At 43.3% G+C, this 70656-nt stretch overlaps 3 protein-coding genes across 6 annotated transcripts; 2 read left to right on the top strand and 1 right to left on the bottom strand.

Moving 5' to 3' along the window:
• The first annotated feature begins 14800 nt into the window (after window positions 1-14800).
• SMTNL2 (smoothelin like 2) lies at window positions 14801-33682 on the top strand. Of its 2 annotated transcripts, none has more exons than XM_026671637.2 (9): window positions 14801-15568; window positions 25669-25756; window positions 27366-27554; window positions 28391-28477; window positions 29834-29897; window positions 31269-31439; window positions 32020-32137; window positions 32344-32495; window positions 32761-33682. In XM_026671637.2, the coding sequence occupies exons 1-9, from the start codon at window positions 15137-15139 to the stop codon at window positions 32885-32887; spliced, it is 1428 nt and encodes a 475-aa protein (XP_026527422.2). In that variant the 5' UTR covers window positions 14801-15136; the 3' UTR covers window positions 32888-33682. The 2 variants fall into 2 exon arrangements, 1 of the variants encoding a protein (XP_026527422.2); XR_015745898.1 differs by having other exon boundaries at window positions 14969-15568; window positions 32020-32141.
• Window positions 33683-40355: 6673 nt separating this feature from the next.
• Window positions 40356-54792, top strand: TEKT1 (tektin 1). 2 transcript variants are annotated; one of them, XM_087959099.1, is made up of 8 exons: window positions 40356-40670; window positions 41910-42117; window positions 44701-44866; window positions 47951-48079; window positions 48823-48963; window positions 49515-49737; window positions 52139-52335; window positions 54491-54792. In XM_087959099.1, the coding sequence occupies exons 1-8, from the start codon at window positions 40374-40376 to the stop codon at window positions 54648-54650; spliced, it is 1521 nt and encodes a 506-aa protein (XP_087815225.1). In that variant the 5' UTR covers window positions 40356-40373; the 3' UTR covers window positions 54651-54792. The 2 variants fall into 2 exon arrangements, with proteins under 2 accessions (XP_087815225.1, XP_026527423.2); XM_026671638.2 differs by having other exon boundaries at window positions 40569-41112.
• A 1100-nt stretch (window positions 54793-55892) lies between these two features.
• On the bottom strand, window positions 55893-69702 carry XAF1 (XIAP associated factor 1). Of its 2 annotated transcripts, XM_026671640.2 has the most exons (8): window positions 69417-69702; window positions 68406-68541; window positions 67065-67121; window positions 64582-64777; window positions 61215-61282; window positions 58888-59238; window positions 58445-58511; window positions 55893-56054 (listed from the first exon to the last, which is right to left on the bottom strand). In XM_026671640.2, the coding sequence occupies exons 1-8, from the start codon at window positions 69521-69523 to the stop codon at window positions 56011-56013; spliced, it is 1026 nt and encodes a 341-aa protein (XP_026527425.2). In that variant the 5' UTR covers window positions 69524-69702; the 3' UTR covers window positions 55893-56010. The 2 variants fall into 2 exon arrangements, with proteins under 2 accessions (XP_026527425.2, XP_087815241.1); XM_087959115.1 differs by lacking the exon at window positions 55893-56054 and having other exon boundaries at window positions 58395-58511; window positions 69417-69636.
• Window positions 69703-70656: the final 954 nt, after the last annotated feature.

Raw genomic sequence — 70656 nt, 5'->3', positions numbered from 1 at the left:
GCCCCCAAAATTGCCAAAAAACGGGCATGCACACACCAGCCAGCTGGTCTTCAGGTTTCTGGTGATCTGGCATGCACATTCTGGTTTGGGCACTCGGTGCCGAAAAGGTTCGCCATGATCTATATGAATATTCACCAAGATGGGGTGGGCTGGTAAAGCCATAGGGCGTCAATGCCCAATGGCTATTTATTTAGTAAATGTGTATGCCAATCCAGTGGTGGGATTCAAATTTTTTTACTACCGGTTCTGTGGGCATGACTTGGTGGGCGTGGCAGGGGAAGGATACTGTAAAATCTCCAGTCAGAGGTGGTATTTGCCGGTTCTCTGAACTACTGAAAATTTCCGCTACCGGCTCTCCAGAACTGGTCAGAACCTGCTGAATGCCACCTCTGATGCCATCCATCTCATCCAGAGGCAACTCTAGGCAGTTTACAACCAATAAAAGCAACAAGATAAAACGTTAGAACAAGAAATATTGACATTAAAATTGACTTCAAAGTGAACAAAGATGGCAAAGGAAGGGGACAAGAGGCACATGGGGTGGAAGTGGGGTCATATCTCAGTCGGTTACCCACCTCCAGTATGACACGCCCCCATTGGGGTCCCAGGCCCATTGGCAAGAGTCAGGTCTTGAGGGCTCTTCAAAGGTTAAAAGAGTGGGAGTGAATCTCACCTCAGAGAGGCACAATGTTCCAGAGGGTGGGAGTCATGGCAGAAAAGGCTTCTGTCCTGGACCTGCCAGCCAGAATTCTTTGGGGTTTGCACTGTTTCTGCCGACTGACTGGAGCAGGCCAGTCCCATTGGGTGAGGTGGTTCCTTAGATAACCTGGACCCATGCCATGAAGGGCTTTAAAGGTAAGATCCAGCATCTTGAATTGGACCTGGAAGCAAACTGGAAACTAGTGCAGCTTATACAACAGTGGTGTAAATGGCTCACCCTAAGGGTCCTAAGAACTGTCTGCATGGCTGCATTCTGTGTCAGCTGAAGCTTCCAAATACTCTTTTAAGGGTAACCCCATGTAGAGTGTGTTGTAGCAAAGGTAGGGGAGGCTGAGTTTCTGCCTCTCTGAGTTTCTACTTCTCTTTTAGGAGAAATATTCTGCCTTTTTAGCATATCCGAAAATATGTCATTTTCCTAGGAGAGGAGTGGGTTTTAACTTCCTACACAGGGATTCCTGGTCCAGGATGCAACTGGCACACAACACAAAATTGTGTAAAGGCTTTCATAGTCATAACTGCCACTTGCTCTTTGAGCAGGGGTTGCAAGTCTAGGAAAAACCCCAAGTTGCCTACTGGGTCTATCTGAGGCTGAGCAACCCCATCCAGAATTAAATATGTTAATGTTCCAGATCCTGAAGCTCCATGCATCCAAAACCACTTAGTCCAAAGCTTGTTTCATCTTGGAACGTGAAAAGTCTTGACTTCCTACATTACCAGAGCTAGCATGAACTTTGGAACACAGAAAGCACTGGATATTATTTTTTCTAGAAAATAAATCTCATTTATTCCTATTATATTCTACCAAGGGTATATGGGAATTTCTAAATATTTTGGAAGTGAGTATTTTGCAGCAGACTGGGTTTCAGAGGGACGAGTGAGGAACAGTGGCTTTATCCTCAATCCGTATAAACCTTCTTGGTGAATACCCAATTCTAGCTTACAGACCACTAAATACAGACCACTCAATACCACAATTGAGTCCAAAATTTCTGTTGCTAAGTGAGACATTTGTTAAGTGAGTTTTGCCCCATTTTACGACCTTTCTTGCCACAGTTGTTAGAAAAACAGTCATAAGTCACTTTTTAAAGTGATGTTGTACAAAGGTGGTATTCAGCAGGTTCTGACCAGTTCTGGAGAATTGGTAGTGGAAATTTTGAGTAGTTTGGAGAACCGGCAAATCCCACCTCTGACTGGAGATTTTACAGCATCCTTCCCCTGCCACGCTCACCAAGCCACACCCACAGAACCGGTAGTAAAACAATTTGAATCCCAGCACTGATGTTGTAACTTCGAACGCTCACAAAACGAACTGTTGTAAGTCAAGGACTACCTTACAATTGCAAGAGGGTTTCTGAACCCCTCCCCGTGTTGTTTTGATTGCTTTATATTGTATTTAGAAATTGCTTCCCCTTCTGTTATCTGTTATTTCCAATTCTTTCACTTTTTTTTTCCTGCCCTTCTATTGTTTGGCCATGGCCATTTTTTTCTTGATTTTTCAGTGAGTGTCCCTAACAAATAGGCAGCTGATAAAAGAGATTAAAAAAAAACAACCCTCCTGCAATAAAGTATCCAGCCCCCTTATTTCCTGCATTCATACTCATGTTTATTCTTATACCTATTAGAAACAATTACCTATTAGTAAACGATTGACAAATAAAATAAAAGATGTTGCCAGTATGAGAAGAGTGGTGGTGGGGGTCATCTCCCTGCCCCTCCTTGTTTCAGTGCATCTGGAAAAAAAGACCACAACATGGTAATGGCCGCTTGAGGCTCCCCTTGGTCTAGCTGGCCGTTCCCTCAGAACAAGCGGCTCCCCTCCTTCTCCAGGGCAAGCCACATTCCGTGCCTTTCCCCTCCGTGTCTTCTGGGAACCTTCTGAGCACCTACGGTTCTGTTATCTCAGAACGCATGGCGCCATGCACGCCTCATCATTCCTCCCTGCTCTATGTAAGGCTCTGGCAGGAACAAGATAAGTGCCAGGATGCAGGGAGGCAAGCAGAGCATCCCTCCAAAGGGCCCCGATTGCAAGACAAAGCCAGCAAAGGCAGTGACCTAATTGTTTTCTTCCTTAATTGCTATCTGTTGCACACTGCAGGATACCCCCTGGAAAGAAGGATACAAGGGGGAGTGGAGGGGGAACGGCCCTCAACTAAGACATAAGTTCAAGCCATGCCTTCTAACACCAAGGACCCCTTGGTGGACCATACCATGTATGTTTTGTCAGCACAGAGAAATAGCAGAAGGTCCATATCCACTCATAGTTAAGGTTAAGAAGGGAGGAAGCATCATATAAATTCTAGAATAGAATAGGATAGGATAGGATAGGATAGGATAGGATAGAAAAGGAATTCTTTATTGGTCAAGTGTGATTGGCACACAAGGAATTTTTCTTGGTGCAAATGCTCTCAGTGTGCATAAAAGAAAAGATACATTAGTCAAGAATCATAAGGTGCAACACTTAATAATAATCATAGGGTACAATAAGCAATCAAATCATACAAGGAAACATATGCTGTACTAAACACTTTTCCAGAACTCTGGGCAAGTAATAATCTCATCAAATGGCATCTACAGAAAGAAAAATGTTGGACAGAGAGAGGACCATTGGTTTGAAAGAGTGGTAAAAGAGGCCATTTGTGTTAACACTCAACAGTCTTCACTCCCTAATTTACAATGGCTGCTCCAAGAAAATTCCACACTTGTAATCCAAGTGACTCTGTGGTCACAGATAAAACCCCAAGTAACCACAACGGCTCTCAGAGAGAGTTAAGACCAGTTGACTGCAAAGGGAACCCCTCCCCATCTTTCCATTTCCATTCCCACCACCTGTCAGAACCTGTCATTCCCCCTACCGCCAACTAATCTCAGCTGTCAATAACTGTCCTTCCATCTCCCACAGCATCCAAAACAACTGATGAAGCTTCCAGAATAGGAAGCGAAATGTCTTGTTTTTCCTCAAAATCAGTGCAGTTGCCTTTTCAAAATAAAAATCACTTTTGAAACAGCTGTGACCTGGATAAGTGAGAATCTTCATAGATATTACAGAAAGAAACAAGAACAACAACAAAAGGACATTAGATTGGTTCTGACCCTCCAAACCTTTTGGAAAGCACTGAAGATCTGGATGTGCTCCAGGGCATGGGGTTCAGGAGGTTGAATGGCCCATAAGATGTTATGGTCATTGGGTATTTATTGGGTCAGTTTTTGGCAATCAGGATTTTTATGTGTTTGTTGGTACTAGATTTGTATTGTTTTTAATGTGTTGTTAGTTGCTTAGAGATGCCCTTGTGAGCTGGGTGGCCGTGTAAATCAATTAAATAAATAAGACAAAATCAAAACATAAAAACCACTATCCTATCAACATCAATATGAACTTCCTCTGCACTTAGCATCTGTCTCATCCATCTAAGTAAGAGAGGCTTTTAAATAAAAGCTATCACCAAACCGATAGCCACTATCCTTCCCTAGCAGGGCAGAGAACCTACCTCCAATCACAGCATATTCCACCTGGCACATAATTCCTCACCAAGGAAAACATCAACTCAGATAACGGGAAGAGAAGGTGGTCTGTGAGGTTGCCATCATAAGGGAGACGCGGTCTCATAGGCCAACAGCCTGGAAACAAACCCTTTGCATAGGGTCACCATAAAAGAGCCAATAAGATGCTTGTCTGAAAAATATTCAATCACAGTTGACATCTGAATCCAGGCTGCCAAGCTGAAGGAGAACAAGAACTGGCTCAAGTGGTGGCCTTCTGGAATACAAATCTTCTTCCACCAACTGAATGAGCAAATTTCAACTTTTAAGAAGCCATCATAGCAACCGCTGGTAAATATTGACTCCTGGAAGGATGCAGAGATGCTTGGCATGAGTGGACAGATGTGCAACCCAGGTCTGTCATTGTGTATTGCTGGCACCAAAGTGGAGAGAGAGGGGGAACCAAGTAGCCCACTGGGATCTTTATTATGGAAACTCCAGTGATCAAAGTCACTCTGTTATAAGGATATTTCTTTCTCTTTCTTCTCACATCCCCCTTTTCCCTCATTTGAAAATAATGACTATAATAGACTTGCTGAGGGAAGCAGAAAGGTCTACCCTTCCTCTCAAGAGGCCAAAGAAGGGGACAGAAGCTTGGCCAGCACTGAGAATTTAAGTACAAAGGACTGCCTTTGGTCTCATTCCCACGATCCGCTAAACCAGATCATTTACATTACCGAGCAGCTGTGAGGGCATCACATACAAAGTCTCTTTAGTTATAATGTTGGTTTATTTTTTTTCTTGGGGCTGAGAATACTGCACAATGTCAGCCTGCTTCATTAGTTTATAGTTCAATATATTATGTGAACCCAGAAAACGAGAGATTATAATCTGTAAATATAATTCCCTAGACATTTTTTTTTAAAAAATTATAATCACAAGAACTAAGAACCTATCTATTTAAAACAAATGTTTGGTTTTCAGGTCAGCGGTTTCAATCCCAACCACTTGAAAGCAATTTAAAAATTGAATTTCTGGGCAATGTGGCATTTCTCCAATCCTGTGTCTTGGTTTGGGACATTATTATGACCCTCCCTAAGGCTGAAATTGGAAGGTGTTGCTTGACATATGAAGTGAAAAGAAATTTGTGGAAGATGAAGTGCTTGGCTGAAAGAAAATGGTTGGCTGTATGCCAAGGTCATCCTTCTACCTATATTTAAAAAACCCTTCCCTTTTCACAAACACAGACCTTTCTGTCTATCCATTCTCATTTCTGGTCATAGCGTGCAATAATTTTTTTTTAATGTAGGATCTTTCCTCTGTATGAACCTTATGTCTTGGACACCAATCTTTGCCTCTAGCCTTAACTGCTCATCTCAGCTCTTTACTTCACCAAGGAGGCTTTCTATTACCTAACAACTTAAGATACAATTGAATAATTTCTGCTACCTTTCAGGTTTATCCATGCAATGTGTGGCTGCAAAACTAGGTTTTGCATCCATGTTGCACCTGGATAGAGCTGTCTCCCAGAAATGTGGAATGAATTTAGGTCTAAAATTTTATAGGGCCTCCTAACGTTTCTGGAATAATGACAGTTCCGCTTTGGAGCGCTGGTGAGAAAATCCATTTGAAACTCTTCCAGCTCCCCCCCATCTCCTTCTTCTGGATTTATATTTGGATATATTTTTTTTGAAGGATAGCAGGAACATATTGCAGTCTCTTCATTGATGGCTCCAACGGAGTCATTGCTTGGATTCTTGAGAACCCACTGGGAATATCCCATCCTGTTCAAGGCCTCATTATGATTCATTGATCCTTCCCTGAGACCTCAGCAGTGGCAGCACCTGGCCAATCTTATGCTGGCTCAGAAACTAAGTGGGATTGGGACTAGTTAGCTCTTGGATGAGGTACCACCCGAGAATCCAAGGTTTGTAGGTTACACTGGAGACTGGAGAAAACAAAACAAAAAACACTATTGCATCAAGAGTGGTAAACTGCCAAGAAAACCACATGGCTATGCCTACAAAATCACCAGGATTAGGTCTGACTTTACTACTTCTCTAAAAGGCCAGAAAAGGCCTTTCGTGTAATAGTTCTTTGCCCTTTAATTTCTCTCTCAACCAAGCAGTATAAATTAATACAAAGAAAGCCCTTGCAAAGGGCATTTGATAACATTTGAATAGTAATTCCAATGAACTACATTAATTTCCAGTTGACCACATTAAATTTCAATTGTTTACTTCCCAGGCAGGCAAATTAAAGGTCAATCAGAGGTTCTTTATCCCCCTCTTATGTAAAATGAAATTTTTCCTCCAATAGTAAGTTCGTTCTTTTAAAATTATAATTTCTTCACACATAGCAATTTTTGTCACCAATGCTCTTCTGTGCATGTAAAAGTAACACATTAATCAGAACATGCAACAGCTGTACAGTAACTATTTGGCTGAGCGTCGTTGCATGCTCTTTTTTTCTCTTGACACACCATGATATATGGATGCACACATCTATTTTAAAGATGGTGTCGGTCCAATTTTCCTGTTCTGAAGCATACAGAGTGTCTTGCATTGCTGCACGCTTCCCAGGGCTATGCAACACAACAGTGGGAAATACCCCCTCCATCCCAGGAATGCTTTTGAAGACAGATTCAGACTATTTTTGAGAGTATTATCCATGAGCATAATAGTCCATTAACATGGCAATGTCACAATCATTCTTTCAGCAAAGTTGATAATCTATCTTGCAGATCTACTTCCAAGCTTCTCAGTCACATGAGACATTTTAGGGACTCTCTTACTTTTCCAGTAGGTCAAACTCCAGACTAAATCAAAGAAGGTGCCAAAAAATCAGTGGTCACGGTCCTGATATGTATATGTATATACATATGTATCAGGACTGTGATCACTGGTCTGTCTGTCTGTCTGTCTGTCCATCCGTCCATCCATCCACTCATCCATCCATCTTTGGAGTTATAATTACATGTTGTTTATGCTTATGTGAAAGTCAGTCCCACTAAGTTTGTTTCCACAATATGCTTAACTTGGTTACAGTACACTGAGTCACAACTCAGATGGGTTTGCATCCTTTAAATAATCAAATCTTAACCATGATTAACCCCAACCAAGTTTAGCTCGGAGTACAAATATAGCTTTGGGTGATTGATTAACTAGGTTAAGAATATGAGCCTATTCAGAAACATTGGAAGATCTTGCAGCTAAATATGAGTCTCAGTGATGGCCAGTTAATTCCTTGGCTTGTTTCATACATCACAAACTGGTTACTAATCCATTTTCAGGGATCTTCCAATGTATTGAATCCTAAACAAACAGGCTGGTTTTATAGACTGTTACTGTGACCCTTCCTCTCCATTAATAAACTGAAAACTAATAAACTAACCAGGCTCTGCATATTATGTGGAATAATTTATCTGCAACCAGTGTTTTCAAAATAGTAATTGGAAATTAGCCCAAATGCAATAATAAAATACAGCAAGATTACCTAGAATACTCCTGCATGAGTCAGAACTACCAGCAAAAATAATCCCTGAAAAAAAAACACTGTCCATCCATGAGGTTGATCCTTTCTCAGGCTTTGGATGACTATCTTCGCCCTGCTTTTAAGCAGCCCCTAATTGAAAACAGTGACTCACCAGCAGATCACATAACAGAGCTATGCTCTTACAGGACTCCAATGTGCTATATGCTCTCAGTTGCCAGCAATTTCACACTGCATAATCCATAGGTCCTGTACAAACATGGCAAACTCCAACTGAATAGGCTTAATGAATTTCATCTTTAACATAATAATATAAGAATGGCCCTGTGGGGATCATGTCAAAATGCATCTTTCAAGAAGTGTGGACTGTACTCTTACTTTGCTTTGGCCATAAAGCAGAATAGGGGCTCTGTTTATACTCCAAGGCAAGGGGGAAAGGAGAAAGATACAGCCAAATGCCTCCTTTGGTGTTAGTTTCTGGTAGCAGAAGACTGCAGGTCTTTGGTCTTTTCTCTGATCCCATGGACTGATCACTCCAAAGGATTGGAGAATTGGCAACAAATTGCTTCTCCCTCCACATCATGCCCTTCCACCAAGGATGGCAGACAAAGCAGAGAAGAAAAGGAAGCCCTTTCTCTAAGCAGGGTAGAAGTTGCCCATGGTTTAACTGAAGGGCTGTCAGCTGTTTCTGCCCAGAAACCATGGGCATCTTTCCTGCAAGGCTGCCAGAGTGAACCAAATTAATTCACGAGCTTTTATTTTAAGGATTGAATTTTGGGCCTTGAGTGAAAAGCAACTGACCCACTTGATTATTTCCAATGCTGCATCACAGTTAGGATGAGTCTCCATCATGTTTCAAGTGGGCTTCACAGGAGTTTTCACAAGTTCTGAGACTGCTCAGCATCTCTGGTTGTCTTGCTCCAAAGTTCAGGATTTAGGAAGTTAACATTTGGACAAGATAGGGCTGGAAAACCACTTCTCAGGGATGGTTCCAGTAAAACTGTATGTGGTAGAGAATTGAATTAGATTATTTTTGTAGTCCCTTTCAACTGTACAATTTTGTCTCTACCATTCAAAATATTCTGGATATGCATTTCAGATGAAACTGGCTTGTTTGGAGCAAACCATAACATCTCAAACTTCACTTTGACTTGGATTCCATCAAATCCTATGGAGATGACTGAAGAAATCTTATAAAATTATATTGGAAGAGTTCAAGCCTGTTTGTCCCAGGGAAGTGGATGGAGCTCTTGGAGATGTAGGTATGGCATTCTGTATTACAACCATGTTCCTTCCGGTTGGTCAAGACCTCCAGGGAGGGAGCATTTTACTAATTCCATGTGATGGTAAATGCCTCTTTGAAAGAGGGGTGATTATGCTGGCTGTGAAAGGTGGTTGTGCTCTCTGATCTGACCAACTTACCTCCAGTCGCAAACCTGCCCTTTCTAGGCTGAGCCTGAAACAGGGATGGTGGCAATCTAAGCCTCAGATGGGGTATTCTCTTTGATCTCTCAGTGGCCTTCAATATCTTCATCCATGGTAACCTTCTGAGTCAGTTAAGGAGTTACGAGGCATGATTTTATAGTGGATCTCCTCCTTCCTCTGTGGGTGCTTCAAGATGGTATTGGTGAAAAGAGAATGGTTGAGCCCTAGGCGTCTCCTTTGTGGATGCCTTTTCAATGTCTGCATGAAACTGTTGGGTGAGGTCATCTGCCAGTAGAGGGTGAGGTGTCATCAATATGCAGATTGGATTAGTTATGCATCTCTATTCCTGGCCATCCAAGTGAAGCTATTGAGGTCCTGCTCTAGTGTTCGGTGACTGACAGCCTGGATCAGGAAGAAGCAGCGTAACCCTGACAAGATAAAGTGGGGTCCCCTGAATCTGGGAATTAGAATATTTCCATCTTTGGTTCTTGATGGGGCAGCACTACCCCATTCAGACTCGGTGCACAATCTGGCACTTCTCCTGGACTCACAGCTCCTGTTCAAAAAGGAGACAGTGTCTATAGCCAGGAAAACTTTTACATAACTGCATCTTTTGCATCAATTGGATCCATTCTGGGAGGCCCTGGTCATGATCATTCATGCTTTAGTCACTTTTCAACTGGACTACTCTCATGCACTCTATATGGGGCTGCTCTGGAAGACTATCCAGCTTCCTTTCATCTAGAATGGAGCAGCATGGGTAGTTCTGGCCAGAGTTTGATATGCCCATGTAACGTCATGATGTATTCTAATGATTTCTGGGTATGATTCAAGTGCTGACCTTTAAAGCCCTACATAGCAAAACACTGGGATACCTGAAGGTATCATCTGCCCACCCCAGAAGCTGCCATAAGGAGGGCATGCTACAGGTTCCATTATTGAAACTTTGCTACCTTACGGGACCGAGGAAACATGCCTTTTCTAAGGCTGCAGCTGTGCTCTGAAACTGGAGTGGGCCAATTTGCCACTGGCAACTTGCTGCAGCCAACTTGCCATGGCCAACTCACCATGGGCCAACTCATGGTTGGACAATTTAACAATTCAATTTAATTATTTAAAATAAATAAAAAATATTTTAATTTTTGTCATTCACATTTCATTTTGTCCCTCCTTTTGCATCCTTTCCTTAATGATTCAATTCCACTGTTTCTTTGATATTAGTGTAATTCTTGTCCTGCAGTGAATTGGCCAAGGTAAGTTGGCTGCGGCGAATTGTCGTAGACCCCTCTGAAACAATCTCCCCTCAATAAACAAGCTTCAACTCTGCTCACCTTTATGAAAGTCATTAAAGACCTGGCTTTTTCCTCAAGCATTTTTGTCCAGCTGAATGGTGTTCCCTTTCAGTTGTTTTATTATGTTTGGCTGCCATTTTACAGTTTATATTTATACTGTATATTATGTATGCTTTAATGTTGTGTGGTTCTCTTGCTTTCTTGGTTTTTTTTTCTGTTGTATACCACTCAGAGTCAAACTGTTTGAGTTGGGCAGCCCTATAAATCCAACAGATAAATAATTTTACTCCCAGAAACTAAAAAACTGTCCCTGGAACAGTCCAGAAGGAACTTTGAGATGTGATTCAGATGGAAGTGTGATGTTTTGTTCCCATATTGACAACTTTTTAAGATACCTAATTCTTAGGTTGGAATTTACAGCAGCTACCCAATGAGTCATTTTCATCCACCTATCTAATATGACACCAATATCATTAAAGACAGCTCAGACTTCATCAGTGCATACATAGTTAGTTTGGTTGCCCCAGGGTACATAAATTTACACTTCCTTAAATTGAATTAGAGATGTGCATGCGGTTGATTGTTCACTCAATTTAAAAAGATTCTTCTGGAACACTTCACAATCACTTCTAATTTTTACCACAAAGAATAGTATGATCTGCAACCTTGGCCAGCATACTGCTTACTTCTAAGTGAAGATCCTTTAAAAACAAATAAAAAAGCAACTGGTCCCAGCAGTGATCTTTGAAGGCAGAGTTCCCCAATGTTTCTGGCTTTGTGGACGAGCAAGGAGGGGATGATTTTGTAAATGGCCGGCAAGCACATGTGTGCATGCAGGTCCATTTGCACAAGTGGCCTGCCATTCACGCAAAGTGCACACACTCACCCACTGCTTGCGCAGGTGAAGATGTGTGCATGCACTTCTGCAGCCCGATTGCAAACACCTCACAGTCCACAGGTTGAGGACCCCTGCTTTAAGGGATTCCACTACGCATCCCGCTTCACTGAGAAAACTGGCATTTTATTCCTATTCTGCTTTCTGATAAAATATTTGTAGCTCAGGGCTCTTTGAGCTTGGTTATTTTCTTGCAGACTTTTTATTACCAAACTAGGTAACATCATAATCCCCGTTAGAAGGGAATGGGGTTTGTTTCCGTTCATTTGTTCTCAGGGGTATGCCTTTTGGTGCTGGTGGGAGTGGTCTTGGTAGTTTCTTAATTGGGCTGCTGTTTACAGGTAGCCCTCAACTTATGACCACAATTGAGGCCAAAATTTGTTTTAAATGAGATATTTGTTTTGCCTGATTTTACGGCCTTTCTTGTCACAGTTGTTAAATCAATCACTGCAGTGGATAAGTTAGTAACCCAGTTGTTAAATGAATCTGGCTTCCTCATTGACTTTGCTTGTCAGAAGGTTGCAAAATGTGATCATATGACCTTGGACACAGCAACAGTCATAAATATGAATCCAGTTGCCAAGCATCTGATCACATGATTGTGGGGATGCTGCAACGTTCATAACAGTGAAAAATTGTCGTAAGTCACTTTTTTCAGTGCCATTGTAACTGTGAATGGTCAATAAATAAACTGTTGTAAGTCAAGGACTACTGTACTGTTAACTTGTTTGTCTGCATCAGTAGTTTCAACATTAGGCAAACAATCAAGAAGTAAACAACCTCCCAATGAAGGAATTACCAATTGAAACAAACTAACAGTAATGAGGACAGTATTATATAAATACCGCATTTCTCCAACAATACGGCCTCCACCAATAGGAAGGCCCAGCATGATTTCTAGGCATGAGGTGAAATTAAGCCCCACCCCCAAAATTTAGGCCTATTTAAACCATGTGTCTCCCCACCATTTCTCACATCATTCGTTAGAACTACACGAGGTGAAGAGAAATGGGGGGAAGGGCGGGGGGATGGGGAGAAAGTTTGCCTTTAGGAGTGCCCTGCAGGTAGCCTAGGCTAGAATACCCCGATAGCCGATAGAAGCTCCCCGAAGGCAGAGTCCCCAGCCGCTTCAGGGCGTGGCATGGCTGCCCGTGTCCCCTCGCCTTTAGGCAGTCTCTTTCGGGTGATGGAAGCTCCCCAAGTGCAGTCACCAGCTACTTTGATCGGCCGGTAGAAGCGGCCTCGGGGCGAGCGCACACACACACTCCCCTCACCGCGAGGCCGCTTCTACCGGCCGATTGAAGTGGCTGGTGACTGAACTTGGGGAGCTTCCATCGCCCGAAAGAGACTGCCTAAAGGTGAGGGGACACAGGCAGCCATGCCATGCCCCGAAGCGGCTGGGGACTCTGCCTTCAAGGGAGCTTTCGTCGGCCGATAGAAGCGGCCTCGCGGTGAGGGGAGTGTGTGTGTGTGCTCGTCCCGAGGCCGCTTCTCCGGCCGATCAAAATGGCTGGTGACTGAACTTGGGGAACTTCCATCGCCTGAAAGAGACTGCCTAAAGACGAGAGGACACGGGCAGCCATGCCATGCCCTGAAATGGCTGGGGACTCTGCCTTTGGGGAGCTTTTGTCGGCCGATAGAAGCAGCCTCGTGGCAAGGGGAGTGTGGGTGTGCGCTCGCCCCGAGGCCGCTTCTACCAGCCGATCAAAGTGGCTGGTGACTGCACTTGTGGAGCTTCCATTGCCCGAGACTGCCTAAAGTTGAGGGGACACGGGCAGCCATGCCACGCCCTGAAATGGCTGGGGACTCTGCCTTTGGGGAGCTTTCGTTGGCCGATAGAAGCAGCCTCGCGGCAAGGGGAGTGTGGGTGTGCGCTCGCCCGAGGCCGCTTCTACCAGCCGATCGAAGGGGCTGGTGACTGCACTTGGGGAGCTTCCATTGCCTGAGACTGCCTAAAGTTGAGGGGACACGGGCAGCCATGCCACGCCCCAAAGCAGCTGGGGACTCTGCCTTCAAGGGAGCTTTCGTCGGCCGATAGAAGCAGCCTCGCGGCGAGGAGTGCGCCTGGGTCACTCTAGGTGGGCGAGGAAATTAAGTCACCCCCGAAAAGACGGCCTAGCCATTTTTCGGGGTAAAAAAAAAAGGCCTCGCCTTATTTTGTGAGAAACACGGTATAACACTGCAATGACTCAAATAACTTTTGATGAGGGACTTTGTTAGTTTTTTTTTTTTAAATTCAAGTTGCAATGTTGACAAGATCATTTTCATCCACTTATCCACTGATATCTCCCTTTGGATCCCTTTTTTAAAAAAATGTGTCAGTTCTTGTTCTCTGGCACCAAAACTAAATTTAGTAACAAGTTCCATATTTTGCCCAAATATTTTATATTTGAATTCTTTTAAGAATTCTTGGGTAGATGCCACCAGGACCTGAAGACTGAGTAGTTTCTCAAGATTTCTGCCTGGTGTTACCTCAGTTTGCTATTTTTGTTTCTATAAACACTCAAAGAATTTACAGTAATTAAATATTAAGACCATAAGAAGAATGAATCTGAGGGTGATTCAATGGTCTAAAATTATATTCCTATTCAACAACTTTTAAATCTGAGGGAACCAGAAAGCAATGATTGTATATAATTCTACTCCTCTGGTCCTTTTCCTCCTCATTTTTCCCTTTGCTTTACCCCCCTTTTTTTTTTTTTGCCAAGTTTGTATTCCAATTTGTTCTCTTCTTTAAGACAAGCTTTCCACTTCCTGAAAGAAAACTCTTATCTTTTACGGTTTCCTGAGCACTATTAGCCATGCTGGCCTCTTCCTGAATTTGGTTGACCCTTTCTTCCTCTGTAGAGTAAACTTTAAAGAACCACCTGGTGCTGTGAATAGATTTAGCCCCTTTTTTACTTTTCTTTCAATCTTATTGACCTTTAGCTTTGCATATAAGGGTTCATAGTCATCCTAACCTTCCCTAGTCATCCCAATGCACTAAACTAGGCAAAATTGAGTTGCAGAGTTTAGTGTGTTGTCGGATCCCAGCCGTTGCATTACCATCTTGTGTGAAATGGGCTATTATTAAATCATAACTTGATTTATTTTTAGCAGAGCAAGTTAAGTGAGCCCAGCAACTCTGTTCTGCGAACCTCGATTTTGGGTTAAGGTGCTTGGGGGGGGTGGGAACCAAGCAATGCCTACCTCTTAGTTTGAATGACTCAAATAAACCATTTTCTGGAATCACACAACACATGGAACATAAATTAACCGAATTAGTTTGATATCCACAAGATAACTTAGTCAACCCTGGCGTGTTGTGTGAATGCCGGGGCAATGCCTTTACCTCACCTGGCCAGACATTGGGGGGAACGAAGCCTACAACCTTACTGGGGGAATGTTTTGATTCCTTGCCGGCGCCTCAGAAAGGATCGAGGCGGCCACTCCTTCCGCAGCCACCAGCTCGGCCCCCGCCTCAAACACGGACGGTCTCCCCTCCTCTCCAGCTCCTCCTCCGAAGGGGCGGTCTGCGCAGGCAGGGGGAAATAGCCGGGCAGCACCCTTTGCTCGGTGTATTCCTGCCCGGCCCCCATCAGCCCCTGGAAACCTTCCTTTTGCACCCTCCCACCTGCTCCTTCCGCCCAGTCCACCCGCCTATAAAAAGAGAGGTTGGCGCTGGCAAAAAGAGACGGTGAAGGAAGCGACCGGGGCCGCTTCAGTACTGCTGAAAGCGGGCATCGCGTTTTAAAGGACGCTCGGGTTAAACCGGCCGGGACCTTTCCTCTTTGGACGAGGACACGGGCTTTTTCCGGACTAACCGGGGGGCGGGAGACCCACTTGCCGGGCCGCCATGGAGGTGAGCGCGGCGCGGACGTCGTCGAGCGACATCGCGGACCTGAACAGCCAAGACGCCCAGACGGTGTGCGAAGCGCTGGGCCGCTACGAAGAAACGCTTCGCGGCGCGGTGAAGGAGATCCACGTGGATATCCAGGTCTTTAAGAACGGCGTGGACCGACAGGTGGCCGAAGTGCTGCGCTTGGCCAACCCGCTGGCCAGCACCGTAGCCGAGCTCCAGCAAGAGAACCAGCAGTTGCGGGCGCAGGTCGAGCATTTAAGTCAGCAGGTGGAGATCCTCAGCCGGGCAGCCGGACTCCCGGATATCTCCAAGCCGGCATCTCCGACGGCGTTCGCGGCATCGCCGAAGTTGGGAAGCGGCGGCGGCGGCAGCAGCAGCAGCCGCTTTGCCAGCCACGCTAGACTGTCCCTTGCCAGCAAGAGTCAGGTAACCGTGTGGCAGGAGCGGAAAAGCGCCGTCCGTGAGAGAGCTGCGTGCAGAAATAACTTGGATCTCCTAAGACAGGGCTCTCCAACTTTGGGCACTTTAAGCCTGGAGGACTTCAACTCCCAGAATTCCCCAGCCAGCAAAGCTGGCTGGGGAATTCTGGGAGTTGAAGTCCTCCAGGCTTAAAGTGCCCAAAGTTGGAGAGCCCTGTCCTAAGGGATCCCTGGCGCGCTGTTGAGCCAACCGGTCGCCCTCGGCCCTTCTGCCCCCCCGAGCTTTGGTCAGATCTATGGCTTTTCTCTTGCATTCCCCCGACCTCCAGCGCCCCCTTCCCTCCTTTCCCTTCCCTGTTGAGATGATTCCCCTCCTCGGTGCGATTGAACTTCTGCTTTGCCAGCTCCACCCCAGAAGGTCGCAGATAGGAAGAAGAGGCTCTCGGACGCTCCGTCGGGGAACGTCCCGCGCTGCGCGAAGATGCCCCGCCCTCTCCCCGAATCTGGACCTTTCAATACTAACCGAACTTCCAGGACGGAGCGGTGGAAGTTTTTTCTGGAGAAGCCCTTAGGGCTAACGCTTTCTGCTATTGGATCGGTTCTCTTGGGAATCCTTTTGGGTTCCGTGCTGGGGCGGATGTTTGTATGTGTATGGAATCTGCGCGGGTGTTTTGTTGCGGGGCGGGGATTGCGGGCAATTCCTTTTGGCGCCCCCCTCCCCTCTCCCCCGGTTTTGAGGGGTGGGAGCGCTCCCTGCGAGCGCAACTTCTTGCGCATGACTGAAACTGCGTTAAGCTGCGATCTGGTGGCTGCTAGGCGGGGCGATCCCTGTGCTAGGAATTTGGGGAAATTAGAAGGGCGCAGGTCGCCTTGCCGTCGCCCAAGCAAAAAGAAGCCATCCTTCTTAATCAAGCAGCTTATCTTTGAAATAAAGCAGGATTTTATTTCGGGTCAGGCTTTCCTAAGCACAGACTTGATTTCATCACACTAATCTCAAACTTCGGACACAGGTAAAGTGTGCTTTTAAGCGTGATCATAATATATCCTCCTGGCTTGGAAAGTTTTTCGAGACATGATCCTTCCGTAAAAGAATTGGAACCTCTGTTGAAGGAGAGCTGTTCAGCCAGGAGAAGGGACAATAAGAAGCAATGGAAACTTTCCCTTTAAGCCTCTAAAGAGCTTTCCTGTACTAAACGAACAGATTTGCTTCGTGTTTCGGAACCAGAGAGTTCATATTACAGGGAAGGGGTTTATATGAGGGCTGTGCTAATCACAAAACCTTTGGGCTTTCAATAAAATGTGTTAGTCTGAAAAGATGCCACTGGATTCTTTCTGAAATAAGCCGATCCTACTAACTGATACAATCTGTTTGAGAATGGAGCAGAATGCTTTGTTTCATGCTGTAGGTTTGTGGTTCAGTGTGTTGTAGAAATCCAGTAGGTTGTGTGAATCAGGCTTAAGGTGCTTTATTTGTTTGGGCCTAATATGCTTTATGAATATGCCGACCAGGATCATGTCTTATTAACCAGGTATGTTATATCAACTCAGCCACACTTTTGTACCATGGTGATTCATTCGCTAGGATCTTTTAAAGATGAGTCCAGGTGCCAGGAGGACAGAGTGTTTTATGTGGGAGGGAGCTAATTACACATGACCTTTGAGAGAGTCTCCAACTCTGATTCTTCTGTGGTTGTGTGAATCATGGTTTTCTTCTTTTTCTCCCACAATCCTCCTGGACATTTCCATGTGACTGGAACAGCTGCCTCCTTTTTCTGTTTTAGCCTGTTGCCCAGAGATATTTGAGGTAAAGCAGTTGTGTAGACATCTGTCCAATGTAGACTTGGCCTCTATCTGTTGTACTTCACATAATAGATAGAATAGAATAGAATTCTTTATTGGCCAAGTGTGATTGGACACACAAGGAATTTGTCTCTGTGCAAATGCTCTCAGTGTACATAAAAGAAAAGATACATTCGTCAAGAGTCAAGAATCATCAGGTACCAACACTTCATAATAGTCATAGGGTACAAAAAGCAATCAAATCATACTAGGAAACAGTCAATAAAAATCGTTAGGATACAAGCAATGAAGTTACACTCATACAGTCATAAACCGGAGGAGATGGGTGAAAGGAAGGATGAGAGGATTAATAGTAATAGTAGTGCAGACTTAATAAATAGTTTGACAGTGTTGAGGGAATTATTTGTTTAGCAGAGTGATGGTGTTGGGGAAAAAACTGTTCTTTTGTGTAGTTGTTCTGCTCCATCACTAATTCCCTTTTTTCCATCTCAATAGATGCTTCAGACAAGCTCCTTTCTCTCAGATTTTCAGACTGTGAGTTGTTTGGTTGTCCACGATATCCTCAGAAGTCTTCTTCAGCATTAAAGTTAAAAAAACATCAATTCTCTTCCTATCCTGCTTCTTCAAAATATAACCCGGAGACTTAAAACCAGGCTAGGTAGTTTTTGGTAGTTTGAGAATTACCCTTAACTTGCTTTGAAGGGGCAAAGGCTACAATAGATTTTGTGGTAATATAAAGTGGGAAGGGAAACAATTTTCTTCCCCTCTCATCTTTCCCTGGTGACTGAGGTTCAGTTTCCTTTTAAAGTAGGATAAATCTACATGAGATTTTAGAAACCATTTTCCATGTGTTTTGTGAATTGCTCTACAGTATCTGGAGAACAGTGGGAAGGTTCTTCTGGTGCCAAAAATAACATTCAGTCTTGTATCTTAGATTGTTTACCTCTACTTTAAGAGCTGTCTGAAAAGAGCAAGGGACTTGCACCATTACGTCTCCTACATACCACTTTTCAAAAATGGAAAAATATTGTCTGCTTGAGTGCTTTGTCCACACCTGTCAGCCTGAGGGTAACTTACCACATACTGGACTGTGTTTGTACAACACACCCAACCCAGTTTCTAAAGGAGCCCATTTGGGGGGGGGGGTTGAAATATATTTTTCAACCATAAACTATCTCAAATATCTGCATTTGCACAACACGCTAAGGTATGAAAACATTAACCAAGTTTTATACATTATATAAATGTAGCCATTAGGTCTTCTAATGACCTGGTTAAGTATGCTGTACTGTATAAACACAGCAAAGATGTCTCTTTGCATAGATCTGCCTTGCAAATAATTCTCTCAGTTAAATGCCAGGGGTTGAATTGGAGGTCATGATTATGATAGGTAAAAGACAAGTACGCTCCAAGTAATTTTTCTGTGTCTTTTTTAATTGTACTCCAGGATACAACATAATGTATATACTGTTTGGGCTGATGATGGCAGATGTAATAATTGGAAAGAGCTTTGGACTTGAACCATAAACTATCAGTCATTTCTTTAGCCTGTAAATAGAAGAATGTGTGTTGGTTTGGGACATGATGTCCTGCATCCATCATATACCAAGGACATTTCTCAAACTGGAAATTTTCAAACTTGAGAGCACAACACTCTTTATCTTTCCCTTTAGGATTTACTAATACTCTTTCTGGCAACATTCATATACCTACTCTCACAATCTCAATATATTCCTCCAACATTCCCAAATAGCTAGAAATTGATTCCTGTGGCAGGCGGGCCTTTGTAAAATCTTTATGAAGCCACATGTTACAGAAATTAGGTAGGGCAAACAGACAGAACAGAGATTCTTAGTCATCCAGTTCATGATTTTCCCAAAGGAGCTTTTTCAAAAGGCAATTGGACTTCCTTTGTTTTTCCTTGAAGACGTTTTGCTTCTCATCCAAGAAGCTTCAGTTCTGATTTGCTCAAACGTTTTCAAGGGGGGAAAAAAAGTCCATTTGCCTTTTGAAAAAGCACCTTTGAGACAGATCTATCATGCTGTTTCTTTTAGGCTAAGCAAAACTGAAGAAAATAAGCAAGAAAGAATATGAAGGAAAAATGAGAAAAAATAAGTATACGTACAAGAAAAGGGACATAGCTAAAAGAAGGCTCACCAGACATTCCATGCATAGTAGAGAACGTTATCAGCCTTATTTGAACCTATGCCATATATGCACCATTCTCTACCAAGCGTGAATAAGCTGGATTTAAGCACCAAACCATGAGAATATATAGTAACAAGATCTCTGCTATTGAGTCAACTCTCAGGGCTTATCAAAAAATTTCATCAACAAGGCAGGAAAACAACAACCCCTTGGCTCTTACCACGTTTGAACTACCCCATAGCATTTGGCATATCACCTTTAACCACATCAATTGACTCCCTAGCAGCTGAGTTTGTTCATTAACCAGATTCAGTATGCTCTCTGGAGAGTAGGTTGCAGGTAGCTCTCTTGTTAGTAATGGTGACTTGATCCCCCTCTTTCCCTAAATAACGTTTTTGAAAGCCTTATCAACTAGTGGCCTTCATCCTATTTTGTGGTGGTTGAATATGGTTATCTTTGCTAATTTCTGTTCAGCAAAGCTGGTGTGTTTGACAAAGGGGAAAAAAGCTTCCATAGCCCAGTTTCAAGGGGTTTTGACTCCCCCCCCCATTGAACCCTTTTTATTTTATGTTTTAATTTAGAAATTAGTTATGGGAACAGTCAATGCACATTTTGGGAATGGCCAGCAAAGTAATTTTGGGAATTTCCTCAATGTTTCTCTGGCCAAATACTGATTAGCACCTTCCTATAAACTCCCGAAGAAGCCCATTACGTACAAGTCAAGATGGATGTCGCCAAATCATTGATAAACTGACTAGCTGGGGAAGGGCCACAGTTGGAGTATTAGCTGCAGGTGTGAAAATAGTTATCACAGCTACCGTGTTTTCCCCCAAAATAAGACCCAATTGGAAAATAAGTCCTAGTATGATTTTTCAGGATGCTTGTAATATAAGCCCTATCCAAAAAATAAGTCCCAGTTAAGATTGTCAACCAGACAGATGCATTTATATCTTATTTCCCCCAAAATAAAACCTAATGAAAATAAGCCCTAACATGCCTTTTGGAGCAAAAATTAATATGAAACCCAGTCTTATTTTGGGGGAAGCACTGGTATCACCTGGAAAACCTGAAGGGCTGTTCCTTTTGCTTAGAGTAGAACTGCAAAAAATTCAAATAACCACTGAGGAGCTTTTGCACCCAAGATCTGGAATAAGGTTCAGCCATGAGTATTTATTGATTTGCCAAGCTATCCATTACTAACTCATAAATGCAATACCAGTATTGTTTAAAATGTTAATAAAATTAAGGGAGTCAGGAGTGCCCAACACTACTTCCAAGGATATTGTAAAAAAACAACAACCACACTTTGACACCAGGAGACAAAATTATCTTCAGTGTGAATGCCCAAATGTGGTAACTCTCCTAGTTTATATGAATTCTAAGTTTACCATTTGACTATCTTGTGCTCGGAGGAATCTAAAGAGAATAAAGCTGGATAACAATTGAGTTCATAGTGCTGGAAAATGCCAAGACTCATGTTTTTCATCACTTATAATTGTTAGTTGAATAGGTTTAAACAAATATTGTATCATTTATTTAATTACATCTTATTTAATTAAAATTACATTTAATTCAGAGGTGGTATTCAGCAGGTTCTGACCAGTTCTGGAGAACCGGTAGCGGAAATTTTGAGTAGTTTAGAGAACTGGCAAATACCACCTCTGACTGGCCCTGACCCCATCTCTTCTCTGCCTCCTGAGTCCCAGCTGATTGGCTGGGTCTTCTTTTGTTGCCCTGAACAGGAGAATGGAGCTGGAAAGCAGGTTAGTGGGGTGGGGAGGGAATGGGATTTTGCAGTATCCTTCCCCCAGGAGTGGGGAGGGAATGGGGATTTTGCAGTATCCTTTCCCTGCCACGCCCACCAAGCCACACCATGCCCACCAAGCCATGCCACAGAACCGGTAGTAAAAAAAATTTAATCCCACCACTGATTTAATTGTATTAAAATTAAAATACAATTTTAAAATACAGATTAAAATGTGTTTTGTGCATGAAAAAGCAAATTATAAACTATCAAGGAAGAAGATAGTGAGTCAATAACTATTATTATTTATTAATACTATTATATTGTTTATGCTTCTACTAAGAAAGTTATCTAATTAGATAATGAAACATCTGTAAACAAGCAAACAAGTTCAGAGCACCCAGAATTCCAGTTATATTTCTTCTTTCCTTTAGAAACTGGGAGGAATAAATAAGAACCTGAAGCAAATGAAATGAGAGAGACAGGCTATCCTTTGGTCCTCTTAGTTCTTGTTTTAGTACTGTTGTTCTACCATATCAAGGTTGCCAGAATTCATATGACTAATGGATGGCAGCAGAGTGATCCTGGAAATTCTTGCTGCCAATCTAATAGTCATTCTGACTTTTTCAATCCAGATACAATAATTTTATTTCTAAGTATCATTGGTGTATAATTACTGTATGTTAAGGTAAATATGCTTTCTTTGTTTGAATGTAGCATGTTATTCAAACGGAACAGTTATGTCTTTTTAATCAATGTTAATATTGAGCTTATCGTATAAACCCAGCCACATGGTTGGCAGTGATCTGGACCACCAGGGTAAGTGATGAAGTACCATTACTGATGCATTTTCCTTATGCTCTTAATTGCCCAGAGCATCCAACATCATGCCAATAAATGGAATGGCTGTTGAGGTCTGTCCTTCTTCACAAAGTTGTTTCTCAAGGTTTCTTTTAGTCAACAGACTAAAATCTGGCTGAACAACCAGTCTAAAGTCTGACTTCCATTGTTTATCTCCTTGGCTAGGACGTTTTCCTCCTTCGTACAGCCTCCAGCCAGAATCTGGTGTGGATTTTTTGAGTTCGAGCAGGGAAGCAGTGCACTGCCTCTGTGCTGTATTACTCAGGTGGCTGTGGCTTGGAACTATGGTGGATGTCGTGACTATTTAACAGTGATGTCATCCTAAGGAGCTAGGCCACATTCTTGGCCTTGGGGAGAAGAGAAAGAGCACTGGCAGCTGGAGCTCCCTTGAACTGCCATCAAGTGCAATAAACATCCTCTCCATTTCTATCAATGTGATTAATGGCTTTTCTGGGGAATAGTCCTGGTGTATGTTACACCAAGTGGCACTGAAGGCTGACAGCTGCAATGGGATATGAAGTAAGGATTTTTGAGGGATACGTATTTTGTTCCTGTAAATCTATGATGGTCTCGTGAATGATTCCCAAGTTGGTTGGAGCTTAACTCCAGCATTTTAATCTCACCGTGATGTGTGATGATCCTTCACACTTGGAAACAGCTGTAGTTAAACTTTCTGCACAAGAAGGAAAAAGATCAGACTGGTTTGGAAGTCTGATCAGAACTAGCATATAACTTCAGGAGAGCTAATCATATTCCCTTGGTTTATTTTGGCTCTAGACTAGTTTTTATGATGTTCTAGGAATGTTGCTGTTGAGTGAAGTTTTATTTCACCATTATGGGCCTCCTCACAATCTCACTTGATGCTATTAGATGGAAAAGAATGGATTAAGAGCTGACCTGGGCACCTAAGATTTTCCTCTGAGTTTTGAGCGACTAGAAGAGGATCCCGCCATTAATGGCTTCTATAGTCCCCAAGTCTAGATAGTAGAAGACATTACCCAGAGCTCCCGTCATCTGCTGCTTGCAATACAATGGCCACCAGTCCATTTCACTTGTTTTGCTGCCTCAAATGCTCCTTTTACTTTCCCTGGCTCTCAAACATGAAAGGCACTGAAGAGATGCTTGCTCCTTTAGAAGGAAGCATAATATGTAGCTGTAACAACCATCACTGTTTCCCTTGTATCCTACCCATTTCTGTACTTGGACACTGTTTCCTGAGCTGATATTATGAATACAGAAAAGGGCCGCCCAGCTGTTGCTACAGAGAAAATGTTCTACACATGCTTAGATCTTCTGTAATTGTTCCTTCAGTATCAGAAGCAAGTTTTAAAGCCTAACTCCATATGTATGCATTTTGGAAGTAATGTATCTTTTTGTAGTATGATTTTGGTCTGATAGCCTATAGTTCTGCAGATCATTTCATGACCATTTGTTTCAGGCTGGAATTAGAAGAGAAAGAGGAATAAAGTGTTTAATACCTGGATTTTGCACATCTAAAATTAATTTTTAAATATATAAAGAGTATTAGTTTGAGAAATCAGATAAACGCTACATCTGCATAACCACAGCTTGTAAGATTGGGTTTTATTGTATAAACTATAACTAACTTGTCTTTGAAGGGCATTGCAGCAATAATGTTAGTAACAATTTGCACATGTGTTTTTCTTCTGGTTTATTTTATTGTATACTGCAGAGATGTAGATAGGGAGGAAAATTTGTAGAGTTGTGATTGCAAGCTAATCAGGACTATGAAAAGTCAGGTTCTGTTACAGGCTTGTGGAATTAATTTTCCTATTTTCTGACAGGAACCCAATAAGGTGCCTAATCAGTTGAGGCTTTTACTGTACAGTATTTGTTCAACTGGAGGTTGTAATCTATAAGAGCATTTGTTTTCAGTTGCTGCCCCCCTCCTCATAATAGAATCCCTCCCCAGGTGTTCAAATGCCCTCTCTTCTCCTGCCTTTCCAAATGGTTGTTCCATCATGTCTTTGAGGCAAGGTTGCTGTGACTACTGTATTCTTCTGCACATTGAATTGGTTCTTTGGTTTTTAATGTTCAGATCATCAATCTATGTATAATTTTATTGCGATTCATGATTTTTAGTTGTGGTTTAGATTATGTAAATGATGATTTGTTTACCTTCTCTATTAATCATCTCTGTTTTAATTCAAGTTGTATATTTGGTAAATTGTACATTGCCCCAGGTTGAGAGGGTTTTGAGCTCTATAAACAGGGCTGTCTGTAGGAGGTTTAAAAAACTGTCAAGATGCAGCTGTGACTGTATGATCAAAGCCCCACCCCATTCTAATATTGGTTATTGAAAAATGCGGGGCTTTGATTGCTTGGTCAAAGCAGCTGTCTTCAGTTCTCTCATCTCTCCCTATAGATGCCTCTGCTTGTAAATTAAAAATAAGCATGTCTCTTTCTTGGGTGGTTCAAAATGGCGTCTGCTTCAGAAACGTTGCTTCTTGGGACATGATTTGGTAAGTGTTGTGAGGCACAAAGAATCAGGATTGTTCATTAGATTGCAGCATAGAAGATTTATTCAAGCCTATAGACAAAAATCTAGCTGACTAAAGTTCAACCCTATACTGGCATAGATAAGGGTCAATGGGATTCAGGATGGGTTGGACTTGGACCACTTGTGGGAACCTAACGACTCTAAGCTGATGACATGCTTAACTCCACTTCCCACTCCAGCTCTTCTCCCACAAGTGTAAAATATGAATGGATGGCAACAACACTCCATCCGGGCTGCAAATACCACAACCTTTCATACTGATGAGTTTAAGCCAGGTTTAGCCAGTAATGCTACTCTATAGCAAAATCCAGCCGCCTTCAGTCCCTCTCCTTTAGGATGGGCAATGCTGGTTTGAGGACAGACTTGTATCCTTTTAGTCAGATGTTATTGAGGATCGTACAGAAGAATCTTACAGGGGTATTTTCAAACAGAGTAGATGAAATTAAATTAAAATTTACAACTGAGAAACTAAGTAGGTGATTTACAGGAAAACAAATCAAATGTTTGCTGGAGAACAGCTTTTATTCTTGGCCTTAGAGGAAATAGATTTAGATTTAGTAACATTACTAGTACCTCATACGTATTGTATGTTATCTTCCCTCCCCAATCTTTTTAAAACAAATGGAGCTACAAAAACATAAGTGCATGTTCTCGTGGGATGGCTTTAAGCCACTTACTTAGATCACATATTGCATTAATCCATAGGTTGTATAACCCACATTTTATTAAATAAAACACCCACTGTAAGCCATAAACCAGGGTATGTAAATCACAACTGGCTGGGTTCCCAGAATTGACTAAGCCATAATAAAGTTTGTTCTTTTAGCTTTGTGTATTTTGCAAGCACAGCCTCAAATTCTCATCAGTCTACTCTAGGCACTTCTCTTCCCTTTCAACAGCGCAATGCACCCCTTCCGTTTGGCAAACTGGGAAGTTGTGGGTTTCCAATCTGGGATAGCCATCTGCTCTCTGGTGTTTTCTACCCCCCAAGTAAATGCTTGTAACCGTGTACATTATCTTTTTGCCTTTGCAGAGTTTGGACATTGAGGATGAAAAGAACTTTATGAGCAAAAGAACCCCTGATTCAGCCATAACTGAGAATGGCCATCAATTGTCAGGAGGTAAGGAAAGGAAGTCCTTTTAAGTGAGAACATAAATCTTTACCTGTTTCTGATGTGGTGAAAATTAAACTGGTTTTTGGAGTGATGTTGCACAGGCTCTGGAAGTTTGATTCACTCTTTTTTTTTTCCTGCCTAGATTACACAAAGAAAAATACACATTTAGGCTAGGGCTAGAAATAAAGAGTGTCTTCTAAATCACTAAATATTTTAATGTTTACCACATTGAGCTTAAACCCAAGTGGATGGCCAGCATTCTAGCAACAACAACTTATAATAGTTCAAACTGAAACAGTATTTCATGTTTCAGGAGAGGGTGATTCTTTTAAAGATGTGATTAAGACCACCATAGATAGTATCCTATTTAGTATCATATTTAGCAACTACTTCTGTTTAGCAATCATTAGCAAATACGATGGTAATAAAAAAAATTCTGAACAATGTGCAGTTTTACAACCAAATTTAGTATGCCTGATAACAATGCATGCCAGACTAAGAATAAGGCTGCCATAGTTACATAAGAACTTTATCTGGATAAGACTGCAGCATCCACAATTCATTTTGTGAACATTCAAAGTTACAACAGCACTGAAAATATGACATGACCGTTTTTTTACAGTTACGACCTTTACAGCATCCCCGTGATCATGTGCTCAAAATTCAGATGTTTGCTAACTGGTTCATATTTATGACCTCCCATGGTTATGTTATCCCCTTTTGCGCCCTTCTGACAAGCAAAGTCACTGGGGAAGCCAGATTCACTTAACAACCGGGTTACTAGCTTATCAACTGCAGTGATTCACTTAACAACTCTGGCAAGAAAGGTTGTAAAATGGGGCAGAACTCACTTAACAAATGCCTCACTTAACAACAGAAATTTTGGACTCAATTGTTGTATAAGTTGAGGACTACCTGTATGTGTTTATTTAGCAACCATTTTGCTTAACAACTTGGTCTTTGGAATGGAATTAGTCATTAAATGGGGAGTGGGTATATAGGAATGATTTCCTAAATAAATATTGATCCATTTTTAAAACAAGACATTTATTCAGAAAAGGGGTTCTTGGTGCTCTCTGAGCTTGGTTGTTTTCTGGCAGACGTTTTCTTGTAAACAACCAAGCTGAGAGAGTACCAAGGACACCTCATTTCAGCCCTGAACTACAAATATTCTCCTTTATTTATTGAAAAAACAGCATAAACAAAGTCATTGATGTCTTTTGAACAAGTAAAAAAAAGCCCATGATGAAAGCATCGATTTTCTTGGTTCCGTATCTGAACATACCCCAATAAACTTCAAAAATGGAACTTATTGGGCTGTACAGTCAGATAAAAGTTGGAGATTGGTGTTCTTGTGGTTTATATGCTGTAATCAGGCAATTAGTTGGCCATTTATTTACTTTGCTTAAAGGAGTCTCATATTTGTGGCACTTGAACTTTCCTTAAATGATATTATTCTAAGAAAAAATGGTATTCAGAAATAAGAATTCCCTGGAAAATTTGAGACAGTGTAGAATTTTAAATTTAAAAAAGAAGATCCCAATGCAGTTTTGCTCTTTTCCTCATCAGCCCTGGCTAGCCTCAACCAAGAAACATTCTTCTCTTCACTTTTTAGATTCTCCTCTTGAGGCACATGCTCCAGCCATGTCTTCACGGATGCCCCACCAGCCTGTTACTGCAGTAACTAGAGTATCGGAAACGTTTTCAGGAGAAACGGTCGGATCGTCAACTGTGCCAAACTCTCCTGGCGGGCATCAGAGCAATGCTCATAATGATGCTGCATCCAAAACATTGATTCAAGCAGGTAAAATAGTGGATGAAGAAAATAATCCCCATTTGTGCAAATCTAGCTGTGCAAAGATACCTACTAGCTCTATGCCCCCTTTGAAAATGAAGTGGAAGAAATGTTTTGAACTTCACATGAATACAGTGCCTCTCTGCTGTTCATTAAAACAGTTCTCTTTTCTTCATGTCCTAAGAAACTACCCTAAGAGTCATATGGTGAGTCAATTTTTAAAGTGGGGGCACTTTTATTCAAGATTCTGTGTAACTCTTGGGAAAAAAGCTGTGCCTTGTTTAATGAATAGCAGAGAGGCTCTCTACAAGACTCCAGATATGATGGAATTACTGGAAATGGTTTTCATCAGTAACCCAGGAGTGCCCCATTGCATCCATTACGTCTCTTTAAAAATATCTTAGAGCTAAACCTGTGGGGAAATGTTTATGTCTCAAGTAACCCTTAAAGGAATTAGCATTTTAATTTGGTGTGCGTGTTTTGGTTTTTAGTGGTGGGAAAGGAGAACATAACTTTCTTGTGCATTAAAATTGGGCCAGTCCTTTTCTTTTAAATAAAAACATCAAAGAAGTACGGCTTTGTTTTGGGAAGTGTTATCTCTCACTGAATGCATTCCCAAAGCATATTTAACTTGGTTACAAAACTAAATCATTTTCTGGGTTTGTACCACTCCCATAGAATCTCATGCTAGTCAAATGGGCTGTTGGGCAAATGCTGACTTGTTGGAATGTAGCCTTTTGATAAGAGCGATCTAATCTGGCTTGATGGGTTAATGGTCTAATTTGGAGCTCTGATTTTCTTCTCTGTATAAAACAAAATAACATTTTTTGCTCTTTGTTAAAAAGAAAAAGAGGTGAAAGGTGCTAGCAATTCAACCCTGAGCACTGCGAAGAACTGGAACGTGAGGACAACAAATGCTTCCTTTACTTCAGGTTGGCAAATGTTTTTGCATATATTTTCATTATGTTTGAATAATACTTTTCTATGCTATTATACCATGGTATGGAAAAACTGGCACAATAAATAGGTTTCCAAAGATCTCCATGTTCAGATTCCGTACATTTACCCTCAAATTATATAAATTTTAAATGCATGTTTCTCATGTCTTATTTTAATGTTTTATATTGTATTTTAATTATATGACCGTAGGTGGCATAGAGTTTTAATAATATTTTTTAAAAAAATGTTCAACAGTGTTTGTGCAAATGCTGTCTCACTGACACTTGTATCAGGCAGATGTTTGGCTGAAGAACAGGTACTCCCCATTGAAAATGAAGAACCTGGGGACTAGAAATTGTATGGAAACTAGGTGGCTTGATCAGAGTGGAAGCAGAGGTCTCTGCAAGATCAGAGGATTTGGCAAAATGATAAAAACAGTCCATGCTGTTCTGAAACAAGCTCGACCCCTTTGATCTGTGCATTGTGTGATATCACGACGCACAAACAAAAGGGGTGGCGTTTGCAGCTGGTGTTTGTTTTCATCTTCAAAATTAGCAAGTGGATAAACTCTTGGTGCATGGTGAAGACATGGGCTGCTCTTCATCATAACACTGCCATCTTGCTGATTTCAACACATGCTTATAGTGTCATCAGCTAAGGAACTTCTGCCTTAATGTGGCTCAGATGGGCTTTAATCCCAGACATGGATACCTGCAGCGGATTCCACAATGTCAAAGTGAATGCAGCAGGGCAATTGAAGCCTTTCCTCTGATTAGTGGGTCAATTTCTTAGGCCATCTTTTTTTCAAGTTCAGGCAGAGCTCTGAAAATGATGTGGCTACTTTAATTAACAGAGAAGTTCAATGCTTACCCAGAGCTCAAAGCATTGTTTTGGAATCATTTTTAAGTCCTAAATGTGCTGAACCAGATAGTTTTTGATGTAGTCCAGCAAAGCCAAATATATTTGTATGGTGACCAATAAAAATCTGAATCTATTTTTTAAGGTGATTTTGATGCATTTGTACTTAATCTTAATAATATAAACAATGCTAAGAAAATTATCTGAGTACTTTATATCCTGATCCAGATTAATCATCAGTTTGCAATTGTAATTTAAAGGTGAAATCTGCATAGTAAAGAATTCTTCTCAGATAACATTGGTGGATCGATCATCAATACCAGTGAATTGCAAATCCCAACCTCTTCTCTATTCGGAGCATGATTCCCTCACCCCCCCCTCCCCAATGCACAAACTTGGTGTCAGGCATTCCACCCATCCCCTCAAAAACAAATGCTGAAGGACAATGATCTGGGAGAGACCCAATTTCTTTATTTAATTTTTCTGTGCAGATAAATTTTCTTCCGGGACAAAATCCACATCGACTGTAAACTACGGAAGCCAATCTAGTGAAAGGTGAACATTCTTGTGATTTGCAAGTATCTGCTCTTTGGGTTTTATTGTAATAAGGGCAAAACATGGACATGCTGTTGGGTGGAATAGATCTCAGGCCTTTCCCCGCTGCTGACCTGTGGAAAATTTGTACCAGTATGAAATGTGTTGTTCCCATTTCCTATTATGCCATGTTCTTCCCTTTTCCTGCGCTGTTTCTAGTCATTGCAATACACTTGACTTCCCATCAAGGTGGGAAGGTGGGCCTTATAGTTTTTACACATCTTGTAGCTGCCCTTGGATGGTGTTAAAGCAGCGGTCCCCAACCTTTATGGCTTGGTGGCCGCAGGGAGTGGGGGAGAGGGGAATCGGCCTACTGCTTGGGCAAGTTGAGCTCTATGTGTGTGTGTGTGTGCGCGCGCCAGCCAGCTGCACATGCAGCCCAGTTCCAAACAGGCTATGGCCTGGTAATAGGCCACAGCCCAGAGGTTGGGGACCCCTGTGTTAAAGTAAGTAGAGAAACATTACTTCAACATTAGTACAGCTAAGAACACTTAAGCCTGTCTCACTCTGAAGCAGGCGACAAAATAGTTGCAATGTTGTGGGTATATGGCAGAAAAATATTACTAGAAGGTGTACTAGTACACACTAAGATGAAACTAAACACAGGCATGGTAACGTAATATGCATTGCCACTGTTCCATACTTGTTTTTCGGTGTCCAAGTTCATAAAGTTTGTATGATGACATCCTTGTGTCCATGTTGTCATTTTCCCTCTGCTTTTATACTCCCTGAAAATGTTATGAAGAAATGTTTATGCTATGGTCATGGCCAATGGGAAAAGGCTCATTGGTTTGGTCTGTTTAAACAGGGTTTGTTAACTAAACTATATTTGGCTATAGATCTCACGTCACATTAAATCATAATGAGGGAATTGAGTTTAGCCCAGCTTTTTTTAAAATTGGGAAAAATATAAACGGGAAGCTAGCATGTTATAGAATAAAGCTCCGCCCTCAAGCATAATCTTTATTTTTTATTTTCAAGAATGCCTCTGGGCCTTACATAGGAATAAATAATGACAGAAAATAAAAATGGTAGGAACTGCGGCCTATTTAGGTGTAACTTTAGCTTTTGAATAAGTGGCATTGGTTTTTGTTTTGTTTTTCTACTCTGCATATCTTCCCTGGCTGCTGCGTTTTGAGAGTGCCCATGTCATGGTTTTAAAATTTCAGATATGCCTACTGATCCAAATTATATGTATGATATATAATGGGCCTGACATAGCATACTTTATGAATCCAGCTATTATATTGCATCACTTTTGGAGAATCCAATGAGTCATCCTTTGAACTGTGTACTTTTGAAATGTATTTTCTGTCTTTTTTGTGGGGGCAGTGTCACCACCAGCCAACAAGCCCAGGTTTCAAAGTCCCACTCTTCAACTTCTTCAGTCCATCGACAAGTGGAAAAGCGAAGGGAACTGGTGAGATCTCAGACTCTGCCCCGGACTTCAGAGACTCAGTCTAGGAGAGCACTGTTTGAGAAGTTCGAGCAGGATACTGGAAAGTACGTTGCTCCCTATTGTCCAGTCCAACTTTTAGAGGGAAAACCTGAAGGGTCTCTAAAAACAGCTGCCTTAAATCAGGTCACAGTTTCTAGCCAAATTGCTTGCACTTGTTTGTCTGCAGGACAAGGCTATGCCAGAAGCTCTGTTCTGGTAAAAAAAAACACAACAACTTTAAGAAAAATGTAAAATTGGCTAATCCTTAGTATAGTAGAGTTCCTACAGTTTACTTAGGCAGCATCTTTAGCTGATGCAAAACAGCACAAATCATTGCAATGTTCTCCAACCAGCATGCAGAAAAATATATATCTTAAAAACAGTTGTTTTACTTATGCTAAAGTAAAATGTGGAGGAATTGAATAGGAGACAAGGGATTCGAATGGTAAGGTAAAAGCTAACACTCCCTCAGTTTTCTGATGTTCATCACGTACACAGGATAATGATATTCAAATGTGACAGTTCCTCTGTGATGAAATAGGAAAAATCTGGGTGAAGGTTGAAGGAGATGGTTTTTCCATTTAAAGTACTACCTCTCTAGATGACAGCATTGATTCCTTCTCTTTGTGTCCCTCATTTGTCCAGGGGGAAGAATGTAGGCCGGACCAAACTCAAGAGATCCCAGAGTTTTGCAGTTGCCAGTGCCAGCAGCATCAAGCAAATTCTCTTGGAGTGGTGCCGGTCCAAAACTATTGGCTACAAGGTAGGTAAGGAATTCTGTAAACTGCATCCCTTCCCCCTTCTTCATTGTTTCACTTTGTGAACCCATATAAAGTAGTACAACTTCTGGTTCCTCGCAGATACTTAAATTCAGGCTTCTCTACCCCAACTCTGTCAGTTTCTTATCCTGAATTACAGTACTTGTATTCCCCTTCTTCTGCCCTGTCACCCACTCTCCCCGTCCTCCAGCATATAGATCTGCAGAACTTCTCCTCTAGCTGGAGTGATGGGATGGCTTTCTGTGCACTGGTGCACTCCTTCTTCCCTGAAGCATTTGAATACCACACATTGGACCCCACCAAGCGCAAGGAGAACTTCGAATTGGCATTCACAACAGCTGAGTAAGTAGGATGCTACCGTCATGAGTTGCCTGCTCTAAATTTATAGTAGCTTCACAGAGTTCTTAACTTTCCTCAGTTAAGAAGGCTACACTTTTAAACCTATGTCTGATAATGGAAAACATGAGGACATTAATTTTGAGGAAAGTTTTGTAAGATGGTTGGTTGGTACTTATCCCTTTGAATGCTAGTTTTCCTTCATTTTTCCATTCTCAATTTTTCCAAATTGCTCTCCTTCCTAAATCTGATGCCTTGCCTCCCTTTGTAGAAAAATGGCCAACTGTGACCGCTTGATTGAAGTGGAAGACATGATGCTGATGGGCCGCAAACCAGACCCCATGTGTGTCTTCACATACGTGCAGTCTCTCTACAACCATCTTCGGCGCTTTGAATGAATCCAGGAAGGCCGTGACTCTTAGAATGGGACTGCTCCACAGCTGCTTTTGTGCTAATGTTTGGTGCTGCTACACAGCTGCTTGCAACCCTACAGAGGGAATTCCCAGGCCGCTGGACACAGCCACAAGCCAAAGAGAAAGAAAAGATAAAAACAGTCAAGGTTCCAGGGCAGCTAGAGCTCTTGCTGAAAAAATGATAGAAGGCCAGCAGTTCCTTCCTTGTTCTCTCTAGGCAGCTGTGAATAGAGATTCTTGTTCTAAGAATTTCCTTTTAACTATATGTGCAAGCTGATTTGACCAAATTGGCCTAGAGGGATAATTCAAGCATGATCTCCTCTCTTCCTCCCAGTCTTTCTTCTATAGATGTCTCAAAAGTCTGCTATGTTTATCATTTGTGGGCAGCTATGCTATTAGTTGCTTTGTATTATATCCCCCTTCTTTTCCCTGATTCCACTTCCTTATGTTCTGGAATTCCTGGGATAGATTAATGCGGTGTGGATAGTTTGAAGGCTAATGTTCAAATTCTCCTGATCACAGAGGCTTCTTGCATACTTTTAGAACTCAGCTTGTTTCCAAAGGCTGCAATATTGAAACCTGTTTTCCTTCAAACCAAAAGACTTACTTGTACATTTTAAAAAAATGTTCTTGCAATACTGGAGTATATTAACCTGCATGATCATAACTGACACTTCACCACAATTTGCTCCAGCATTACTTTTCCCCGATATCTGTGAATTTGTCACCCGAAAGCTGCATGCTGAATCCTGCTTTAGACACACCTGAAACTGAGCTCAGGGGGGAAAAAAAAAGAGGACTCAATCAGGCGATGTTATCTGATACTGAAGCAGGTATTGGCAACCATGTGAGGGTTATCAGATTTAGCATTTGGGGGGGAGGTTTAGGGAAAAGAAAGTCCACATGAAAGGTGCAGAGAGAGAGGCAACAAAAAGAGGGACAAATGAGGCAGAAAGGACACAAAAATGGTGCAGTGAGGCAATCTGGCTGGAGGAGAATTTATATATTATTTTTCCTAGTTGTGGGGAAGAGTTTATTTTTAAGAAAACACTATTAAACCTTTATAGGTGTACATTATGATGTAGTAAGAGGGGGGCTCTGGGGGAGGCAGAAATGAGAGTTGTGGGATGCATAATCCTGAGCCCTAACGTTGCTCGCTCCTGCAACAGAGCACGAATACTTACCCCAAATAGCTATGGTGATGCACAAGGACTGTGTTGAGAGGCTCTTATGGGCAGATTGTTGAAATTCTGCATAATACTTTTGCATACCTTAGTCTTCTGGTCTTGAAGGAATGAGGAGAATTTGCTCTTTATGATATACATCAAATTCCCAGGAGGTGATTGCCAGAAAGGAGACTGATTACAGCAAAAGCACCACTGAGTCCAAAATGTTTATCCAAAATATTTGAAGTAACTGGTGCCAGATACATCAGTCCTGGTGCATGCTGACTGAGAATTCTGGATGGCACCAAATTGGTAAGAGTCATTGTAGAAGCATTTGCTCTGGTATGTGGGAGAATTGTGCTCAGTAAAAGAAGGAAGAGGGTAAAATGGAGTTATGGTTCAGATTAACCTGGGCTGGCAAAAGTGTTTACATCCATCCATAAAGACATTATGCTGCGCTTAGACCACACCATTCGAGAAACAGCCAGCTAAAGTGTAGCACACTTCTAATCTCAAGTTTTGGTATTTGCTTTGCATATCTTAAAGCTATTTTGAAAATGGTCTCAAGTATTACACAAGATTTTGCATGAAAGCAAATTGCCTAGTATCAGCATAAGCTGCTTTAGATGATTGACCCACCGCGCTTTAATGGGGCCACGGGTAGGGTTGTCCAGGGCGGCGGGGGCGGGCGCGGGGGGGGGTGGGGGGCCCGTTTGAATAGGGGGGGGGGGGGGGGGGGGGGGTGGGGGACCCGCGGTTAAGAGTTAAATAATTAGTTCTGTACTCTGGGGAAATTAACTTTGTCTCAAACATCCTTTGGATTTGGGCTCAAACTCCTCTAAACCCATCATTGACTAGACTAAGCTATTTACACAGAAGTTTAATTTCCTCTTGATCCAGTTAACTGTGTTGTATGATTAGGGACAGTGTGACCTGAACCTAGGGTCATGCAATTTTCTAAACACTAAATCCAGATTAACAATACCCATTTGCTGGGTTCACGTAGCATCTTTTGCATGAAGAAACCAAATTATGGTTTAGATTGGTGGCCTGATTGACACAAAATGTAAGACAAGGGCCGGGACCCCAGAACATTTAATTCAGCTTCCTCTACCATATTCAATAATGTACGCTTGTGTATGTTTGGAGCGAGTGTATGTCATAAGTCATGACTTTATTCAAATGAAGAAAATAATATAAATTGGACATGACTGACAGATTATGGAATCTGCACCATTTGTATAATGCCAGTGGCTTATGCCCCATCATCCTGATTTTTACAGACATCTGTGTAATCACAGCCATTTGGCTATCCTGAAGCAGCAGGAATAGGCGTATGTGTGTTTTGGGGTGAATTAGTGCTTTTTTAGCTGTCTGTCCCACACAACTCTGCCACTACAGACTCCCATCAACTTCTTGCCAAGGTGTTTCCCTGCACAGCCAATAGCTTGCTCAGAGCGGTTTCTTGCCTTGGGGCTGTACAGATGGCCACTATAACGAAAACAAATAAAATAAAGGCAGCTTTGTGTTTGGTCCTTATTTTATTCTTAGGAACAGAATGCATGAATTTGTAACTCATCATAAGATGACAAAAGAATGGAGTCAGATAATGTAATATCATAAGCATTAGAACGGCTGATCCTTCGTAAAAGGGAGTGTGAACAATGATTTATTAAATTTAATGTGGCCACCCATTCCAGTGGATTCTTAAAAGTGAGACATGCATGAAGAACACATCCCTACAGATATTTTAGGTATTAGGCTTCCTCCCACCAAATATAGCTTACATGATTGTTCTGTCTCACCTTTCTTCTTCCTCAAAAGATGAAAGAGTACAAACTCACACAAACACAAACACAGGCAGGCTGGCTTTCGAAGGAGCTGGGTTATTGGACCCGTCAGCTTGGCAAAACCCGGGATGAAGGTCCAGTAATAGTTAGCGAACCCCAATAGGCATTGAACGTCCTTCACGCCACGAGGAGGTTCCCAACTACACAAGGCCTCCACCTTATGCAGGTCCATGGCAATACCTTTGGGAGAGATGATGTGCCCAAGGAACTCTATGGAAGTCTGAAAGAAGAGACATTTCTCCAGCTTCGCATAAAGTTGGTGCTCCCGAAGGCATTGCAAGACCAGATGAACGTGTCGAAGGTGGCAGTCCCTGGACCCGGAATAGATCAGAATATCGTTCAGGTACACCACCACGAACCGATCTAACATATCCCGAAACATGTCATTCATCAGGTGCTGGAAGACTGCAGGGGCGTTGGTCAACCCAAATGGCAATCACGGTGTACTCAAAATGGCCATATCGGGTGCCAAATGCTGTCTTCCATTCGTCCCCCTTCTGCATCAGCACCAGGTTATAGGCCCCTCGAAGATCGAGCTTGGTGAAGATAGTAGCCTTCCCCAACCTCTCCAACAACTCCGGAATGAGTGGCAAAGGGTAGCTATTCCGCACCGTGATGGCATTTAGTCGACGGTAATCACAACACAAACGTAAGTCTCCCGTTTTTTTCTTGACAAAGAGAACTGGGGCTGAGAGGGGACAACGAAGGCCGGATGAACCCTCGAGCCAAGTTTTTGTACAAAAAGTCCTGTAGTGCGGCCAGCTCGGGCTCGGACATGGAGTACAAACATCCCTTTGGCAGTGGTACATTGGGCAGAAGGTCCACTGGGCAATCATAGGGCCGATGCAGGGGTAACCGGTTCGCCTCCTTCTCACTGAACACATCCGTGAAGTCCGTCAGTTCAGGAGGTATGGAGACGGCAGAGGTGGTGATGTCTTGGCCAGCACAGGTGTGGCGGAAGTGGTCCACACACTGCAGACTTGGAAAAGAAATGGCGTTCCGCGACCATGCCACCTGAGGATCATGAATCCTAAGCCAAGCCATGCCGAGGACTAATGGGAAATGGAGGTCCGCGGTGACATAAAAGCGGATCGCCTCCTCATGTTCTCCAATGACTAAACGCAAAGGCTGGGTGGCAAATTTAATGGGTCCTGCCATAAGTTCCCGCCCATCAATAGTCTCGACCCTCATCAGAGGTTCTACCGGAACCAAGGGGACATCAAAATGGGCCGCAAAGGCCTGGTCCATAAAGTTAGTCATGGCCCCCAAGTCCACCAGCGCATTCGCTGGAATCCCTTCCGACTGGTTAGCCAAGAAAACCCGAGTGTCCAAAATCAGATGCCGAGGGGGCCCAGAGTCAACCTCTGCTAATTCAGGCAGGTGTTTGATATGTGCCCGGCCTAGGGTTTCCCCTAGGTCGGGCCTGCCCCATTTCCTGACTGATCACGCTGAGATTCAGGCACAGGCTTGAGCGCCCCACTTCACTTTAGAGGACAAGAAATAGCGAAATGTCCTGCCCCCCCCACAATACAAGCACAAACCTCCTTGGTGTCTCCATGTTCGCTCCTGGGCCGTCAGGTGAGGTCTGACCGCTCCTAACTCCATTGGCTCCTCGGCCATTGCCACGACACGTTGGGCGACCCGGGGTGCTGTTAGCACAGGGTGCTGCGGTACAGATGCAGATGGCTGCTCCTGGACGGTACGACAGGTCTTTCGCCGTTGGAGATGTGCGTCGATGCGTAAGCATTGCACCACCAGAGTGTCGAAGGTCGGGGCCGGTTCCACTCGAACTAACTCGTCCTGCAGCTCATCTGACAGGCCATCCTGGAAGGCGTCCATTAACGCTGCGTCATTCCAGTTGGAGTCCAGGCATAAAAGCCGAAATTCAGAAATAAATTCTTGCAGGGGGCACTTCCCTTGTCAAAGATCCTTAAGATGCCTGGTTGCCATCTGCACTCGTATGGGGTCTTCATACATGTGGCGCATGTGTTGCCAAAAACCCTGGTAATTAGTTAATAATGGGCTGTTCTTGAGCAACAAAGGTGTGGCCCATCTGGCGGCCGAGCCAGAAAGAAGGCTTATCACAAACCCCACCCGAGCCTGGTCATCTGGGAAATCCTCTGGCCTCATAGCCATAAATAACTGGCACTGTCCCATGAAAGCCGGGAACATCTCAGGCTGCCCAGAAAACTTATCCGGCACAGCCACCAGGCATTTCCGACGGGGGAGGAGCTGCATGAGCCTGCAGCAAAGCAAGTTGGGCCACTTGCTGTTGTAGAGTTTGATTTTCATCTTGCAGCTGTTGTTGAAACTGCTGCTGCTGGTCCATCTTAGGTAAAAGATGGTTTAAGTCAGGTACGGGACAAAAATGTTCTGTCTCACCTTTCTTCTTTCTCAAAAGATGAAAGAGTACAAACTCACACAAACACAAACACAGGCAGGCTGGCTCGGACTTCACAGAGTGAATTCTTTGGAACTGATAACATCCTTGGCATTCCAACACGCTCTGCCTGCCAAGTCCGAACTGATAACAAGTAAAAAGCTACTTACAGAAAATTACAAGGCAGACCATAAAACTCATTCACAAAGAAAAGCTGAAGTAAGATCAAACTTTGTCCCGTACAAAGTTCCAGCCGACAACACACCCACTTTTATCCCCTGTGGGGTGTGGCTCAATGACTCAGCTCATTCTCTGACCCTCCCACGCCTCCTACGTTGCTGCTCACGTTTCTCCCTACGACGCTGCTTAGGATCAAGCCAACATTCTTCCTCTGGACTCCCTGTCAGGGGCTGTTCCGATATGCCTTCCTCCTGATTAATCTCAGGCTGTTCGGTTGTCTGATGAAACCTGAGGCATTATCAGGGAGGAAGGCATTGCCAGAGAGGAAGGTCCTGGGGAGGAAGGCATTCCCAGTTCCTCCTCCTCATCTTCCAAGTCCTCTTCCTCTAACAGCACAGGCTCGGGAATCGGAGCCACAATACATGATCTTTTCAGAAATAACAGTTTGGCTGGAGAAGGGGCAGCCCCTTGTTTTTATGCTAAGGATACCTGTTGCTACTGATTTACAATATTTGGAAAGAAGAAAATGGCAAACCGTTTCTGAAAATGTTGCCTGGGAAAGCTACATGGATTTATTTATTCAAGTGCTTATCAAAACTCGAGTGGTGTGAAAGCCTTTTTCCCGCCCTCTAAAAGGAAAATGAGGCAATATATATAAAATAATGAAAAAAATCTATTCTGACAGCTTTGTGTGTGGATGGAATCCTGTTGTTAAGGGATGGATGAGGTTTTTTTGAGGGTTTTCCACTTATTTTTGGCTTCACAGGATTGGAGCGGGTGGTAACGAGATTCAACCCTTCCAAGATTTTCAGTGATGGGAATAATAGTTTAATTAATTACTGTTAATTATGTAATTAATGTCGAGTTTTAAAAACACAGGAAAATCAATCTAACAATTGTTTATCGAGCTAAACTATGTTCTCCCTAACTGGAAAAGCCACCATCAACCTGCATTTTTCATTGTCTCTTTCACTGATAGAAGCACTAATCAGCCAAAGCACCTGTTGGCCCAGAGTTCTCACCCTTGATAACTTGTTTCAAAGTACTGTGCGAACTAGGCTAATTGTGGATGCTGTCAGTCACCTGTTTGTCTGAAACTTAACCAGGTCACTTAAAGACAAGCAATTACATTCACACAATATGCCAAAGCTGGTGATTGTTCACTTGATCTTGTTCTACAAACCAGACACTTTGGTCTGTGTACAATTCAGTTAAGTGTACAAATATAAAATATGGATTAACCAAGTAACCAATCGCAGCTAAGTTTGTTGGAAGTAAACATTTTTGGGAAAGTAATCTCTGAAAGAGAGGAGGCCCTATTATTCCTGACTGAAAATCGAGGAGAGGCCAAGATAAAATCACGCTTCAAAACTAAGGAAACTTCCAGCCTCCTCGTCTCCAGAAGCGTCCCTCGTTTTCGGGCTGCTGCCTGGAGTATGGCAGTGAAGAGTTTCTGACTCTTCGTTGGAAATCTATTGGTCGTCCGGATTTTTGCAGCCAGATGTGGCAGCCCTCCTTTCAAACCTCCTCGTCCTTCACATCAAAGGCGAGATCAGAGAAAAGGATCCCTCGGCTTTCGGCGCTGCAGGGTTTGCTCCCGACACCACTTCATCTGCATATCCATAACGAATCTACCCACCCAGGGCTAAACCTTCGTGTTAAAATTGCTGCCGGCGGGACCAAGGGTTTGCTTATATAAGGATTTAACGCAGAGGTCTCCAAACTAGGGGGCGTGCATAAGCGCACCAACGTGCCTACCGTCCCTGTCCTATTGTTTCTCTTATTCTTTATTTTTCTTGTATACGCTTATACTTATTATCTTGTAAACAATTGGCAAATCAAATAAATAAATAAAAAATAAATAAACTCGGCAACTTTAAGACTTGTGGACTTCAATGCTGGCTGGAGAATTCTGGGAGTTGAAGTCCACAAGTCTTAAAGTTGCCAAGTTTGGGGACCCCGATTTAATGTATTCAAATATCTTGACCTGGCGCATCTTGTCCATTCATTCGTCTTTTAACCCGGAGCAGCAGCCAATCAGGGCCTCGTTCTACAGCGCCTGCCTCGTTGCCATTAGGAGGCGTCGCCCTATTCCCATGGAAACAGGTTTTGTTGTGCCTGCTTTTCCGCCTTCTTACGCCCCAATTCGAACTCGCGAACGGAGGAGCTGCAGTGGAGAGCACCGCCAAAGGGTGGGTAGCCAGGCTTGCACGGGACGGCCAACTCTGTTAATAATCGGGATAATGAATATAACCTTAAGATCCCCGTGTCCTCATGCACGTAAAGATTCGGAGCAGTTCCCTTCCTTTCTGGGGATTTTGCAAGAAGGTGCTACAGTACTGAACTTGGGGGGAAATGTATTGGAAGTCTCTCAAGTTCTTTAATTTCTAGCTTAAGGCAATGGTCTCCAGCCCTTCCTTGCTTATTTCCAGGGGATAGCTTCTCCCTCTTCGAGCTGATGCAAGGTTTTTACGTCTCTGACTAGATACATTTTTAAAAAATGAATTACTCAAAGCCTCAAACATACCGAATATTCCTTCCTCCTCCTGTTTTCCCCACAACAACAACCCTGTGAGGTGGATTGGGCTGAGAAAGTGATTAGCCCAAAGTACCCAGCCAGCCTTCATGCCTAAGGTAGGACTAGAATTCATGGTTTATAACCCGGTGCCTTAACCACTAGACCAATTTTTTTTTAAGCATTTGAATTTTTTTAAATATTCATTTTCTTTTCATGCATGTTTGGCCCTCTTAATATTTCCTATAACTTTCCAGTCAAGCAGGTTAAAAAACTGAGCAAAAATTTAGCATTCAAGGAATTTTGGATCTGAGGTGGCCACTGACTTTTCTGGATGAATCCATAGAAAGAGCAATTTGGCTGTATGATATCAAAAAGTCTTTAATTTTTCTAAGTACTGATCCTTGGAGGATGTCCTTCTGAGCAGAAAGAAGCAGGAATGGAATACATGAAATATTCAGAGGGTGGCCCTAGTTTGGCCTTTTAAATAAATCAAGTAAATGGGCTCAGTCTGTGAAGAATCCTGTCTCCTAGCTATGCTAGTGACCGTCAGTTAAGATATTTCCCTCAGCTACTGTGTATTTTAAGTTTGGTATTTGTGATTGGGATTGCTTTTAATGCATTTTAAGACTGTTCACCATTCAATCATTTATTGAGATGGACAGCTATAGTAATGGAATAAATAAATACACAGACATGGAGAATGGTGAAGATATACATTTCATTGTAATAATTTTTGAAAGATAACTATAGTCTTATTCCATTAAGCTGAAGGGGAAGTTTTTTAGGGAATGCACCTTTTTAAAAATCAACTTCCATTTATTTTCCCCGCTGTTTACCTAGACCATTTTGTTATTGTTGTTGTTCTTTTGCAATTTTATTTCCAAGTGTTATTTAACTCCTATTCCCTTCTCAGGATCTTCTGGATGCCATAATGGCCAAGTTGATACAAGCACCCCCTAAGTTTCTGCCCCCCGAATGGTACATTGCTAACAAGGTCCAATACAATAGCGCCGAGGCCCAGCGGTCTCGTTCGGAACACTTGGTGGATGAGAGCCAGCGGCTGGTAGATGAAATCGAGAGAACCACTCAGAAGACCCAAAGTGATGTCAACAAGAGAATAGGTGATGGGTGCTTTTAATGCATTTACGTGGACGTATGTGAACATGACTCTGAAAGCGGGTGGATGAGTTTGCAATAGGATGCTTGAAGCAGGTCAATTAAAGATCAATTTGCTGTATTTGTACAACAACGTGCAAAGCTTTGTATTAAGTTTCATTATTGTCTTTGGGGGGGGAGTAGTATCTTGTGTCCATTTTGTTTGTGGTTGTAGTATATCTGAGGGACCATCTCTAGCCAGTCACATCTACCCGACCCACCAGAGTGGAGGGGGGGGGCAAGGTCCCATCCCCTAGGGAGATACACCTGGTAGGACCCAGAAGGGCCCTCTCTGTGGTGGCTCCCACTCTCTGGAACGTCATTCCCCCAGAGATTATAATGTCCCTCTTTCTAATACTCTTCCGGAAGGCGCTGAAGACCTGGTTCTGCTAGCAGGCCTGAGGAACGCAGAGCAGGATGGAGCCATTAAATGGCTCGTGTGCTGTGTTGCCACCGGGGTGTGTGGGGTTATTTTATTGTGTGATTATTCTCTTTCATTAGTTTTATTGTTTTATAATGAGGTTTTTATATTTCTGTAAGCCGCCTTGAGCCGGGATGTGCGAATAGGCAGCAGTATAAATTTCCTTAAATAAATAAATATACACCCAGAAAACACAGATAGTCCTCAACTTACAACCAGAATTGGGACCAGAATTTCCAATTGCTGATAAACGAATTGTGCCTGATTTTACGACCTTTTGTGCCACAGTGAATCACTGCAGTTGTTAAGTGGATCATGCAGTCATTAAGTGAATATGGTGTCCCCATTGACTTTGCTTGTCAGAAGTCAGGTAAGACGTTTACAAATGGCAATCATATGGTCTCGGGATGCTGCAGCCGTCGTAAATACTTACCAGATGCCAAGTGCCCACATTTTGATTGTGGGGATGCTGCTATGGCTATAAGTGTGAGGACTGTTCATAAGTTTGATTCAAAGGGTAAGGGATTGCTGGGTAAGGACTGCAAGAGATGGGACAACGATGCCTTCGTGTACAGGAGTGGATGGACCAAAAAAGAACCCTATTTGAGAGAGGTTGAGGGGCAAAATAGATATCCCTAAGCATTAAAAAATAAAATGGGGAAATTGGCTTGATACTGGAACTTTCCAAAGGGCTTAAATGGGCATGGTAAATTTCTGTAAGACAAGGTATCAATTTTGCCCTTGAACCATCCAACCTCACCCCAAAATAGAAAGTCTGGAAGGAGAGTAATTGGAGCTTGCTGTGCAACATCCTTAGGGGATGATTAAGTTGCAAGGTTCTTGTTTCTGTTGGGTTGTCTTATGGTTCTGTTTTAATGTTACTGGTTTTATTGCTGTTGTGGGCTACCCAGAATTGTTTCAGATGGGTGACCGTAGAAATCTTTTAAACAAATAATTAAAGAGATCTGGCCTTGTCCATGCTAGAATGGCTGTGGGATCCAGGGATCCTCAAAGGGACTCTTGAAGGCTGCATGCTGGCTGGGATTGTCCATGCCTGCTGAAGGGATCTGTGGTGTATGTCTGTCACATTTGTTTATATTTGTTTCTTCCTTCTGTTTCCAACATTTAAGAGCTGCAGAAGGCATGGGTGCTGGTCATTGTCCCATGACAATGATGCAATGATGATTTTTTTTTGTCCCTGGAGGGAAAGGGGTTAGAGGGTGTTTAAACTGGGGGAAAAAACGTGTTAACATGCTCATTTGACAGTGTCAGTTTTTAAAAAGACAACTATATTATTCTGCTGGAGGGTGCCATTTGGTCAACACATTTTAGCAATACAATGTTGGGCTGCAAAAATGGGCTTGGGGGGAAGTGCATGCAGGACTCTAGTTGTCCATCAGTCTTCTAAATCAGGGGTACCCAAACTTGGCAACCTTAAGACTTGTGGACTTCAACTCCCAGAATTCTCCATCCAGCTATGATGGCTGGAGAATTCTGGGAGTTGGAGTCCACAAGTCTTAAACTTGCCAAGTTTGGAGACCTCTGTTTTAAACCAGTGGGAAGCTCTTAAATATTGAGCTGTGAGATGATTGTGCAGATATTCATTCATTCATTTATTTATGGAAATTTATATTGCCGCCTATTCATACATGTTGACTCAAGGCGGCTTACAAGAATATAAAAACCTCATCTATAAAATGATAAAACTAATAAAGAAGAATAATTATCTAATATAATAATATAATAAAATAACCCCCCACTCCTTGCAATGTATGATGATAAACATGTCTAGCCAAGATGCTTAATCAGGTAAGGTAACAGCTGCATTCATAAAATATACAGCTTACAGTTTTAGAGGTTTGGGTCTCATTGTCCTATGCAAACCCAGGCTTTTTGGTTAGTTTATGGTTCAATATATTGCACAACCCCAGAAAAATGGGTTAATGCAATAACTTTGTGAACTCAGCCCTTGAATTGATGGCATCATTCACTTGAGCTTCATCCACATGGTCTGTTGTGGGTGGTCATCGGATTCTCCTTTTGGTTGAAGTCCTGAGTTCTAGCTGCTGCTGGACTTCAATGCTGCTTTCCTCTACCTTGGGGTGATTGAGTATTCTCACTTCTGCAGAACAGAGACTTGAGGAGATAAAATTCTGGAGGCAGCAGTTGGATGACAAGCTTGACCAGATTGTAAAGGAGACTGAAGTGCTTTTGTCATTCAAAACAAGGCTGGAAAAGGCTCTGGAGGGCTGCAAAGAACCACTCTTCACTGCCCAGGAGTGTCTCTTAAACCGGTGAGAAGATATTTTTTTTTATTATTATTTTTTTGGACTTAAGAGGCCACTTCAGTTTCTACGTGCTGGAGGCAGGCGGGATAAACTTGTCTGGATTAAGAAACTGCGTAATGTCATCATGACTGGTTTAGCTGGGAGAAAAGGTCTTGAGTCACTCATAGTAGCTGGCAGGAAAAAAATGTTATGAGAAATAACTGGAGACGTGGGAATATTTAGTCTAGAAAAGAGAATGGTGATCTTCAAGTTTCTGAAAGGCTGCCATATACAAGAAGGAGGCGGCTTGTTTGGCATTGTTCCTTGTGACCGGACAAGAAACAATAGGTTTAAATTAACTTCCTGAACTCTAACTTATTCACCAGTGGAGCTGGCTGCAGTGTGAAGTGGAAAGTTTACATCAGAGGCTGTGTGGTCATCTGTCAAAGATGCTGTAGTACAGGGGTGTCACACTCAAGGCCCACGGGTCGAATCTGGCCTGTGGGGCAGTGGTGGAATTCAATTTTTTTTGACTACCGGCTCTGTGGGCGTGGCGTGGTGTGGCTTGGTGGGCGTGGCAGGGGAAGGATACTGTAAAATCTTCCATTCCCTCCCCACCCCACTAACCTGCTTTCCAGCTCTGTTCTCCTGTTCAGGGCAACAAAAGAAGACCCAACCAATCAGCTGGGACTCGGGAGGCAGAGAATAGATGGGGGCGGGGCCAGTCAGAGATGGTATTTGCCGGTTCTCCGAACTACTCAAAATTTCCGCTACTGGTTCTCCAGAACCTGTCAGAACTGGCTGAATATCACCTCTGCTGTAGGGTGCTTAGATCTGGCCACCAGGGCTGGCCTGGAAACAGTGAAGGACTGGCCCACGGTGCCTCTGCCAATGAAAGCAGATCTTGGGAGGGTTTTCATTGGCAGAGGGTTGCAGGAGGCTGTCACAGCTGAAAATGGAGCTCGGGAGCCTGTTTTCACTGGCAGAGCACTCGGGCCACCAGAGGCACCCCTGACACAAGTGATGTCGAGCTGGCCATGCCCACCCTGGCCACACACACACACACACACACCCCCCGAGGTCAAACAAAAACCTGATGCGGCCCTCAATGAAATTGAGTTTGACATTCCTGCTGTAGTAGATCATGGAGTAGGGTTTAAACGCAGTGACCTCTAAGGTCACTTCTAACTCTGATTCTATTGATAAATGACACAGGTAGTCCTTGACTTACAATAATTCATTTTCTGTAAGTTACAAAGTTCAAAGTTACAATGGCACTGAAAAAAAAAGTGATTTATGACCATTTTTCAAACCTACGACCATTGCAGCATAGCCCCATGGTCATGTGATCAAAATTTGGCAGCTGGCATGGATCTATGGCAGTTGCAGTGTCCCGGGATCATGTGGTCACTTATTGGGACCTTCTGATGAGCATAATCAATGAGGAAGCCAGATTCACTTAACAACCATATTACTAAATTAACAACAGCAGGGATTCACTTACGAAGTGTGGTGAGAAAGGCCGTAAAATGAGGGAAAATTCACTTTAAAACTGTCTTGCTTAGTAATAGAAATTTTGAGCTCAATTGTGGTCATAAGTCAAGGACTACCTGTAGTATATTTCAATCGGACATCAAATAAAATTTCATAATGACTCCTGGCAACAGAACAGACTGCCTCAGGAGAAGTTGGACTTCTACACTGGACATGTTTAAACAAACGCTCGCTCGCCATCTGTGGGGAAGCTGAAGTAGTGGATTTCTGCAAAAAGCAGCGAGGTGAAGGAAATGATCTCCAAGTTACCTTCTAAGCTGTGATGGTTCTACAGCTAAATAGTGGAATGGAGAAGATCTTGGCCTAACCCCTGGTATATATACTAGGTAGGGCTGGGAAAGCCCTTTCTAAATATTAGGGAGCTGTTGTAACCAATAGATGAATATTAAGCCAGATGGCTTAATTTAAGGCCTATGCCAGAGTAGTGTGCTTGAATCCATATATTATTTTTGCACAGCAAAACTGGCTACTTGTAGGTTTGCACCATACATGAAATCCTAAGCTACCCTCATAAATTGGGTTCGTATTACAGGTAGTCCTTGACCACAAGTGAGCTCAAAATTTCTGTTGTTAAGCAAGACAGATGTTAAGTGAGTTGTAACCCATTTTATGACCTTTATTAGCAACTGGGGCAAGAAAGTTTGTAAAAGGGGACGAAAATCACTTAACACCTGGCTCACTAACAAAAGAAATTTTGGCTCAGTTGTGGTAGTAACTTGAGGATTACCTGCATTAAACATGTGATGTGCGCTTTGCATTGATTTCCAGTAGGCTTTTGGATACAATTCCAAGTGTTGATACTGACCTAAAAAGCGATCTATCTTCTTGGGGCAGGGGAGTGTTATGTTGTAAGTTCTTCCCTCAAAACTAATTTGGGGGGAAATGATAAATTCGTGTCTTTGGTGAAAGAATTCTTCTTTTGAAGCAGCCTCCCATCAGAGATTCAGGCAATGCATTTATTCTTACAGGAAAGTTCTGAAAAAAGCTGTTCAGAAAAGCGTTGATTGACATCTATTCATGCCTATTTATTTTAGTTCTGTTGTCGATGCTTTATATGAGTCTATTGGTTTTGAATTATACTGATCTTTGTGCTATGGTAATGTGCTTAAATTTTAGTTGTGCACAGCTGTGAATCCTTGGGAACTATAGTGATATAAAAAAAGTCTGTTTGATTCTGATCTTTGCTAGGAAGTGCATTTAGTGGCACAGCTGTGAATCCTTGGGAAATATAGTGATATAAAAAAAATAATTACATAAATTCCTGCCCATATTACACTGATGTTGGTATGATAAAATTTAGGCTATAGTGGTTGAGATGTTTTTAAATTTATTTTCTGTCTATGTGCCTTTATTTTATTTGTATTTATTTGTGAATTTTATTTGCCACTTATCTCACCATGGGGCTACTTTAGGCAGCTTATAACAATAAAATGTAGAGAAAAAAAAATCAGACATGCTTCATTATTTGGCAAACATTGATACAGTCCCAGAGTCAGGATTTCCTGATATGCCAGAGGGGGAAAAAAAAACACAAAATAATTTTTGTTTTTGTTTCAGGGAAAGGCGGGTTGGTATTGACTTGGTCCATGATGAAGTGGAACGGGAGCTGATCAAGGAAGTTGAGGTCTTCCAGGGAGTTGTTGCTCTGCTTGAACGTACGCGGGAGCAAACTGATGAGCAACTCAGGTATAGGAAAAGCAAAATTCTGAGGCAGGGAGGAAGAAAAGAGAAAACTGTGTAGATTCTGGAGATGATATGGGTAATAGGGAAGAGTCGAAAGTGAGATGCATTATGAACTAAGGCTGTGAACCCCACAGAGTCAAGGGAGATGGGGTGGGTGGGTGGAGACCAACATATGGATGCATTTGGTGTTAAGACTATAGCTTAATGGTATAGTAACAGTAGCTATTCTGCATGTAAAATTTCTGAGGTACAAATGAGCAAAGTTTTCACCTCATTTCCAAACAATGAAATTGGGTGTCAGGCGCAAAGAATCAGGACCATTAGTAAGGTTGCAGCATAAACCATTTACTGAAGCCTATATACAACAATCTGGTCAAGTAACAGCACTAAATTGGTGTTAGATAAGGGCTAACAGAATTCAAGGGAGGATGGGCTTGGATCTCTTGTGGCAATGCAAGGACTCTAAACTGATGACGCATTTAACTTTGCCCTCCAGCTTTGCCTGCTCCTCTCCTAGAGACACATGTAGGAGGAAGGTGAGCTGGTCTCTTCTCTCAGCAAAAATTATGAGAAAAAAAAAGGCTTCCTTGCAAAACTGGTGTTCTGGTTTGTGATATGCACAATACTGCATTATCCACTGTGCTGCATTAAGTCCTTTGATACATGTGTAAAACTGCATTTTAGGACTGTATAGCTGGGCAACTTTTTATTTATTCTCTTCTCAAAAACTGTTTTTCCTCTTCCAGGCTTAATCGCACAGCCAAATACAATCTTGAACAGGACCTGAAGGATAAATTCACGGCCTTGACAATTGACAACTATTGCTCCAATCTGACCAACAACTCTACTGATATTGGATATGCCCAAAATGTTGTGAAGATTGAGAAGTAAGTATCACATGGGGAACCGAGTGGGTGAACCAGGAAAACTTGTCATTGGGACACATGGGCTTTTCTGTAACCATGGTACATTTCAACAAAGGCCATATTGGAAAGGACCTGGGTAGTAGATGGTGCCACAGGTGGGAATAGCAAGAGGGAACTTCATTTGGTTTCATGCTCCACCTATGTCTATGTAGAGTCATCCAAGTCATGGTGGTCCCAAAGGTGCTTTTTCAAAAGGCAACTGGACTTTCTTTGTTTTTCCTTGAAGATGTTTTGCTTTTCATCCAAGCTTCTTCAGAAGTGCTACACCAATCCATCTTTTTTCCCCTCATAGAGCTATAACATCACATTATATTATTTTCTTTGTATTTGATGATAGGACTTTGATCGCACATGTAATGTAATTTTTATATACCCACCCTGTGGACATCCTTGATCGTGATTCTTGCCTCCAAGATTTGAACATTTCACGATGATTCCCATCCTTTTCCCGGACTCTGAACACTTAGGGGTTTCCATGTAGGAATCACCTTTTGTCTCTTGTTTTCGGACAGCTCAGTGAGCCCTGAACAATGGACGGATTTCTCCAACACAAATGTTGAAAAAGCAGACAAACAGCGAAACAATTCCCTGGCCCTCAGAGCCTTAATTGACAGCATTTTGTCCCAGACTGCCAGTGACATGCGCAAGCAAAACAGGACAGTAAACATTGCATTCCAGAATAGAGTGAAGGAGACCAAGGATGTCAAGAACAAATTAGAAATTCACCTGGCAAAGGTAAATATTGGAGGGGTACCCAATTTTGGGATGGGGAGTAAAAAAAGAGGGAAGAAAAGAAATACAACTTCATCCTAGTCATAAGATTTTATTTGCATCTAGCCATTGTGTGCTGAATGAGTTGTAACTTTTATAATATGGTGCCGGGTCTGCTAAAATCTGGAGCATTGCTCATACCTGAGCAATGACCACGTTTACACACGACCACAAAACTCTGACTCAAAGAGTCATCTTACCAGGCTTCCAAACAATAATGCTAAGACTTCAGAAAGGAAGCAGCTACAGCTGTTTTCTGCCATTTTAAGAATTACTATAATCCTTTAAAATTTTCACAGGTGTAAAATTGTGATAGCCTTCTGATACAGGTAGCCCTTGATTTACTTGGGACTTACAATTGGGATCAGAATTTGCTATGTGGTGTGGTTGTTAAATGTGTCTGTCAGGATTCCGGCAGTTACTCCAATTAAATCATGAGCCTTGAGCCACACTCCCAAAACTAAAAAAGATTTATTTGAAGATAACATTCTGCGCCTGGCATTTACCTGGGCGCAGCCAACTCTGAGATACGCAATTCACTGTCACCCTTGATCCTGCTTCCCCCCCCCCTCTGGGTGTATCATCCAACGAAAAAATGTCCATAGCCAAGATCAGTCATACTTTCCAATTAGATTTTTGCTCGGCAAAAGCTTCAGTCATCTTATCAGTGTTTGAAGAAAATATGAATGGTATGTACTTTCGATTTCACGCTACCGCCTGCTCTTTGAAACTTCCCCCCTTCTTTCTGTTGTCATAAAACGTGTATACAAAATGTTTTATGAGTTGACAGCGTCATCACATGACCATGCCCAATTTTCCCATCTTTTTTGTTGCAGGCATTAAATGAATTGTATGGTTGTTAAGTGAACCCAGCTTCGCCTCATTGACTTTGTTTGTTGAAAGCTGGCTGGGAAGGTGATCAAATGGTGATTGTGTGACCCTGGGATGCTGTAACCATCATAAATATATGACAGTTGCCAAGTGCCCAAGTTATGTCACACGTGACTGTAGCGATGCTGCAGCAGTCATAAGTGTAAAGACAGTCATAATTCATTTTTCAACACTGTCATAACTTTGAACAGTCATTAAACAAATGATTGTAAATCAAGGACCACTTATGCTCCCCAGAAAACCTGAAAAGGAGAGAAACCTTGAAAAATTGTTATCTGTCGTTCTCCCCCAACCTTCACAGTATTATTCATTTACTTACAGCAAATGCAAAGGTACCAGTCTTTGATGGGAGTTTTCTTATTTTAACCTTTGGCACCTCCAGAAGATTTGAGAAAACCCTTCCTAGGAACTGATCAAGCAACATTCAGTTGTGGATCAGGAAATTGTCTTTTATTTGTAGTCCTATATATGCCCAATCCTGAGCCTTCTATGGAAAGAAGACCATTCCATGGTTGTCAGGCACCATTTGGTTTCAATACTGTTCTGAACCACTTAAATAAATCTCAGGATTAACACCTGTTCAGAATATTGGGCATAAAACCTGCTTCCCAACTGAGCTGCAGCCGTCCTGGCTTCCTACAGGCAGAGAAACTGCTTGCAATTGAATGAAAGGAGTTGCTCTTTCTGTGTGGCGGGCCACAGGAGAGGCTTCCTCAGCAGATGCCCTGCTCATCAGCCCTGCGAGTAGGTGCAAACATTCCTGTGAACAAGCTTCAAAGAGTTGTGGGGAAAATGGTGAGGACAGGGGGAGAATTAAGAGTCTCTGCAAGCATTTCCTACTCAGCAACCCCTCCGCTTACTCATCTTCCTTAAGTGTTTAAGAATCAAGGACTGAGTCTGTATAATGTTTGATTTGGTTACTGGATTATGGTGATTCTCTGAGTTTGCAGTCCATTAAATCCCAAGCTAACCAAGCACACTCTATTCACACAGAATGCAAAGCTACAAAATCTAACCCCCCACCCCAAAAAAAAAAAAACAGTTTAAAAAGAATAAATTAGAAAATGAACTAAGCTCATCATGTCCTATAACTGTGATGGTGAACCTGTAGCACATGTGCCAGAGGTGGCATGCAGAGCCCTCTCAGTGGGCACACACACCGTTGCCAGCTGGTGTGCTGGTCTTCGTGGGTGCCAGAATGCCGGAAAACACCTGAAAATCGGCCTGACAACGGCTCCCCAAATAGCCAAAAAACAGGCATGTGTGCACCGGCCAGCTGGTCTTCGATTTTCTGGCATTCCGGTATGCCTATGCACATGCATGCATGCGCATTCTGGTTTGGGCACTCGGTGCCGAAAAGGTTTGCCATCACTGTCCTATTATATGGGCAGCCATTAGACTTTCAAGGGTTCCAATTGCCTAGTATGAACACAGCTGAAATATGTTCCTCCCTTTGTTCTGTGTGTATTTAAAGCTGATGGATGAGATCAACTCTCAGACAAAAAATATTGATGCTTTGAAGAAAGCTATCCTGGATAAGAAGGGGCCAGCCAAGGTGGCCCAAACTCGCCTGGAGACCCGGACTCACCGTCCAAATGTAGAGCTTTGCCGAGACACGGTGCAGTATCGACTCATGAATGAAGTGCAGGAAATCAACCATAATATCCAGAGGCAAGTACAACCCAGAAGCCACGGGGCTTAGTTTAATCTGGGGTTATCTCAGGAAGTTAGTACTTTCTGGGGTGAGGGAGGAGCAGGAAAGAGTGTGAGATCCCTGTTCTGCAAAACCTGTATGTGTGGTGGATCATTTCATTTTGTGATTGATCCTTCGGCCGTTGGCCTGTCATTTGCCTTAATTCTAGACCAAATTCTCCCTCTTCTGGTCAAAGATTTCAGTGGATTTGTGGAGTGACTTCTCTTCAGTAGAAGTGAAGGTGGGATTCCTTCATGGGGAGATCAGAGCAGCTTGTTGCTCTTCTATGGACAAAGAATTTAAATGGAGGGAGTCTTTATTCTAAGGTATTATCAATATGACCTACAGCAGAATTAAACTCTAGCAAAGTGCATAGCATTCTGAATCATAGGGAATGATTTTTCTCCTTAAGCTTCTCGTTCTGGCTCTAAATGGAAACTCAAGCAATGCTACTAGGAATCCCAGCAATCCAAATAAGACTGAGATTGAACAGGTGCTTCTAGCAGCTGAGTTGGGAGGCATTTGCCTGCCGTTCTGGCAAGCAGGAATACATGATACACAAGAGCAGATGGATTACCATAAAGTTCTGTTCGTATAACAAACTTATTGATGTTGGGTAAAGACTTGTTAAAGTAGATATTTGCGGCTTGGCTTGTTGTCCAAACTTAGCCTATGGATTGGTTTATCATTCAGTTTATTGATGGATGAGAAACTGGATCCATTTAGTAATCAGGTTAAGCATGTTGTGTAAATACATCAAGTGTCTTGATTTTATGGTGCTAGATTAAAATGTGGTTGGCTAGTTTGTAGCTTGTGACTACATTCATGCAATATGCTTAATTTGGTTACTCAACCATTTTCTGGGCTTGCACATATTTTGAACAATAACTTTGTTAAGTAAACTGGCTATGCAACCCCCATTAAATGACAAATTAACTAGGGCTTGTACACACATTTGCAATTGCTAGGTATCTAACCTCACTAATCACAGCAATCAAGACATTTGGCTTAGTTCTGTAAACAGTGTTCCAGTAAACCATGCATTAATGTATTAATAGTTTGCAGTAAAAAAAAAAGTGTTACTATGCCTGCAAAGCTCTCAAAGGTATGGGATTTGCAATAGTTTCTTCCTGGTAGAGTTAATTAATTAGGGTGATGATGGGAGTAGCTGGTCCTGAAGGTGCCTGGGCATCAAGACATAAAAGATGCAGGCTGCTACATTTTGGACCAAATATAGTTTCTAAATATTCTCTAAGAGGGCAGCCCTCAGTAGAATGCATTACAGTAACCCAAATGGGTGGTGATGTTATTTCCTTGTCCATGATTTCTATTTGCTGAATAGAAAGCCAAGTCTAGAAACACTCCTAAGTTGTGAACCTGTTCCCTGAGAGATTCTGACTGTCTATCAGAGGAATTTGGTGAAAACGGGGCACCTCATGTATTGACAACAAATTGCCAGGATTCAATTTCAGACTGTTCTTTTCCGTTCACCTAGATAGCTTCCAGACAGCTGGAAAGAGTATTTCTCCCACACCCTACCTCAGAGTGGCAATGTACAATTGGGCACATTCCCTAAAGGTTGGTTTTCTCTAAACATCAATGGCTCCACAAATCCCCTCATCAGGAACTTCTTTTTTGTTCTTTCAAGGTTGCCAGAAGTTCCGTCTTCTGCAATGAGGTGTCAGCAATTGTTTAGGTCCGCATGGTCACCCCCTGCCTGTTTTCCCTACAAGTTGGGAGGACAGGGATCCAAGGTAGCAAAAGACAACTGAGGCAGCAACCATCTATTTCCTTGGATGCTGCAGACCAAAACAATCCCAGATAACAGAGCAAGGCAAATACCAAAGACTCTATCCCTTCAGAGTCAAGGTTACAGGAAATCCACCGAGTTCGTTCCCTGCAGGAGGTAATTTAGTGTCAATGACACAGAAACGCTTGGAAACTAAACCTACTTTCTTTTCTGAGGATTAGAGTTGGACACCCATCTCTTATGGCATACTAAAGTGGAAGCAGGGCCAGACCAGAGCATACAATCAGAAGATTGTCATGACTTGTTTGGGTGAAGCCCTGGAGAGGCTTGCCAAACTCTAGAAAAGTCGTGGCCTTCACCTTTTTCTTCTGTTCCTCCTTTAGGCTGATGGATACATTGGCTCAGGCTGAAATAGAACTGAAAGGCCTAAACCGCCAGCAGCTCTCCCTGGAGGAAGAGATTGAAGTCAAAGCAAATACCCTTTATATTGATGAAGTGCTCTGCATGCAGATGAGAGAATCCATTTCCATCAATAATTTCTGATCCGTGAGGCAGGCAGAATCTCTGCTTGGCTGGACCCTACGAATAAATCTTGAGACATTGGCTTAAACTTTCAAAAATCTTTTTACAGAAGCCAAACATCTTCCCTGAACTTTCTAACAGATGAAATAAATTAGTGAAACCTCAGATCCCAACTTCATCCTAAGCTCTTGGAGGGTCCCTGTGACAGAGGACCAGGGTGAAAGTGATGGCTGGAAAGAAAACAACCAGGACTTGAACTAATGTCTTTAGTGTGGACATAGTTTAAAAGGGGGAGTGCTGACATGTTGCTTTCCCAGGATCTGTCAATGTTCTGTCCTCTTCAGGCAGAAGACAGATTTAAAAAGTTAACTTTTAAAATAGGCTAAGGTGGGTATGAGATGAAGGCTAGAGTCACCCACCCTAAGATCCTGACCCCGATTACCAATTGACAGCCCTATCCAGGTCACACAATCATTCATCCACTGAGACACAAGATCAAAAAGGATACCACAGGAGATGGGAGCGATCATAAATGTTGGTGGCTTCAACCAAATGATCACAGCTGCCATCTTGACTCGTCTCTCTCTCCCCCTCCTCCTCAAAGCCCTATAATTCTGCATAATTCTGTGCAATGTTGTGTGACTCCTAATACTTGGGCTAATTTTTAAAATGTAAATATTGTGTAGGCAATGACTCCCATAGCTTATACAAGTAGTCCTCAACTTATGACCACCATTGGAACCAGAATTTTTGTTAACAAGGCAAGGCAGTCATTCAGTGAGACAGACCTGATATTATGATCCTTTTTTCTAATGGTTTTTAAGTGAATCATGCAATCGTTAAGCAAATTCGGCTTACCCCGTTGGCTTTGTTTATTGGAAGCCAGCTGGGAAAGTCACCAGTGGAGACCACATGATCCTGGCACTGTTGTAAATACATGCCAGTTGCCAAGTGCCCGAATTTTGATCACGTGACTGTGGGGGATGCTGCAACAGTCCTAAGTGTGAGGACTGTAAGTCACTTTTTTTTAAAGTTCTGGGTTCCACCAAACCTATATTTTCTTTCTGGGCCAACCAAGTTCTCTTCAAAGACCAACCAACTTTTCTTTCTTCTTTGAGAAATGCAAGATTTGCCCCTGATCTGCAGCGCTTCTGATTCAGCATTTTTTTTGCATGTGCCATTCAGCTGCACCAAACCTCACCTGTCCTTTTTTGCATTCCAAAGACTCTTTGTTGTAAACCCGCAAATGGTGCTTATGCTCAGTCTTGGTTGTGAACTGTAGCTCTTTTATTCTTAAAAAGGCAGATCAGGGTATGGCAAGGCGTTTTACTGAACCCGATCCTGCTGGAACGAAAAGGGCCAGTTCAGCCGCTGAGAAAGGTCATTGCCCGTTATTTCCTTCTGGTGGGGTTTGCGTGGATTCTCCTGCAATACAAAATGGGGAAAGAGAATAAATATACTTTGGAACATGGCAGAGGGCAGCAGGGAACAACAGCTTTGGGGTAGGGAGGGGGAAAATCTCAGGGGAAAGGGAACCATTTCCTCCTTAGCTCTTAGAACAAACTCTCCCATGCCCGGATTCATATTCCAAATACATGCACATTAAAGGTCTTAACCTCTGTGGTTTATATGTTTATTTAAGACCAGTGCTTGAGGTTGGTGCTGGGACCACTGCAGCCTGCCCCATTTGTCCACTTAACAGAATAACAGAGTTGGAAGAAACCTTCTAGTCCAAACCACTGATCAAGTAGGAGACCTTGTATCAGGGGTCTGCAACCTGCGGCTCCGGAGCCACATACGGCACTTTTGGCCCTCTGCTGCGGCTTCCTGTCAGCTGATCCCACCACTGGCTGGCTTTGCCCCTTCCCTCCCCATCACTCCTCGCATGGCCTGAGAAGGTAAGGGTGATGGCGGGGGGATGGAGACTCGTTCCATATTCCAGAGCAGCTGACTGGGTGGGAGTGAGTGACTTCCAGTTGGCCACGTCCACCCAGTCACACCGGTTGTTAAATTATTGGCTCCCAGTGTTTTCTTTTCTGTGAGAAATGGGTCCAAATGGCTCTTTGAATGTTTAAGGTTGTAGACTCCTGCCCTATATCATTCCAGACAAGTGGCTGTCCAGATTCTTCTTAAAGCCCTCCAGTGATGGAGCACCCACAATTTCTGGTTAATTGTCCTCGCTGTTTGGAAATTTATCCTCAATTCTAGGTTGCATCTCTCCTCGATTAGTTTTCTTAGCCCAGGATACCCTCCTATCATCTGGTACAACTGGAGCCTCCAGTGGAAGTATTTTGATGAGGAGCTTGGTTAAGTATAAATTCCATTCTGTCGCCACCACGGGGCCATTTTCAAACAGAGGGTGACCATAGGTGGCCCATATGCCTCCCAAAACTGCGGAATGAAACAGATGCTCCATCTCCCAGTCTTCAAGCAGCTGCTTTATTTGGAAGGAGACAAAGCTGGTTCCATAGGAGAACAAGGAGGTCTGGAGAGGCACAGAAGGAAAGCACCTGTTGAGAGGCTGGGGATGGAAGTCAATACGGCCACCCCATATACTTTTTAAATTCCTCGTTCCTAGAGAAACGAACGAGTTGCTTTCTTGGTTTTTCCTGAGTGATACCAGGACTGTTCTTTTAACTTTGGTTGATAAGAGTTTGCTTTTAAAAACAACAACAGCAGGCAACTCTTAAAACCTTGATTGCTAGCATTTTTCTTTTCTAATTAGGATTGGACTGAACAGGGCCAGACCGGATTAGTTCTTAGATGGGAAACTGCCAAGAAATACTAATGTTGTACAGGTAGTACTTGACTTACGACCATAATTGAGTCTGCCAATTATGATAGTTAAGTCAGGTCACTCATAACTTGGGTCACCCATGTGACACAAGTCAATTGTACTACTTTCCTTATTAAGGGAATGTGGCGATTGGTGGCAAATGATCATTAAGCAAAGCCATTGTTTACTATGGTGCATTTTTGCCGGAAACTGGAAGTAAATGCAAAAATGTTGTAAATTGCAATCTGCAAATAGCCATAGACATGGGCTGGTTGCTGAGCACCTGAAATGTCATGTGATCATGGAGTGGGGAGGCCATTGGAATTTCGGAATCGTGTTCTAAATATCTTTTGGGGCAGGGTCCTCATAACTTTGACTGGTCATTAAGCAACAGGTAAAGACTATCTGTATGCCGGACTGTGAAATGTTAAAAAAATAATAATTCTGGCAACCATTTGGAGGCGGCTGTGAGGAAAACAACTCTATTCATGAATAGCAATAGCACTTAATCTTATACACTGCTTCATAGTGGTTTTCAGAACTCTCTCTGAGTGATTTACAAATATCACCATATTGCCCCCCACAATCTACGTCCTCATTTTTACTGACCTCAGAAAGATGACAGGCTGAGTCAACCTTGAGCCAGTCAGGATCGAACCCCTGGAAGTCAGCAGAATTAGCCTGCAATACTATATTCTAATCACTGAGCCACCAGGGAAGTTACCAAAAATTTCTCTTTAAAATAGTTACTAGAAGCAATTGGGAAGTGAAAGTCAAAGGGGAAACCACTCCCTACAATATCCATTTAATTCCGTTGTCCTTCCACTGTTGGCAGAACAGAGAAGCAGCCGCTGCTGTCTCATTCTGAATCTCTAGCAGCACAGAAAGATGGCAAGTACTTGAGTGGAATAGAGCAGCCTTTTTGAACAGGCGGAGATACTTTCAACATTTGTATGATGTTTCCCATTTAAGAAAAAGCATGAAGTGGTTTAAATAATGACGAGGGAGGGAAGGAGCGAACCAGAAATCATAACAGTACCTTCTTTTTCCAAAAATCGTGGGCTCCGTCGAATTGCTTGTAGAGAAACTGCCCGCTGACACTTTTTCTGAAATAGGAATGAAATCGGGATTTCACACGTGACCTGAGGACATTTCCGCTATTGCAGCCTCTCTCTCTCTTTCTCTCTCCTTTTTTTGAAATGTCCTTTTTAAAGGCGTGATAGAGAAATTCAATTTCTCTAAAAGCTCACTAAACTTGAATAATCTTTTTTCGGTCAATGTTTCCCTTCTCCCACCATTTTCTAAATGTTATTAGCCTGTTATGGCTAGGATTTCAGCTGTTTAGCAGCAAATGCCAGGGAGCTTCCCCAAGAGAAGGAGATCCCACTGTGAATTCTCCCCTGCAGCAGCAGCTCTGGATAATACCCCCTCCTCCAAATGGCTCCCTTATTGCCACATTCCCACAGGCTTCACCTTCCTCACCTCATGCTTCTGTAGGACTGGGCTCGGAAGAAGGATGTTGCACTGGGAACATGTGACCAGCTGGTCATACGTGTCATTGAGGGCCTGTGGTCCAGCGGAGGTCAGGATGGAGGTGAAGGCCTCGCAGCCAGATGCCTTTTTGCTTCTTGGAGACCTCAGAGATATTTTTTCGATAGAAGGCAATTCTCTGTCCCTCCTCTTGGGGCGCACATCCTTCTCGGCCTTCATCTTCCAAGTAGGGGAAGGAGGAGCTGCAGTTGGAGGGTTCTGTGGAGATGGAGGAGACCTTGATCTTGCAGCAGAATGGGTGGCGAGAGATCCCAGGAGCTCGGGAGATGAACTGCATTCGTTCTGTGGGTGAAATAAAGGAGAGGTTTCAAAGAAGGCTTGGTTAATGTAGGTTGAGCAGCTGTCATAAAAGTGGGCAGGATAACCCAGAAATTAATTGCCCCAACATTCAGAGACTAAGATATTTCTGGTAAAACGTCTTCCTCCTTTTCACCTAGTTGAGTGAGAATTTCCCTTTCTTCATGTCCAGCCCCACATTTCCAGAATTGGCCCTGACAACAGGCCCACAACAAAGGCCAAAGGTCAGTGGTCTGCATCCAGGCAGTCCCGGGTTTGAACTTCAATATTCCAATTGGAGGGATAAAAGGTGAAGGGAATATTTTCCCCCCTCTGCTCCAAACTTATTTCTCTAGTTTTTAAAGCTCTTTTATTAGTTAGCTTGATTAAAGGTTTGCATTTAAGTTTATTTCAATTGTTGTCTCTTTTGTTTTTCTGATTTTAATTTTTAATAATTTGAAATCTCCCTACAAGCCTTTAGTAATTGAGTCAATTGGAAACATCATCAATCAATTAAAATCAGAAAGAAGGACAAACTAGCCCTACATAGACCTAAGCGCTTTTGAAAACACATGTAACTTTGTTTGTTTGTATGCTTTCACTTCTTAACCACCCGTTTCCCTCAGAGATCTTAGTTCTTAGATTCATAGTTCTTGAATTCATTTATTGGGCACATATTATGAACCATAAATTACATATACTGAAGATGCTAGGCTATAAAGACGTCGAACAAGGTGAAAGCCAATAGTGTTTTTCATATCCTGCAAATGCGGCTGCTTCCACTTTAACTGCTACAGTTAACATGAAAATATTAGCTAGTATTTTCATAAAATTGCCTGTTCATCTTTGGCAGTAAAATTATCACCGCTGGGTTGGATACAAAGAGATCAGTTGTTCAGAAGTGTGACTGGCAGCTCATGAGATAGATCAGTGGTCCCAAACCCTTTTTGTACCAGGGACCAGTTTCAAGCACAAACACTTTTTCAAGGACCGGGGGAGGGGGAGAATCGAGTTTGGTGGTTTGCTTGCAGACGTTTCATTACCTAACAACATCTGATGTTGTTACCTAGTCGGGTAATAAAACGTCTGCCAGCAAACCACCAAGTTCAGGGAGCGCCTCGGCCCTGCCTCCCTCAGCCCCATCCCTCAGGTGTCTGCCTCGTTCCTCTCTCAGTCGCTCTCTCGCTGCTCCACCAGCCCAGGAAGAAACTGCTTCAAAGAAGCCGAGGGGGTGGCTTTTCCTGTCGCCGCAGCTCCTCCGAGCGCCCGTTTACCCCCCCCGCCCGCCCGCGTGCAGTTCAACCCAGTGCTCCGTTCTGCCTGCCTGCCTGCCTGCCTCGTTTCGGAGCAGCTTCGGCTGATAAAAGAGGCGAATAGTTATTATTCTCAGCGAAGCTTCTCCCAAACAACCAGACAGGCAGGCAGGCAGAACGGAGCACTGAATTGGCGCGCGGGCGGGCGGGTGGGGTAAGCGGGCGCTCGGAGGAGATGCGGCGACAGGAAAGCCACCCTCCCCGGCTTCTTTGAAGCAGTTTCTTCCTGAGCTGGTGGAGCAGCGAGAGAGCGACTGAGAGGAACGAGGCGGGAGGAAACCGAAGCTGCTGAGCCAGAGAGCAGGACAGGCTTCGGTTGCTTCCTCCCTCCCCTTCTTTCATTTGTGTCCTTGATCCCGATCCCAGCAGCATTCACCGAAGGCGAAGAAAGCCGCCATTTTTTCTTTTTTTTTCTTTGCGGCCCGGTACAGAGTGCTCCACGGACCAGTACTGGTCCGCGGCCCGGTGGTTGAGGACCCCTGAGATAGATTATCATCTCCAACAAGTTCCACTCTTAACCATGACTCAAAAGAACACACCAAGGCTTGGAGTAACCATGCTGGTCTCTTGTGAGTCCACTGGTCACTATCAAAATTTCCAGATTTTTTTTTATCACTGGCCACTTCCACTGCTACAAGAAGGCCAATTTTTGATGGCCAAAATTCTTACCAGATGGTGTAGATATTGATCTGCTGGAAACCAATTGTTACACTGCTGGCATAAATTTGTTTTGAAACCTAAAGGTGAGAAGTTAGAAGACAATAATCAGTCCTAACATTCTGATCAAAGAGCTGCAAAAAGATTTCAGAGTGGTCTGTGCCCCTTCCAACAGCCTTTGACTGGCCAAAATCACCTAGACACAGATTTAGCAAGGGAAGAGAATGAATGTATTAATTAATTAGTTAATTCATCCATCCATCCATCCATTTTGTCCCTGTCTTTAGTTTCCTAGGATAAATTGGAAAATACTGAGGCTTAGAATTGGGTTGCACAAACCCAGTTTTAGCAAAATCAACAGTATGTTCACAAAACAAATCCTCGATCAACTATTATTTTCACTAATAATAATAATAATAATAAACCTTACCAATTCATACTGTTGCATTCATGCAACACTTGAGCAACTAAAACAATCATATCAATGTGTTAACATCACACAAAAAGCTAAGGCAATGATTAATAGGGCACTTGGACTATAGCCCAAGGGTCTCCAAGCTTGGCAGCTTTAAGACTTGTGGACTTCAACTCCCAGAATTCCTGAGCTAACATGACTGGAGGAGGAATTCTGGGAGTTGAAGTCCACAAATCTTAAAGCTGTCAAGTTTGAAGACCCTATAGCCGGTCAGATCAGTTGACACAACTTGATTCCCAGAATTTAAAAAAATAAATCTAGGTAAAGGAGGGCAACATTTAAACATGGTGCTAAGAGGACAGCTAAGACTGTAATTGGCAATTACTAGCAGAAAACAAGCTGCCCGGACTGTCTTTCACTGCTAAGCAAGGGACAATATGTCTTTTCGTGGAGTCTGAGCATGCAAAGTGATGCCAGTGTGCAAGCCATGCTCTGCAACAGCGTCACAACACAGGAATTGAAAGGAAGGGGTTGTGCAGTGATGTCACTGATGGGTAGGAATTGCAGGCATGATATTCCCCTCTGAAAAAAAATCTGAAAAGTAGCCAGGGGTGCAGGGGTTGCCTAAGCACCCGCCACGGTCCGCACAGCGCCCGGTGGGAATTAAATTGGCAACTCCCCTTGAAGCTTTAGCAGAGTATCAGGCAAAACTTTGCAATGAGGTTCGCTTCCTTCCCGCATTCGCTCCCGCGTCTCCACCGCCCGCCCTGTGCGCGCTCTTTCAAGGCCGGCCAAAAAGAGACCCGCGCAGCGCAAGAAATCGCACACACAACACCAACGCTAGCGACAACACACATTCAAACTAACCAATTAATGGCCTCCATCCCGCTCTGGGTTCCCCAGGCCCGCTGGCAGAACCAAGTTTTCAGGGCCTTCCAGACAGCCAGTCTAATCTGGGGGTGGGGGTATGATGTTCCAGAAAGAGGGAGCCACCACGGAGATAGCTCTTCTTCTGATGTTTCCTTACCTCCCAGCTCTGGTGGGTCAGGTAGATGTGACCGGCAATTGCTAACCTGGTCCCAAACCACTTCCACATTGAGTTACTCCCTTCTTGTATGCTGCGGTCAGAAATGACCTTGCAGGCGAGCTTTTTCCAGTCAGGAATGGACTGCCCCCCCCGATCCCCAGGCAGAGTAACCTCACCGCTCCCCCCCCCCCGCTCCTTCGGCTTGGCAGCCTCCGTAGCGAGGTCAGAAGGCAGATCGTGGGGAGCCTAAGGGTGTGCAGGACGCTTTTTAAAATTATTATTATTATTACTTTATTAGGTGGGACAAATAGTTTCCCCAAGGGCATTTTTGGTGCAGGGACGGAGCGCAGCGCCTGTGTTTCCCGGGTCGTCCCCCTCGCTCCATCCTTTGACCTCGTGCTTCTGGTCTCCTCGGGGAATCTCCTCCACCGAACAGAGCGGGGATGTTCCGCCGGCGCGCTGAGCGGCCTCTCCAGTCATTGCGGGGAACGCGGTGGTGCTCCCGCAATTACCCAGGGATGGGGCTTCCATTCATTCCCGAAGCCGCCGGCCAGTGCGGGTTAGCTAAACCGCTCGGAGCGGCAAGAAAGGCGCCAATTTGCATTCTCCCCGTGAACTGCCAACCTTAGACTCGCTTTCTTTGGAAAGGGGGCCTTACGGCTTCCTTCCCAGCTGGAGAAGACAGCGGGGTGGGGTAATTCAAGCTGCCTCCGCCGCCACCCCCAATCCTCCATGGGAGGAGCCCGTCAGAAGACTTCTGCCTCTGCCTCTCCTCAGGCCGTTGCCGGAGCAAAGGCGGCAGGTCGAAGAGGGGAGGGGAAGGAGGAGAAGAAGGGGGGGAAAGGGGGGGCGGTTCCCCCAAAAATCGGAATTCCGATTTTAATCGGAAGAATATCATGTCTGGAATTGCTAGACTTTGCCCTGTTTTGCTACAGACAACCCTGGGATATTCTGAGCTACAAATTACTCTACTTCATTTCAGCCTTCCCTAAATACTTACAATTTCCTTAATCCTCATTCTAGCTTCCAGTGAGGAATGTGGCATTCCTGGGGATCTTCGTTTTTATTCTGCCCCCTTCCAATTTCTAAATGTCTAGGCCAGAGGTCTCCAAACTTGGCAACTTTAAGACTTGTGGACTTCATAGCTGGCTGAGGAATTCTGGGAGTTGAAGTCCACAAGTCTTAAAGTTGCCAAGTTTGAGGACCCTGGTCTAGGCTAAGAACAGAGAACAAGCTTATTTATTTGAGTTTTTACCAGCATTTATTTATTAGTGGAGACAGTTCTTCCTGTGAACTATCAGAGCAAGCCAGGATCTTTGGTAAATTGAAAACATGGGTTCCTATTGGTGGCTTGAATTCAGCAGGAACCCATGTTAGAGGATGTGCTTTCAAACATAAGGAGAGTGCTGAATGAGTTCTGAGCAACAATGTCATGTGCCCCTTTTAAAAAAAAGACTATGTTCATTATGTGACACTTTGGATGCAGATTATAGGCTTAGCGCAGCTGTCAACAAATGCTAACAGATGTTCATTATATCTGAGGTAAAAGTTAGATTCGGAAATACAGAAGGATAGGAATGCCTGACTTCTATCTAATCCAGGGGTCTCTAATCTTAGCAACTTTAAGACTTGTGGACTTTAACTCCCAGAATTCTAGGAGTTAAGTTGACAAGTCTTAAAGTTGCCAAGGTTGGAGACCCCTGATCTAAACCACATTTTGAAGAGAGGAAATCACAAGAGAGAAAGAGAGATGGGGAAGGGAAGGTCATTTTGATCTTTCATTTCACTAATCACAGGCTAGGAGAAAAACAGACACAGCTCCTAGATGCAAAAAGATGAGGCAATCTCCATCAATTCCAGGTTGCATTTCAAAAGGGCACTGATAGGGAAGGAGAATGGACAAAGCTAGCAACAATACCTACAGGTGTGAAACTCACCAGGGGCCCTCAGCTTGTTGCCTGTTTGGCAGGTGAGCTTGTGCCCCTCTTGGGCTTTGTGCATGATGTATTTGCCACAATCCCAACACATCGTGGTGCGGCTGCCACACGCATCCAGGTGAGATTGCAGCTTACGGAATGGCAGCTCCAGCTCGCAAAAGTGGCATTTAACTGAGCGCTCTTGGCATTCTTCGGCCTGCAGGGGTGGGAAGAACAAAGGACCCAAAGTTCAGTTTTTGCAGTTGTGTTTAAGGCCTCAGAGCTTGCAGAAGGAACCTTGGGCAGTCAGAATTAGCTATGGAACACAGGAGGTGTGGATGGCATCTTGCCTTGTATGATGTCTTGTACATTGCATAAACCTGGGTCTACAAAAAGTCATGTATTTTTATCCCACCTCTATTAATTTTATAATAACTCAGGGCAATGAACATGCATAATATTCCTTTCTCCTCCTATTTTCCCCACAGCAACCACCCTGTGAGGTAGATTGGACTGAGAGTGACCGGCTGAAAATCACCTAGCTGGCTTTCATGCCTAAGGTGGGACAAAAATTCACGGTCCCCCCTTTCTATCCTGGTCCCTCAAACACTACACCAAACTGGCCTATTTTCTGTGTTCACCCAATACATGAAACATATACTGACCAAAGAGACAGAATTCCCACAAAATGCTAGCCCACAAAAACTCTCTAGTCTGCTATATTCTCAGTTGCTTTCTGTGATTAACACTAAACTGTACTAGGCATGTGCAAATGCTATCACACTAAGTAACAATCCTGGTATACTGATCTGTGATGTACAAAATGAGCACCCAATAGAGCAGTGGTCCCCAACCTTTTTTGTACCAGGGACCAGTTTCACGCAGAAACACTTTTTCAAGGACCGGGGAGTCCGAGTTTGGTGGTTTGCTTGCAGACGTTTCATTACCTGACTAGGTAACATCTGATGTTGTTACCTAGTCGGGTAATAAAACGCCTGCCAGCAAACCACCAAGTTCTGGGAGCGCCAATGCCTCCTCATTGCAACCCTGAGCGACAGATATTCTCTTCTATTGGGACATTTAAAACGGTGGGTTTCAGCTGCAGATTCAGGAACTGTGCCGGGCTGAGGAGCGCCTTCAAAACTGAGCGCTGGCGGCGGCGGCCCACGGCTGTCTCCACGGCTCAGAACAAGACCCTGCAGGACGGCTGAGAAGCCCCGCCTCTTGGCCCTGCCTCCTCAGCCTCATCCCTCAGGTGTCTCCCTCCCTCCCTCAGCCTCACTCCTCAGGTGTCTGCCTCGTTCCTCTCTCAGTCGCTCTCTCGCTCCTCCACCAGCCCAGGAAGAAACTGCTTCAAAGAAGCCGGCAGGGTGGCTTTTCCTGTTGGTGCAGCTCCTCCGAGCGCCCGTTCACCCCACCCGCCACCAATCAATCCAGGTTCAATCCAGTGCTCCGTTCTGCCTGCCTGCCTGCCTTAGTTTCTGGTTGTTTCGGAGCAGCTTCGGCTGAGAATAATAACTATTCGCCTCTTTTACTCAGCCGAAGCTGCTCGAAACAACCAGAAACGCAGGCAGGCAGGCAGGCAGGCAGGCAGAACGGAGCACTGGACTGAACCTGGATTGATTGGCGGCGGGGTGGGGGTGAATGGGCGCTTCGGGAGCTGCGCCGACAGGAAAAGCCACCCTGCCGGCTTCTTTGAAGCAGTTTCTTCCTGGGCTGGTGGAGGAGCGAGAGAGCAACTGAGAGGAACGAGGCGGGAGGAAACCGAAGCCACTGAGCCAGAGAGCAGGACAGGCTTTGGTTGCTTCCTCCCTCCTCTTCTTTCATTTGTGTCCTTGATCCCCGATCCCAGCAGCATTCACCGAAGGCGAAGAAAGCCGCCATTTTTATTTTATTTTTTATTTTTATTTTCTTTGCGGCCCGGTGCAAAGTGATCTGCGGACCGGTACCGGTCCACGGCCCGGTGGTTGGGGACCCCTGCATTAGAGGCAACAGAAACATTCTCTTACCAATTATTATTTTTAATTAAATTTATGGACCTCCCATCTCTTGGCATTTACAATGTTAACATAATCGCATCAGTTAAAGCTTCCAAGGCACAAGACAATACCACAGTTACTATTAATTATATCTCACTTCACCCCAAAACCTTCTGGACTGACTTCCAGGAGGCTACTCCAGATAGGGCCACTCTTGTTCCAGAGTGAAACTGTTTCAAAGAAGAGTGCTACCACTCAGGAGGAGCATTCCTGGTCTCAGTCCTTCCCACCTCCCCCAAATAGGCTACTACCCATGTTTCTCTAAAACAACACTGAGTCTTGTGTTAATTTTTGCTCCAAAGGTGCATTAGGACTTATTTTCGTTAGGTCTTATTTTGGGGAAAATACAGTACTAAATGCATCCTTCTGGCTGACAATCTTAATTAAGGGCTTATTTTGGGGATAGGGTTTATATTACGAGCATCCTGAACAATCATTAGGGCTTATTTTCCAGTTACGCCTTACCTCATGGTGCTCCAGCAGATACTGTTGCATCATCTCGTGACAGAGCGTGCATCTGACCTGGAAGAGGGAAAGGGAGGATGGAAAACAGCCGATCAGTTGCTTTACCCAAAGACACAACCACCCACTGGAAGCCAGGAAGGCAAGACACAGCACTGATCTGCTCCAAAGATGTTGAGGTTTTGCCAAAGACCATGTCTTGCTTTGTAAATTTTTTATTGGTTGCCTGCAATGTTACAGCTCATGGATGGATATACATGCACGTTTTGAAGATGATCATGGAAAGGCAAGGTATATGAAGGTTAATTTTAGACAAATTAGGTTTATAAATGAAAGGTGAAGATGGGATTTAGGAAGAATAAGGCTAGGTGAGGGTGTTCCAGTCCATTATCTGTTGATTTTCAGGGCCATCCTCAAAGTTAATAAACCATTGCAAATATGCATCTATAGAAAATCATGTCCATTTCAACATTGTCTTCCCTCTGCAAGCTTTCAGAAGACTGTCTTCTGCTGCGGTGGTGCAGTGGTTAGAATGCAGTACTGCAGGCTACTTCTGCTGATCACTGGCTGCCAGCAGTTTGGCAGTTCGGGTCTTACCGAATCAAGGTCGACTCAGCCTTCCATCCTTCCGAGGTCAGTAAAATGAGGACCCAGATTGTTGGGGGCAATAGGCTGATTCTGTAAACCGCTTAGAGGGGGCTGTAAAAAGTGCTGTGAAGCAGTGTATAAGTCTAAGTGCTATTGCTATCCATCGTATTCTTTTCTGCAGATCTGGTGCTCGCAAACAGGAGTATGAATCTCTTTCCCACCTCAAATTCTGCAAAACCTGCACCTGTGATAGTCCATTACTCCACCCCACCCACAAAAGAAATTATTCCAAGAGTTAACTAGTGTCAATGGGAAGTCAAAGGGGAAAACTGTTATTGGGAGACCTGTGAGGCGGGGGGGGGGGGGAATGGAGGCTAGAATGTAAATCTATCAAGCCAGCCCTGCTGTTACAGGACCCAAAGCTCAAAAGTTGCATAGAAAGAACTCTTCCTTTCATTGGGGAAAATGGTGGCCCAGCATCCCCCAAAACAATGCAAAACTCCAAGCTGTTTTACATATGGGAACTTGACTTATAGCCATTTGTTACGACAGCACTGAAAAAAAATGACTTATAACTGGTCCTCACACTTACAACTGTCTCAGCTTCTCCACTGGTAAAAATTCAGGCGGCTTGGCAACCCGCATGTAAGATAAACACAAACTCTCATCCTACCACGTTCCTGTGGCACCTTAAGATACAGCAGCCCCCCGGATTGCCTCCTATCAAAGGTAAGCAAAGCAAAAGACCCTCCTTACCTGTTGGTGGGCCTTGGCAAGATGTTCTTTCATGTCCTTTGAAGCAACCGGTTCCTCACATTCAGGGCAAACAGCAAGAAACCGCATGCAATGAGCCTCGTGGAGGGAGAAGTTTACCGCAGCCACATCCCTCTTGCTAGGAAGAGAAGGAAAAAACTGGCCATTGGCAAGGACATCAATATGTCTGAAACTTCACTTTTGGTAACAAGACTGATATAAATAGACTGATTCTTCTTTTTACTCCTTGCAACCCAATGGAATGTTGGGAATAAATTACATACATTTGCTAATGCTTGAACAACTGAAGAGAATGGGGGGTATTTGGTATTATGGATCACCAGCAAAAGTTTTTTAAAAAAGGGAATTTGAAAATGGACCAGAGCCAGCTGAAGCTGTAGAGATAAATACAGGATGTCCTTGATTGACAACAGTTCATTTGCTGAGCATTCAAAGTCACAAGGGCACTGAAAAAGGACCATGTGATCAAAATTTGGATGCTTAGCCACTGGTTCATATTTATGACGGTTGCAGTGCTCCAGGGTCATGTGACTGACTTTTGCGACCTGATTCGCTAAATAACCACGTTACTAACTTAACCACTGCAATGATTCACTTACCAATTACGTCAAGAAACTTTGTAAAATAGCTTTTAAGGACAATAAAGCCAGGCGATTTATAATCCCAGGATTGATTAAATCCTATTAATAATTGGTCTTATTAGAATTGAGATATTGGAATAATGGTGGAATATTGAATAATATTTAAAATATTAAAATATTAGTGATTCAGCAATGGACAACAAATACAGTGTAGAGTGGCTGGGCTTCCCTCCCACACCACTCCTGCTTCAATTTCCAAAAGCTTTCTCCTCTCTTCAGCCTGTCCACCAAGCAGATTCCGGAACAGACAGAAATGATCTTTGCAAAAACAAAGCACACTTGCCTCTCTAGCTACAGCTCTGAAGATAGACCCCTATGTGAGAAGTTGAGATTAGCATTGAGGCTTTCCTACCAGTTCTTGCAGATGCGTCTCTCCTCCTCCATTTCTCCGCTCGGACTCCCTCCATCTTTCACTTTCATTTCTGCAATCTGGATCGGCGAAAACGAAACTGAAAACATCTGCCTGCCTGTAGCACATCCCTTTTCCTGCTGCAAAAGAAACTGGTTCTTTTTCTTTCAAAGTTCTTTTTCCTTCAAAGGCCGACCACCTGGGAGCTCCCTCTCCTCTCCCGGGAACCCTCCCCTCCGCCGCAGATCTCCAATAAATCCCGCAGCTAAGCGCAAACAACAAAGTAATGAAATTTTTCTTTGTAAAAATATTTGAAAAATATTCTTTCAAACTTGGGAAGCCACTAGAGGGCAGCAGAGCTCCTCTTTTTCACCTTCCTAGCCCCATCACCAAGGCCCAGAGACCAACTCTAGATCTGCTCTCACGTTACGGCAGGGAAAGTACCTCACGCAGCGGGTGATGGGACAGGCTGGATGAAACATTCCTCTCGTGGGGCCTAGCCAGCCGCCCTCTTTTTGGAAGAGGACAAACATTTTACCGAACTAGGTTGCTGCTTTTGGAAGCAGAAAACCCTACTCCATAGAGCAGTAGTTTGCTTCTATGTGTGTAATGGGAAGGTGAGGGGGAAATGCCACCTATCCTTTTTCCAAGGCAGCTAAGTCTGTATGTACAGCTTCTCAGTCATCCAGGTCATGGTTGTCCCAAAGGTGCGTTTTCTGGAGGCAACTGGACTTCTTTTTCCTTTTGAAGACATTTCACTTCTCATTCAAGAAGCTTCTTCAGTTCTTCCATTCCCCACTATCCTGTCAGAGCTGAAGAAGCTTCTTGGATGAGAAGTGAAACATCTTCCAAAAAGAAAACAGAAAGAAAAACCAAGAAAGTCCAGTTGCTTCCAGGAAAAGCACCTTTGGGTCTAGGTGGCTAGGTGTAAGATTAGCCTTATTCAGCACTTTGGCTTGCAAGACTGGTGTGCCGTTTCATTTAAAATGGCAAGATCCCTAATGGTTAATCATCTAGAGTGATGTTTCTCAACTTTGAAGATGTGTGGACTTCAACTCCTAGAATTCCCTAGTCAGCATGAAGTCTACACATCTTAAAATTTCTGAGCTGAGCAATACTATTCTCCTATATAAGATTTTCCTAATTTGCAGTTTCTATTGATACAACAGTGCCTGGCAACTCCCTATATTTTGCTTTGATTATGTAATGCTAGGTAAATTTTCCTCCTCAAAGATGGAAGTAG

This window comes from Notechis scutatus, chromosome 1, assembly GCF_049901735.1.
Source record: "Notechis scutatus isolate UNSWTSFEM ecotype Mainland chromosome 1, rNotScu1.2, whole genome shotgun sequence".
Taxonomy (NCBI): domain Eukaryota; kingdom Metazoa; phylum Chordata; class Lepidosauria; order Squamata; family Elapidae; genus Notechis; species Notechis scutatus.
The sequence above is the reverse complement of the archived record's forward strand: the minus strand, read 5'-3'. Positions and strand labels throughout refer to the sequence as shown.

What these genes read in the sequence shown, in the direction of transcription:
- SMTNL2 (XM_026671637.2), top strand. Translation starts at nt 15,137, where the DNA reads ATGGAGGTGAGCGCGGCGCGGACGTCGTCGAGCGACATCGCGGACCTG. An exon ending in CCCTTGCCAGCAAGAGTCAG is followed by an intron (nt 15,569 to 25,668) that starts GTAACCGTGTGG and finishes TTGCCTTTGCAG; the next exon opens with AGTTTGGACATTGAGGATGA. An exon ending in TTGGCATTCACAACAGCTGA is followed by an intron (nt 32,496 to 32,760) that starts GTAAGTAGGATG and finishes CTCCCTTTGTAG; the next exon opens with AAAAATGGCCAACTGTGACC.
- TEKT1 (XM_087959099.1), top strand. Translation starts at nt 40,374, where the DNA reads ATGCTGGCTGGAGAATTCTGGGAGTTGAAGTCCACAAGTCTTAAAGTT. An exon ending in GTGGAGAGCACCGCCAAAGG is followed by an intron (nt 40,671 to 41,909) that starts GTGGGTAGCCAG and finishes TTCCCTTCTCAG; the next exon opens with GATCTTCTGGATGCCATAAT. An exon ending in ATCAACCATAATATCCAGAG is followed by an intron (nt 52,336 to 54,490) that starts GCAAGTACAACC and finishes TTCCTCCTTTAG; the next exon opens with GCTGATGGATACATTGGCTC.
- XAF1 (XM_087959115.1), bottom strand. Translation starts at nt 69,523, where the DNA reads ATGTTTTCAGTTTCGTTTTCGCCGATCCAGATTGCAGAAATGAAAGTG. An exon ending in ATCAATATCTACACCATCTG is followed by an intron (nt 59,239 to 61,214) that starts GTAAGAATTTTG and finishes TTTCACCCACAG; the next exon opens with AACGAATGCAGTTCATCTCC. An exon ending in CAGTCCTACAGAAGCATGAG is followed by an intron (nt 58,512 to 58,887) that starts GTGAGGAAGGTG and finishes TTCCTATTTCAG; the next exon opens with AAAAAGTGTCAGCGGGCAGT.